The following is a 71633-nucleotide window of genomic DNA, read 5'->3' on the forward strand; positions in this document are numbered from 1 at the left end:
CAGTGATGTACCCCACCTTTCTAATTATCTTCAGCACAATTAGACCTCAGCACGTACAAATGCTAGTCACTTCTATATATTTTACTTGTTATAATTGTGTCCTCAGAGTTGGCTCTTTACGTCATTTATTTCTCTTATGCTTCCTGTCTCCGTGGCCGTGGGAGATGTGACTGTAATCTAACCAACGATGAATCGTCATGTTGTGTTCATTAGTTCCTTAATTATTTTCTGATCGCTGCTAAGGTGTCGTTTTGCAGCACTCAAGGCAATCATGGTAGGATATTAACATGGTGATGACTCAAATCGGAAGAAATTGCGTGCTTCCTTTATGAAACTGAATTATGCAAAGAAAGTGGAACAAAAGGAACCATGTGTAAATCTAAAACTTCCAAGATACCTTCATACCCAGCCTGGAGAAATGTTTAAAATAAGCTCTTCTCTTACACGTAGCACCAACCTGTCACCCTTGGCTGCATTTGACACAATGTCAGTCTGAACTGGTGTTGTCCTTGACTAGAGACAAGTCCATCATGCAGTACGTGAGGAGAGCAACATATTCTGCGTTTGTCCTCTGTCCTGTCAGCGTGTCCACGTTGCCGTTTGTTCTGATTACCCTCCTTCATCAAGCCTCTGCTTTCAGCTGTCACTGAATCAGAAATGGGGGAGCTGAGCTGGACCAATCATGCCAGATAATGCGCTTAAATCAGCCAGTGGGTGTGAAAGCCATCCACTTGGGTTTTAGCTCCTCACTTCAAAGCCTCCCAATTTGCCTGACTCTCCTCATTAGCTCTGAAGTATACACTACCGATACCGCTTTCAGTGGTTAATCAATCGCATAATGAAAGTCTTAATGTCTTTTTTGTGCTTTTGGGCGGCCTGTTATTTGTTTGTTGTAGGTGCTTGTAAAAGGGAACCAACACGTCAGTCTTTGGGTAACATGCACTGATGCTTCTCCATTCAGTGTGATAACACATAATGGAGCATCTTCACCACAAAATGTATCCTAGGTGCTTTCACAGCCGCTGTATTCTTTTCCAACTGATTACATCATTGCAAAATCGCATATTTGAAAAAGTTTGTTTTTAAAAGTTTTTTACTGCATAAGAAAAACTTTTCGTATAACCACCTTCCTTGTTTCTGGCCATTAAAAGTAGGTACATATAAAAATGCATATGAAATGGTAATAAAAAATATATTGTAAAACTGTACTTTATCATACAGGATAATGTCCAGTCTTCAGTTCTCTTTAAAGCAGCTACTATTTATATTTTTATAACAACATGAAAAATGTGACAGTGTCAAGCAGGTTGCTTGTAATGATGAGACTACAGATAATTAGCTCCTCGCAGCTTTACAGAGCTTTTTAGTGCATTTAACTTCGCCAAAAGCTGTCCGGCACACATCTTTACTCTTTTTGTTCAGTTTCTCTCTTCCTCGTGTCATTTTTGGCCACTGTAGAATATTACATCTGCTCAGCATCAAAAAACGAACAGGGAGTGAGGGACTAGCTGGTGGATAGTGGAGCATCTTCCAACACAGGTAGAGTGACTTACATTCACCAGGACATCCTTTGAATATAGTGTGGCTTAAATAAGCACAAATTCACCATACTCAAACTGAACCCTGAGTCGCCCCATGTGGGTCAGACCAGCTATCATCTCTGCCTGTGTGTGACTGTGTGTGTGAATGAGAAGCAGTGTTAAGCAATTTGAGTAATGACAAAATCAATAGGTGTTTTATAAATGCAGAGCGTTCACATACTGCGGGACACACCATGCAGACAGAAATGACAAAATAACGCTGCTGTGTAGTAGTTAAAAAGCAGCATTTCAAACAGCAGCTAACCAAACACCTAATGGTTTACCCTAGTGGTAACTCCCATACCGTACAGTAGCTACACATGCTCAGAGACAAAGCCCTAAGATGAACTATCTGTTATCAGCACTCAACTTTGCCATTTGGCACAAAGCAACATCTAACTATGGTCTAGTTTATGAGCTGGCAAACTACTTAATGGCTGCTGACTTGCTGGCATCACTGCAAGTTATTCCAAGACAACACAACTATACATTCAGTAACAGCTTACAATATTACTGTACATAAATAGACATTATGCATATTTACAGTGTTCTGTAATGTAAGAAATCTCACTGGAGCAAAGTGTCTGTGTTTGTGGGTATTTCATTCACTAACAAGGCTCAATGTGACCTAAGATGTACAATTTAGAGCGAGATGTTTTTTTTCTTTATGAGAGATACCATTGTTTTCCCTTTTATGTGCAGCACCAAGGGGATTCCCTGCTGTTTCACAGTAAGCCAATTTGTTTGCATTAAGTATAGTCATTTAAAATGTAAATTAAGATCACGGCTTAGGTTATACTGCTGAGGGGAATGAATTAACGATGAGTTTGCATGTTTAAGACAAGTCCAAGAGCTGCTATATACTGTAGTACAGGAGGCTGTGATATTCTATTAGTCTAACTGTTTCCTTTGAAACCTATTTCAGCGGGTTTCGATTTTGATGAAAATTTCATGAATAGCAACAAAAGTGTGCTCCTTGCCAATTGAGGAAGCCTTTTGGCCCAGAATCAAAAGGTGCCATCTGCCCGAGAGCCTTGTGTCAGCAGTTTAGCCATATCACACCATCTACCACATCTCTGTGATCAAGACATGGCTGCAGCTCAGACACTTGCCCAGAATGACGTCTGGGGACAGAAACAGTGGGTGGAGAGAGATACAATCTTGGCTTGGCAACTGCTTTGATGTGAGCCAAGGCATCCGCCGATTACAGCAGCCCTGTCCTTTGTGCTCGGGACTGTTTTGTCCCATTGGGGATACACCCTGCAGTAAGCAGCTGCCACTGTGGAACACCGAGGCTGCAAATTTGCTGCAAATGTATTTGATTGGATGTTAGTGGAGGTGCAAATGCTGAATGTAAACCATGAAACCTGTAGCTGTCAGCGAGATGATGCTGTAGGTTGTCTGCCGTTTTCACTGCCAGTATCATTATCATTACTTTGAGTAGGTGTAATGAGAAATTTGCATATGAGCAGAGATGCGCACATGATTATTATTTATTATATAAGAGAATTATGACTTTATTTTTAACTGTCACGCTCTGAACAGCTCATCACAGGACCCCCACTTACAGATATAAAGTAGCTGGCTCCAAAAAAGGAAATCATGTTACAGACAGGCTTCACATTTACCACCAGCAGTGACAGAATCGCCTCGGGAGGTAGTCGTCCTCGGCCCAAACAGCGTTAGCCGCTTGGAAAAACAACAGCAACACAAAGAGTGTTATTACATTTTCGTTCAGAGCCAACACTCTGCGCTGACAGAGACAGTTCCGTTTTTGCCCGGGGGGCTAGCAGCAGACTCAAATGAACATAAATAACACTTCAGAATTAGTGACTTACTGCTGTGTGTTCTCCAGCTTTCACCGGGCCCGACCAAGCCAATTACGCCACAATCACGGGTGTGTGCGTGTGTGTGACGACGAGTGGTTGTGCACTGAACTCCCCCGGGAGAAACCTTAAATCGTTGCAGTTAATCCTGTCAGAGGCATTTAGGATAAGCATATTATATTTCATTTCAGTATTTGAAAAGAGATGCCACACTGCCTTCGCATCTTCATATCTGCTTCAGCTCATGTTCAATTCAATTCAGTTCAACTTTATTAATCCCCATGAAGGGAATTGATTTAAAGGCAAGAAGAGTGCCCCAGACAACAAGATAAGGGACATAAAAACTGAGTCATGGTGGGAAAGAGGAAGAGAGGCACAGCGAACACGTACAAGGAACCTAACTTCATGTGAAGATCAGGCTGAAGTCTTCATTGTGTGGGTTGTGTTCTTTCTTAAGACTTTTTCAGGCCAGCTGCTTAAATAATAAGTGTTTCAGTCATGAGGTATGACAGAAAATGTGCACAAGTGTGTTTATATTAAATCTATAAAACATGGTGAACTCAGGATATTTGGAAAAATAGTGAGCAAAAAGCCTGCTATTAACTGGAGAATTTAGCTTCCCAGCAAGTCATCACTGACAGTCTTCGAAATTTCCTGTGAGACACGATCATTTAGTTTTTCCTGCCCTGCAATCTTAGCTCTTAAGAAAGATTGGCTGTAGTCTCTAGAAAAACATTTTCTTTTCTTTTTTTCCCTTTTCATGCCACGGAGAGAGCCAGAGAGAATTGTCGTGGGAGAGAAGTGTGCTTGTGCTCAATATATGCTCTGAAACATCACAGTTTCCATAAAGAAGAGAAAACGAGCCTAATGAGAAAACCAATGGCACTTTTATGGAGTCAGTGTGACCCACTTTACCTTGAGCCTCATGCATTCTGTACAATCAGTGTGCTTACTGAAAAATGATGAGATTGTTTCTGGCATGGAGCTGCAGTCAGAATGTATTCTTTTTGCATAATCCTCATCTCAATTGTTCTCAAAGCTTCAAACCCTACAGTTACTCGCTGGTTATTTTAATTACAGTCACGAGAGAAAACAAATCACTTCCAAAAAAAAAAAAAAAAAGTGTGAAAAGAGTGTGTTTTGTTTTTTTTTTTCCTTTTTGGTTTGAGTGATTTAGCACTTTAACTGTGCATGAAATATGTCTATTGATGTCTCTAGTTACATCACTTAAAACAGCGTTTGCCTGGTTTCCTGCATAAATTGGTCATGAAATGTGCTCTGGTCACAAATATCAACAAACACAACATTTCCAAGCTGATAAAGCACAAACATTCATGATGTTTCATGACAGTGTTTTAATACCTAGTTGAACCACCTTTGGCAGCGGTAACCTCAAGCAAGCTCTTCCTGTAGCTGTGGATTAGACCTACACAACCTACCGGAGGAACTTTGGACCATTCGTCCTTAATGAGCTGCTTCAGCTTAGACATATTCAGCCTCAGCCACAGCTCTGTTGGGATGCAGTCTGGACTCGGTCACTTAAAGACAGATTTTATTGTCCTGCTGCATCACCCAGCTTCTTTGGAGCTTCAGCTTGCAGACAGATTGTGCAGGCACAGTAGCCCCAGTATAAAAAAAAACACCATTTATGCAGAAGTTGTCTATATATATCTAGACAAATATCTAAACTCTTTGAGATTACTCTGTAATTTTGTAATTTTTTTTCCTACATAACTCTGTACCGCATGTTTAATGGGCGTGTTCAATTAAGACACAAAATATGCTGATTGTTCGTGTTTTATCAGCTTCAAAATATTGTGTTTGTTGATATTTCTGTTTCAAGACCAATTTATGCAAGAAAGCAAAAAATAGCAAACGCTGTCATAATAACGTGATCCAAGTCCTTTTTACTCAGATAAAAAAAACATCATTAAACTTACAAAGGCACAGTTAAAGTCTTAAAGCAACACACACACACACACACACACACTTTCTCAACTTAGATAAAAGGACGCCGTTTGCACAAAAAGAGATGATCTTGAATTTCTTCACCATCATGTTTAGTGATGTTTTATCTTTAAAGTCAGCACCAACTTCACATTAATACTGAGAAATGCGAAGAATGTGCATTTAAGTTGGGATGCTGGAGTTGACAGTTAGGACAATGACATGGCAGCTGAATGCTACAGTGCTTCATGCTAAACAAGTATAGAAGACTGTGGCAGTGTGTGCTTCCCATGGGGGTTCTCGTTGAGACTCTTCCCTGATGCGTGATTGGTCACCACTGCACCTTTTCCGACTGACGCTGCAGAAAAAGCTGAACCAGCGCCAACTTTTTTTTAAATGCAGGGGGCTGCATTGTTTTGTCTGAAGTTGTTGGATGCACAGGCGGCTGTTTTTAACAAACAGCAGCCATCCACGTGCTAATATATTTCAAACAGTTTGTTTAAACTACTAAAAGCCAGCCTGCTGACCTATATCTCATATCCAAACTCATTTATGAAATACAGTATTATCTGGTACTGGAGCTTGTCATTACATAAATGCTGCAGCAACTCATTTTCAAACTGTACCTCAGTGAAATGACCTGATCAAGGGAGCTTTACTCACACACACACATTCAATGCATTTTGCACTTATGAAACATCTACAGTATGTAAGTACAAATGAGCCAAGCTGCTATTTTTGTCACCAGGAAGACTTGAATTCATTAGGCAGATAAATGTTCAACTAAGAAATGAAATGCTCTCCGGTGAACAAACTACCAATGTAACAGCGACACCATTTCTAAATAGACTCTAACCTACCATACAGTACCTTTGATATTTCTTTACTGCAGGTTCTTGGTATTTATCAGCCACTGTACACACTGCTGTAGCTGTGATATGTATATATCTGCAGATGTAGCTATGAGATCTAACGCATTTCACTTTTGTTCCATAGGTTCTTAACCTTTTACTCTGTTTGCACTCAGAGACTTGGATAGCTGACCTCATTCTTTGGGCACATAATGTTACTGAACCTTAACCTGACCAACTGCAGCAACCCCAGATCATAGCACTGCCCCCAGCTCTAGTAGTTTCATCAGTCTCCTTTAGATGTTCCCTTGCTTGATTCATGCCAATAATTTGACCCTTCTGAAACAGATGAACATATTTTCCACATTGCACAAACATGTCTGCAGACATATTTGTTTAAGAAACGAGAAGCTCCTCACTGCATCGGTTAGAATTAAATAAATTGTTGGCAGCTGAAACATAATCATCCATGCAGTTATTATCCAGTGGGAGGGTCTTACCTATTTGCTTAGTTAATTCCAGGAGGTGAGGTGTTTTTTTGGACAGGCTGTGTATTATTACTCTATTTTGTGTCACTATATTCTTTGTTTCTTTTGTTCTAATATTTGTGACTTTGGATGTCATTCTTGCTCTGCTGCTTTGGCACCTGGAATCTCCTCCATGGGCAAACCAATACAATTTTCTTCAATCAAATCTGATTGATCGATTGACACTTGCAACAGCGCAATCCCATTATATGCACCTTAAATATCATATAAACAGTGAAATAAACATAATGAAAATAAGAACACAGAAGATGTGAGTGTCCATTAAAAGAATGATGATTACAGGCAGCTTTAGTAAAAATAAGATGTTTTTTAACAAAACACACACACCATGTGCAACTGTGTACTTATGTACTGGATTGTTGTGACCACCCTCCAACGCAGTTTTAACATTCAAATTAGTCACTTTCCTATATAGGTCACAGAGCTCCTGGGAGCTTTTGCTCTACCAACGCCACCAGCATCATGACATTTTTCTCAGCCACAAGGGAGCTCTACTGACGAAAATGGGTTTCGTCTCAACCACAGCGTCGGACCACAAGGTAACATAAGAATTTTCAACAAGGACCATCAAGAGATCAATGATTCATCACAGTTCATTTCTACTATGCACAACTCCTGACCCAGGGGGTTCATTAGGCTTTTCTAACTGTTCCATAAATAGTTCCTTATCAAAGCGCTAAGGGATGTCAAGTGTGAGTTATCTATTATCTATTCCAGTCCTTACACTTTCAACCCCAGTTTGTTAGAAGCAGAAACATTTGCTCATTTACTGTGGTTAAAGGCAAGGCCATGGCAAGCCAGCGTGTTCACAGTTTATCTTTCAATTCAATAAAGCAAACTTCTTCTTTACCGCAGAATTTAGCCAAGAATCTAATTACATTAATTATCTTATAAACATCTAATCAGGACACCTACTGTGAATGTGGGATTTAAAGCATTAGTTATCCTCCTCAAAGCAAGCTGAACCGTTTGTGGCAGCGGAGAATCATGTGGATAAAAAATACATGATTATATGCTATTGGTGTTCTGTAGTGGCCAATAAAGGCTCTTTATGGTGCTGAGCTGAAATGGAACGACGCTCTCATGTGGAAAAACAAACTTCTGTGGAAAACAGAAAAGAAAAAAAGAAAAAGCTGCAGAATCAAATAGCGTTGTAGTTGACACAGTAAAGACTCATTCCCGCTCTTTGATTCAGACAAATGGCTCTATGATACACTGGCAGATCTGACGGACATCACTGTTATTAAGCTGTGGAATACAGTTATCATTTCCTAATGAGTACACTACCTTAGAGCTGCTCTTATCAAATAGTTTGAGGGATGGGAGACACACCTACTAATTAATAAATATTTTTTTTATATTAGCAAAGGATCAAATGGATGTGTGATGTGGTCAATTATGTGGGAGATTTATCCTCCAACTCATTAGCTCACCTTCTGCAGAGTATGTTGTGAACAGTGCAGGGAAGTTCGATTCTTTGTGACACAACAGACAGTTCATCAAAATGAATCAAACTTTTGAGTTTTTCAGTATTTTCACACATGGATTGGCCACCACAGAGTCCAGACCTTAACCCCATTGAGAATCTTTGGGATGTGCTGGAGGAGACTTCAGCACATAACATCACTTCCATCATTAATACATTTGTGCATTTGGTGTATGGTAATTAGCATTTACCACATATTTTATTAAAAACTACAGGTTGTGATGTGTAACTGTTTTTACTGTTATAAGAACCTGTGCTTCTGAACTATATCTGAAATAAAAACTTCATAAACTGTCAAGACATAACTGATTTATTTAATAATTATTTATTTGGTTTAAAACAAGTGCTAAATGCAACGTGTTGTATTTTATTACAATACTATTATTATTATTATTATTGTGTCTGATATGTATATTTTATACATATAAGCACTATAAAAATCGTATTATATATAGTATTAATATATACTTATTACTATTATTAATACTTATATTAAGAACAAATTAATGTTGTTGTCAGGTTTGCCTGCTCTTAATTTGAATAAACCATCAATCCAAAATGTAACATGAAGGATTAGTGAATTTAGTTAAAAGTTGTACTTTACTTTTTATGCTTATTCTTGTTTTGTTATTTTAGTTGTGAAAGTTAAAACATTCCTTATCCATTTGGTTCACAGGCACTTAAGTATTGTATCAACTAAAACTGTAGAGAGTGACTCTAGAATGTACCATATGGCTATTTCCTCACAAACTTCATTCATAACAAAGTTTAAAACTCATCAGTTGAACATACTAATTAGTTTTCAGCAGCATTAGTTGTCCATCGTTGCTTTCAACTTCACTCCTCTGTCCTCCGATTGAACACTCAGCAATATCAGCACTGACGGATCTCACTGTCCACTACTACCTGCTTTTCTGCAGCTGTGCACACACACTCGCACTGTGCAGTGAGGGATTCATTAGCAACATTTTATGTGCTTGCCTCAGGTTTTACCTGCATATAAATAATTTGTGCTATTCTAGTGAAATGTTTGACTTGTTTACAACCTGACTGTCTTTCCAGCAATTAGTTTGATTGAATACTGTTAGCACAACTGAAAACAAAGTTACACAAATGATGCTCTAAGCTGTTAAAATAATTACTCCCTTAACCTCCGATTTTCATTGAATAGCAACATTTCCTGCTCGCATGCATAAGCTGGAGAGTATCAAACCAATGTGACATTGTGAGGCAGTATTTTACTGTTCAATTAACAGGCCTGACCAGATGACAGCATGTTGAACTTGCTGACCACAGGTATAATTTAACCACAGTCCTGTGAAGATGTCTGACCTATTTGCACACTCTTGGCAGCCGCTGTCTCTCCTTTTTCGTGACTTCATCAATCCTTGCAGTGAGGTCCCAAGCTGTGGCCACTTGCACATCAGAGCGAAGGTCTGCCCACCTGGACCCGTTGGCCGAGTTGTTGGTCTCCATCATTGAGAGCATTTGTTCACTCAGACACTTACTTCTGAAGGCGCTCTGTTTCCCGTGGCATCCCTGTCTGGGATTAAATGGGCCAACTTGACCCTGTGCTGCTCTACTGCACTATGACTCACTCGTTTCTCTCTGCCATTCTGTCATCAGCTGAAATTGAAGGGTTCATTCTCAGACTCTGCATGTCCATTTTAGATAAACTAAACTGCTACATGTCCTTTATTGCAACTTGGCGACATTGTCATAGATCTAAAGCACTTAACTCAGTAATATCCTGTTTCAGTTTAGCGACTGTGTCCCCTGGGTAGATATATAAATTGTAGCTGTCTCTTCAGTTTGCTCCTCGTTAGAAAGACTGTAGGCTCAACCTGTGCTTTTTCCAAAAATACATGGTTTTGTGTGAGTCCTATTTCCTATTCACAAGCTTTACTTATGAATTGCTATGAATTGCTGTGAATTACTGTGAATTATTTTATTCTATAACCTACAAATAAAAAAAAATCATAATGACTTGTATTACAACTCCAAGAGCCATTTTGTAGAAGCAGCTGCTACGGTCTGCAGAAGCAAATGCCAGAGAATGGTACCTACCAACCACTTAAAATGGATTTGTGATCATTTCATACTAACTTTCAGTCAGTAAAACTGCTGAGGAGCCTACTCCACTTTCACTTTGTGCACATACACCACCAAATTCTGCTTTTAGTTGTGCTTAGTGGTAACTGAACCGGTCACTGAAAAATCAGAGGAAGGTGGTTCCGCTTACCAGGATTTGACGGCATCATCATCATCATCATCATCATCATCATCACGCAAATAGTCACAGAAAAGGAAAGCATGTTAAAACAGGGGTCAGGTGTTAAAAAATAGCAAGTGTTTCGGTTAATACCAGGTGTGGGAGCATTGGATTACTCATAATTAATTGTTTCCAGTCACTTCTATGTGTTTGCTCTTTGTCAAGTGCTGTTGTTCCAGTCAGTGAGTCACAAAGGGGGTGACCGCACCACTCGTCATTTCTAACTCTGCTTGTTTGTTTGGCCTGGGTACCATTTTTATCTATAGCATCACAAAGCCTAGAACATACTTTCATTTAGTTTAGCTGTATGTTTCGTATCATCAACCCTTTCCTGGATTGAAAAATGTATAGTACAGTGGTGCTTTGAAGTTTACAGACCCTTTAGTATAGTTATAGTTATAATATGGATATAGTTATCCATATTACCTAAGCCTTGACTTCTAAAAACTTGTGTTGTCACCCCGACAGTCTTCCTGACTCCAATTTCCCTTTGAAATGAACTGATAAGCCTAGGGGGTCACTGAGATTAGATCCTTTTCCACAATAAATAAATGAAGTGTAATTTTCTTCTTCAATTTAACTGGGTTGTCTAGTTTCAGGAAAGTCAAAATAGGTCATATTAATCCAGAAATAGAAAAAAATGTTAAACTTTAAACGTTGTGTGCACGAGTTCTATCTTATCACAGTTCAGCAAAGTTAATTATTTATTTATTTGTTTTTTGTTATGATTTGTGATCTCATGGCATGCTTTCAGTCTTTGAACTTGCCTCATAACAGCATATTACAGAAAAAAAAGACCTGCTTCCGCAACAAATGGGCCCCCGGGGTGTACGTGACTTTTTGACCAGTTTATCACAGAACAATATAGCACACATTAAAAAGTTTGAAACAAGCCTGGCACTTATTTTGTGTGTCATGTCTTCAATTTATAGAAAGAGAGTTAGATGTATTGATTCGAAACTTGCAGCATCATGATTACTGATATTAAATAAAGCTTGAGTGTCAATACCCAGTTTATTTATAGTATGCCTCCCAGCCACTGTTAGTTTAGGTTTCATCTCCTGTCGTGGGTGTCTGTGTCAAAATGTCCTGAGAGACTTGTTCGTGTTTTTAGAATACTGACAAAACTTTACAAGACATTATAAATATTACGGTGCAATTCTCCATCCAGGAGACTACTCTTTTTAAAAAGGTACATTTTATACCAACCTGAAAATATGTAGAGCAGTAGATGTGGTTACTCACTGCTTAACCTCCCTGGGAGCTGATCTCCATATCAGCTCCTTCATGTTGTACTTGCTGTTGTTGTGATCCAGAAGGTTCCAGGCAGTTAAAGGAGGGATGAGCAGTGAGAGGCTTATTCCCGCTCCGGCTGCTCTACATGGGAACTTGTCAAACTTAGTTTGCAGGCTGGGTGCTGAGGTCTAGCCTAAAGCCAATAAAGGAGCTACAAAACCTTCATGAATATATAATTCCCCTCCTGACTCCCAATGTCTAAACCCATCTGTGTGTTCGGTTAAATGAGAACTTCTTTTATTGTCCAACAGAGTTTCATTTAAGAGTCTCACTTGTCAAGTGTTGCCCGGTGAGGACTAAATTAAACATGGCAGAGCTGAGGTGCTCACTGTCATTCTATCAAGACTTAATACTGACCCAAAGGTTCATGCCATTATGTTGAAATGTGATACACTTTCAAATTGTCCCTGACTAGTATCTAGCACGAACACGTGTACGAGCATGTGTAGTTTATTAAAATGCAGCATCAAATTAATCAGAAATATAGTGCAGACCTTGTTAAAGTTTGTCTTCTTTAGACTAGTTGAATATCTTGAGCATCAGCAATTGTGGGTTTGATCACAGGCTGTGTCCAGAAACTTCCAAAGAACTTTCCTCTTTCTATTTACAAATTAAGACTATTCTATGTGAGAAAAACTGAAGTCATCATACAACGTACTACTACTACCTTCACAAAGCAGTGCAATCTCGTTCTAATCAGAATACTAAGAGGATTGGAAAAGTGCACAACTGAGCAAGAGGACAAATACACTAGAGTGTCTAGTTTAAGAAACACATGCCTCACAGGTCCTCAACCTCCAGCTTCATTAAATAGTCCCTGAAAAACTCCAGTCTTAGTGTTAACAGGGAAAAGGCAGCTCTCGGATGTTGACTTTCTTGGCAGAGTTGCAAAGAAAAAGTCATATCTCACACTGGCAATATAAAAAAAACAAGTTTATAATGGGCAAAAGAACACAAACACTGAACAGAGGAAGACTAAAAAGTGTTAGACAGATCACACAAGACCAATAATGAGTTGGTCCATAGCCTTGGTGGTAAAATGGGAGACCTATACAGGGTAAAAAGGAATCTTGAAGAAGGTCATCACTCCATTGACAAAGCACATTTCTAAACTGTGCAATAATTATTTAGGACACAAGGCAGTAGGCTGTCTACGATGGAGTGACCAGCACGATCACTGGATCTTAGCCGCATTGAGCGGTTGTGGGAGTCGCTTTACCATATGGTACGTAGGAATTGCTCATCAAGCCAGTTCAACTTGTGGGAGGTTTAAGAATGTTTTTTTTTTCAGATGATCTCAACAAATGTCTAGAATATTCATGAAAAGCAAGGACACTTTTAAATGACCACAAACATCTTTATACTCCATCATAGATAACTCTATTGTAACTGTAATTACTGGATGGTCCAACTAGAAAATTCCCACCAGATAACGACTTAGACGTGATGTTGAATGTGATTTCAAAAAACATTATATACATGTGCAACCTACACTTAATGTCCTGACGTTGTCAGGCATGCACACCAGCACGTGGGGGCCATACAAACTACTGAGTACCATTATGAAATGCTGCACTGAAATTTCAGCAAAATGGACAAAATTGTCCTTCTTGGTATGAGATGACAGTGCTAACCGCTACACTTCTGTGTCTCCTCACCCACTAATGTTAATTTCTTGTAAAACCTACGAAGCTGTTAATATTTTATGCTGTATTTCCTGTGTAAGATTTTTAATGCAACATACAAACCGCCTTGAATTGCCTCCAAACGAGCATCCATCACATTCCCTTGCATTTTGGGCAGTGTAGGATTCAGTGTTTTTGGAGCTTGTTCGATGGAAAGAATCAGCTAGATATCTTGGTCTATGCTGCACATCATTCTTTTAAAAGTTGTGTTTTATAATCCCCCCTAGTTTTACATATGTGGTGAACTTGAAGAAGAATCCCTTGTGATTGAGGACAGATGTGCGACAAACACTTTCCATCACACACTGGAACCTGAGAATAAACCGGTCCTGACCCACATCACTCACATAGTATATCCACAATAGCAAGACTAGATGTTAACTTTTGTTTCCTTCGGGCCCATCACAAATAAATTCAATGTGTTAAACTAGCAGGGCACCTCTCCTCCTTTACAAGCGGGGCATGATAGCTGCAAGCAGCTCTGCTCAGAAGTAATTTTGTTTGAACTAATGAGGGGAGAGAAAGGAGCTGGCTTGGCTTGCTTTTAAACGCCTTTGATGAATGACTCCTGTCCCACTGGCTCATGCTGTCATTAGCTTGACACCAGATAGAAGTGAAGTCCTAAAAGAAAATGGAAAATTGATTTACCTCAATTTCACCCGGAGAAAATAGTTCATCCTCGTAATCCCACGCAACGGTGCACAGAGCGATTAGAAAACTACCAGTGTGTGCTTCCTGTCGTATTTATGTAGGAAGACACTGTCCTAATCAGCAGTTATTCCATTGTTTCACTGTGCTGCACCAGTATTAATGTGATATGAAAGACTGCAAGTCAACAAAGCTGGAGTCTAATTTGGGCGATGTTTAAATGGGACTTATTTGGAGAGCTGGTTCTATTCTAATTGAGCATATGTTTTGAGCCTAAGTGAAAAACAGAAATCTCTCCTTTCTAAAAGTATCCACACCCTTTACTCTTGCTCCAAATTATGGGAATGTGCATCCTCCCTAATTAAACTCCATCTGTGCTAAATGTAACTGAATAGACACAGTTTGGAAAGACACAGCTCTCTTTAGACCTCCACAGAAACATCTTGTCTTGACCAGGGTATGGTATCAAACAAAATCTAAAGGAGCACAGTGGCCTCAATAATTGTGAAGTGGAAGAAATCTAGAAGCACCGGGACTCTTACTAGAGGTGACCCCAAAGCAGAGTAACCAGACCAGAAGGACCTTGATGAGGGAGGTGACCAGGAAAAGGATGCTCACCTAAGCTGGCATAAGAATGACCATCTTAGCAACACTCCATCAATCGGGCCTTTATAGCAGAGTGGCTAAAGGGAGGCCACAGTCTGTTTGGAAAATTTAAAGGAAGCAGAGCTCGACGAGAAAGATTCTCTGGTCTGATGAGACTAAATTAAACTTTTTGGGCAGTACTCCAAGTTCTGTCTGGCAAACACCAGGGACTGCTCATCATCTGGCTAATACCATAAATTTTGTGAAGCATGACGGGTTTGTGAGAGTGTTTGAGACTTGATATTCCACCTATGGAGTCTTTTTTGCCCAGAAGCCAAAGCAAACCTAAAACTAGAATAAACGTCAGCAACAGTTGCATATACCAATCAGGTAACTGTTGCCAGTTTACCAGTAGTTCTTCTTTGGACCACTTTTTGTAGGAACCTACCACTTCCATCACAACTTGGTCTTGTCAGAGTTACAGACGATTGCCCCTTTATTTGTAATGAGATCATCCGTGTATTCACTCCACATGTCTGTTTTTTATGTTGTGGCTCATCGGTGTAGATTATGTCTGTACTGTATGCCTGCCTGAGACATGAGCTCTTGTGATCTTTTCTTGTGGTGATCTGGGTTGTGTGAGGACATCATGGCAACCATACTGGGGAAAAACAGTTGGAAACAAAAAGAAGAGAGAGACTAAATAAGCAGAGAATAACATCTAATCAAAAATAAGGCAAACATCATTATTGTTTCTTTTTTTATTGCACATCGGCTGTATTCACCATCTGCTTCTTCTTCTGTGTTTTGACTTTATGGATTCTGGTTATCTCCGCCTCAGGCAGGATGCCATTTCAACACAGACAGCTCATCAAGACAAGTGACAAGTGTTGAGGTGTGAACATGACCGTTGGAGGGAGAGGAAATGTGGACTAAAAATACACATCAGTGTTACAGCGTGAAGTTGTGCTGTCGCTTTAAACACTGAAGCCCAGCATCCAAATAGCGTTAACAGCTATAAAACAATGCAATAAGCAATGTGCCTTTTAGTGTCCTGTAGGTCCTGTAGATTCCAACATTTTCTAAATGTGCAGTCCTCCGTCTGCGTACAACAGTGCAAAATTATTTCTGCAGACCTCTCTTAGGACTAAATCTAGCACCTGTGTTACAACCTCAATCAGGGATGTCAAGACAGGATCCAGGTTTGGCAGATTGAAAAGCTTTCAGCCAAATGTTTCACTGTCAAAGAAGAAAAGTCTGGTCCATTAGCTAACTACCTCAACATCCAACTTTCTTTTTTGACTTAGTACCAAGTAGCAACTGGCTGAAAAACTGTTCATGATCTATATAAAGCCTGTGTTTTTGAATGCAGCCCAGTAAAGTTCAACAGGAATGGGACTTAATTTACCATTTTCTCCTTTCTTTTACCTTGAGCTCTTTACCTTCTTCCTGTTTTTCCCCGGTTAAGTCCACATTGGTTTGAATCATCCAATGCCTATAAACCAAGATTTCTCCTTAATAAATATTTAATCACAACACACCTAATTAGCTCATCAGATCTTTGTGGTAGTGTGGGTGTGGGCCGCACAGCTCATCATCTTATCTTAGCCACAACTTCTCAGTCTTGTTATTGCTACCTTTGCAGTTTGGTGGTTAGGGTTGGTGTTGTCTAATGATAAATTAACCTTAGAAAAGTCAGCTGCTCTCTAGTGCTTACAATTTAGGAAGTCTCAATTATAGCTGATGCTGTATGAAATAAAAAATAACAATTAAATTCCTATTGTTAAATTCCTACATAGGCTGATTACACCATTCTTAAATGATTACTCACATTTTCAGTCATTGGAGTAGTACTAGTATACATACAAGCCTGTCTGAATTTAATGGGTGGGTGAGAGAGAGAGAGAGAGAGAGAGAGAGAGAGAGAGAGAGAGAGAGAGAGAGAGAGAGAGATACCTAGATAACAAGCTAAAGTTGCAATTCATTCTAGTAGCTATGGTTTATCCAAGAGGGAGGCCTGGGGCCTCTCCCATCTGACACGGAGTGAGAGGCGGGACACACAAAGAACAGGTTCCCAGTCCGCTGCAGTTGTATCCAGCCATTAGTTTATACGCACACACTGACATCCTGACTGAATGGCTTAAAAAACAGTTCCTGCCCATTGAGGTTTAACAGAACCAATTTCTGGCACCCGACAGCTCTGCCTCTGAGAAATGTTTGTATAAGTAAGAATCCAATTTTCTGTTTTCCTAAATGACAACATCTGCCCGTCCTGTCTGTGTGTGTGTGTGAGAGAGAGAAGTGAGACAGCAGCTCTAAATGGCATTTTCATAACTCAGGTTCGGCAGGCAAACCACACTGGTACTCCAGCTATCTCGAGTATCTACATCTATATATACACACACTAATGCAATTCAATGAGCCGCCGTGTGATTTATTTACACTCCACCTCCTCTTCGTCTCCGCCTTCGCCTGTCTTCTGTTTTGTTTCTCCTGTGGGATGGTGAAGGAAGCATCAAGCAGGCCAGATTGCGAGACGCTGGATCTCAGAGGATCACGCCGTTCTTAAACCAGCCCGCCCAAACATCTGCATGCCCACTCCTTAATAAATCATCAGGCTAATTTCTTGTTATGCCGTTGTTTGTACTCATGCATTTGACACTAAGGTGGTGGATCACCGACACGCTGCTGTCAACGAGGGTCACATTTTGCTCACACTAGGAAACATTAACATTGTTTTCACGATGTGTTATTGCACAAACTTTCAGCACTGAAATGCCGAGGTGCGCTTATAGGTGTGTTTATAGATTCTCTTCAACAAACCCCAACTGCAAACATGGACTGGGAGAAGAAATTTGTCCTTCACAAGTGTTTAGTGAATGAGGCCCAATAGTCTTGAATGGCGGTGTGACTCCTATTATTTAGGTCTGATTGGACCACATGTAACACTGTTATTTCTCAGGTAGGTTTGGTTCTGAAAGTTACTTGATGTGAAGAAACTCAAAGAAAGTCCAGCCACCAAATAAGACTTCTCAATAACCCTGATGGCTGCGAATCTCGACAGACTGGGCTGCACAACTAGTTTAAATGATGCATTTCCATAGCGCACGCTTTGTGTAACTTATAACATCGAACTGTGCTGCTCAGGTGCACAGTGCACTGACTGGGACCTTTCTGTCTATGACTGTACTGCCTGTATGTTTCCTAAACACGTACCCCACACTAAGACTTCATTTAGATTTCTCGCCTGTGAGCATTGATAAGAAAGAGCCCCCATGACCTCTCCTTTAGTGCCAGCATCAGACGAGAGTTTAGCTACTCTTACACAAACATTGTCCTTTCCCCGGCATACTGCCGCCTGAACAGCTGAGGAGATGATTAGAGCCGCGTGGAGATCTGCATTCTATTGAGTGCTTACTTGTACATTTGCATCACGCCTCAGCGGTTGATGCTCAAAATTGGGGCAATTGAGGCTTGGTAAAAGTGGTTTCAATCAGCATTACCGCAAAGCTCTGATGATCAGAATGAGATTCAGCATGCAGCGATAACCATTGTCCTTGTCTCTAGGTGATGAGAAGGGCCAATAGAAAGCCAGCACAAGGTTATTGAACCATCCCCAGTGCACACACTGACTGACACACTCACACGCCCACATGCACATCAGAAGAGCGACATGTTACTGAAGCTGTCCTCGGGCTGCTCGAGGAGAGAAGCTTTTTCATTCTGGTCACTGTGAGACTTGACCTTCTGCGTACTGGCAGCTGGTCTTATTTGGAGCAAATGGCCTTGGGTATTGTGAGGTGACTGTCACATTAATGGTGCACAAAACTCAAATTAATTGTAAAACATTATTTATTTAAACTCCGCTGGGCTCTGCACCCAGGGAACATCTTTCCATTTAAAACCTGAACAATATTGACATCTAGTGGTTTGAAGTCAACTGCTTCTCAGTTCAAAAAGTGCAGACATGGACTCAAACATTATCCTGTCATACTAATGCTGACTCGCCTTGCACTCCACACATTTCTATCTGTTAGTATCATTATTTATCATTATTTCTTTCACTTGTTTCAATGAAATGATGGTTATCATCATTCCCCCTCCCTGTTGTCACCTTAATAGACTGATCATACTGGTCATTGTAGAAGTTATAACTCACTTTTTAAACTAATTAAGCTTTTCCTAATTAGACGTGAGCCTCCTGTGTCATGCAGATAGGCAGCGAAGGCATCAGCAGCTAGAAAAAAGGCTCAATCTTTTCATCTTTGTATCTTTGTGACACACCACACTACAGGGCTCCCACAGAGAGAGGTGAATCTATTGTATCATAAGTGGGACCTTCAGTGTAAAACGGGATATTAGTGTGTATTGTTTAACAGCACAATCCAACAATAGACAACATTTTTCTGTTTTTGTGTTCGTTCTCAGAGCTTAGAGACCTCACACACTGACATTCTGGCTACAAACACTCAAGAGGAAAGTGTCACAGAGTGGGTCAGGGTGTAAAATCAGTGTCACTTATGTGTCTTTGTGATGATCCAACTTAAAATGTCAAGTGGCATCAGTGAAGATTTCATTATAGCACGGTTCAAACCTGCCGCGTGTGTGTGCGCCCAGAAACACTTTTTGAAAGTGTTTGCGGTTTGCAGGGAATGACTTTTGGCATCATTTTAGCAGCTGCAGAAAAAAAATGAAACTAAATGGAGCATGGTATTGGACATCTGTGAGTGAAAAGTGAAACTTCACGGCCGTACGTGGAAGGATTTCAGACTAAAACGTTCAACTAAATAAGAAGAATTATTCACTCCTGTGCTGATGAGCTGCGATATAAAAAAGCCCATGTTGAGTTTTTGGGCCGCTCCTGTTCATGACTGTTGGTGTAAGATCCTCTTGTCTTCACATCTTCAAACACTGGATGAGATGCATTTCCCTGTTAACAGGAAGCTTGTCGTACATAATTCTCTGTGGACAGTGGGCTACGTACAGCAAGTTTGCTGCAGCCACCGCCGCTTGTCAAGACACTCAAGCGACTATTTGTTATTCCTCCTCTGTGAGGGGGAATGACATTTCCCATTGGCAGCTGAAGCACATCTAGCGGTTCCCTCTGACCCCTTCATCTCCTGTGGTTTGCTCAGCGGAAATAGGACAACGCTCGCGGGGGGGCTTATAGGAGTTCACGGGGGAAGCCAGTGAAGCCCGTGAAGCCACACCCGAGGGGTTTCCTGACCAATGTGCGGTGTTATTGTAGGACTGTGATCACCTCCAGAGACTGCTGGATCGCCTTATTAAGTACAGTGACACAGGAGATGAGAGCACGAAGATAAATGTTGAAGCCAGCAGGCGAGTTAGCACTTTCTCCATGCTTTCATTTCATGCATGGACAGAAGCTGAAGGAATCAAATATTCTAACCTGCATCCCTTCCACATGGATTTATTCTTCTCTAGCCTTTATTATTGAATACGATGAGTACATACTCTGGTTCCTATATTAAAAAAGATAGGGAAACTCATTCCAGCCAAAGCTAGTGTATAGATTTCTAAATAGGTGCGTGCCTACTGATCCTGGTGAATGGCTATGGGAAAGGATGATAAGGAAGTCCAAAAATATAATGTACTGTATGAAAATGACTGGGATGTGGAGGAGACTGAAGTGATGCTGCAGTAAAGTGCTCAAAAAGGTACTTTACTGCAGCATCCCCTATCGACAGCGACTTCTCAGTCCTGTTCAGTCCCCTGCATGAAGCTAAACACAGCTTTCTATTCCCTGGCAGAAATGACAGTTATCTCTTAAATGTTAACATATGAGCTCAAAACTAACTCCCGTTTATTTCCATGACAGCCATCTTCTTCTACTTACTCTCGCCCGTGTTCAAGGTTGAAAATCTCCTGATACCAACTGGAGACAATAGCCACTGCAATCTAGTTACCCGCACTTTTCTTCAGCTCTTCTCTCGGCTCCTTTTGTTTCATGCTACAGCAAACGGAAGTGGAAAAAGACCCCGAGGCCACGTAATATTCCAATATTCTAACAGAGAGAAACTCTTCACAGAGAGGTGGAGAGCAGTGTTTAATAGAGTTGTAAAGTCAGGGGAGCCGCTGCATTTTATTTTAATGGTATTCTCACTGTTACGTACCATATAACATGGGTAGCTCTTGAATACCGCTTTAATAGTTTGAACAATTTCATTTTCACTCGTGAGGAATGATGTTTTTTCTAATAGTGCCGCGTGGCAGATGGGGCTCAACGGCACAACGCGCACGAGCCTCGGCCACTGTTGCTATGGAGAGAAAGCACATGTAACAGAATGTGAAGAGTCTCCGACCAAAAACCTTTTTTAAAATAACAAAAACCAAATGACAATCGTTCACCTTTAGTACGTGGTGATTCAGCCAAGGGAGCTGTGTGTCAATCCAAGTTCCTGTGTGATTAAACTGTGACTCACCTAATGGGAATGAATGAATGGGAATTATTATTATTATTTTTTTGTTTCTGGGGGCAAAATGAGCTCCTCGAGCTCTGCAACTCTTCTTTATGCCTGGTGGCACCTTAACAGACTGAATGAGTCAATTAAGAAATCTGGCGGCAACAATCAGAGCATGTACAGTAAAGCACGTAAAGACAAACTAGGAACCTTCCAGGAACTGAGTTATCGTTTCGTTAGAAATAAAATCCACTGGAGAAAGATGTCCCCATTTAAATGTTGCCTTCTCCATTTCCCTTCCTGCCCTTTTGTCCTATCCCTCATTGCCTATTCTCAAACTTTCCCACCATATCTGTCTGTTTGACCTGCCAGCTGTTGCCTAGTTGGAGGTGTGGTTGATGTACAGTAACTCACAGTGGGTGGACTGCTCCTGGTCCTCTTTTATTACATGGGCTCTCTGCACCGCATGAGCTTCAGGGTGGATCAACAATGTGGCTCTGAAGGTTTCCTGTGAGTTTCTAGAGCTGCTCCAAGTAATGGGGGGAGAGAGAGAGAGAGAGAGCATGAAGACAAACTACAGTCCGTGTTGTTTCATGCTTTAAAATGTACTGTTTAAAAACTCTGAACAGTTGTAGCTGTGCATTGAATTATGCATGTCATTCATTATTCATGCACGCTCATAAATGCATTATTCAATGTGCAAACAAGTTCGGCGTTCATTTACACAATTAAAGCTTTAGTCAAACGCTGACATTTTCCTTAACAGTTCATGGTTAACTCCTGGTACCAGTCACCCCCGATCGTTTTGGAAAAGGAAAGCTGTTTTCTGTTCCATCAGCTGAACTCGTTCAACCACTGGTTCTGTTAATGAGCCGACGACTCCTCTCTCTGTCATCTGCAGCCTTACGGCCCAGGAAGTGGTGTCAACAGCATGACAGGAAGGCTTGCTCCCGCTCAGGGCCTTTAATGAGTAGACTGGCAGCTTTCCCTCCTCTTACAGACCCTCAGAGTAAATCCAGGGACAAGACAATCTAGTTTTGAGACAGGAAATCCTGACAACAGACGAGCCCCATGATGATTTGTGCAAAGATTGCCCAAGACGGCCATTTGTATCCAAAACCGTCCCCTCTGAGGCTGACCAGAGGGGTGTTTCATTAAGGAGGCTCGCGGTGGCGAGGCTTCGAGTGGAGGCCGTGTCCTGTTTGAGCCTAACAAGCGAAACGGAGATTAGAGTGCATCATAAAGGCAGCTCAACACAGATCACATCGACTGGCGGTGAAGAAAACGGACGAACCTGCAACGTTAACGGCTACAGGACAGACGGAGTATCTTAATAATAAAACAAAAACCAATAAAGCAAAAGATAATGTTTAGTAGTCCTGTACCTGTACATGTTGGTACATATGCACAATATGTAGTGCTACAGAGTCCTTCTTCTCTGTTTTGAAAGTCCGATTCAAAAGGTGGTGGAGAATGACAAAGCTAAGATCCTGCACAGGACCCTCAAGCTCCCCGGCCTCTAAGACTATAAAAGACACCTATATGTTCAGTGTCAGTGAGCCTGTGTTCTCTGGCTTTTACTGCTTTGCTTTTGCTTGATGATCAGATCTAGTCTGAATAGAAACACTTTTTTTTTTTTTTTTTTTTAAATCAGAAAAGTCGCTTTCAGTGAGTTTTCTCATATTCTCCTGTACATCTTGCTATAACATTCTTCAGCAGCTTCTTACATCTCCCAGCAGCAGCAACATTTCCTTCAGGAACAGCACACACTGGTTTGCAGGAGTAATCCTGTCTTAACTGGTTATCTGGCTCTTTGCCATTATAGAGAAGCGTAGGTGAGGAGCTCCTCACAGAGAGTAGAGCCCTGCCTCGGTGGGACAGAACTGACGCTCCATCACCTCCGTCATGGCTGACTCTCACTCAGCTGTTCCCGGGTGCACTGTGAGTACAGGGAGCCTGGACCGGAGCTACTGTGCAACTGCTTCTAGCTTTTGTGCTATACAGTATAAACTTGGCTCTTCAGGTATCGTCCACTCATATCAAAGGTCCTATCACCTTCCCATCTAATCAGGAGCTACAGTTCTTCCCTAAACCGATGAGATGAATATCCCACCAACAAGTGCAGTCTTGACATGAGATGGTTGGCATGCAGCCAGCAGGCCCCTTCACAGAAGAACCAACCAACAACAACGGGAGACTGCGCCACAGATCCGATCAGAGGTCGTTGGGAGGACCCCACCTAGTCTTGTCGTCCTAAATCACAAAGCGTTGCAGCTCCGTCCTCCACTTTCATTCACGTCACATAAATTCACTCCATTTCCCAAATTAAATCCCGCTGCTGTACAATAACAGGTAGGTCCACTTACAAGAAATAATCAGTTAAATTGTGGGGATTAAAAAAAAAAAAACAGCAAAAACTTTTTACCAATATTAACATTGGTCTAAATACACTTTCACTTTTTTTGAAGATAAGAACTTAAACCACTTAAACCCTGTGAAAGTCTCTTTTTATGAAAGCGGTTGCTGCTGTGACCTCTCACCAATGTTACGGTCTTTTCAACAGCACATATTTTGACTTATAATAGTAGGAAAAAAATCCCATTACTGTGCAGTTAATAAGACAACGTCCATGACTTGACAAATAGAAAACTGGCCTCACTCCTTTCCGTAGTAAAACTTCATTACATTAATAAAGATCCATGCTTTTACATTTGACTTTTTTTCCCCCCCCGCCCCAAAAATAAAATGTTTCTCATTCCTGTAAAATATCAACAACACGCACACGTCATTTGAACCTCGCAGCAACCACAGGTTAACGCTAATGACAACAAACTAAACGAAATGCTGCAGCTGGTTATTAGGTTACCTGTGCTAGTAGGATACAACTATTAACCAGACGCACATCTGACAAACAAACCAAACATCTCTGCTTGTTTTGTTTTTTTTTAGGGCGGAGCCTGCTCCTCAGGTGCTTCACACTGTATTGGACTCAGTACTGCCCCTGGAGGCTGGGATACTCACTGCTACTTAACAGCGACGTTCAGTAAGTATTTTCCCACGAACAGCCACAGGGAGCATAAATAAACACATGCTACACTGGAAAACTTAGGTTTAACGACCACGCACATCTTATTTATGCTTTTTTGGAAATAAAAAGTTTTTTTTTTTTATTTCACATGAGAATAGGTTGATTGATAACTGTTGGTTGATAAAGCCTTTTCTCTTTTCACTGTGTATTTACAGCTCTCTAGAAATGAAGCTTTAAATCCAACAAGTGTTTGGAATTCAAAACAAATTCATCCTGAAAGATAGCAGAGCAGATACCTCTTATACATTTACTGTAAACTGAAAACATCTGGGTTTGACTTCAAGAGGAATATTCAGCTTTCATTTCCAGGTCTTTACATTTTTTTCTCACATGTAAAATGGATGGGTTCAAACTAAAGGTGCTGTCTTCTAAGTGGTGAATCACATCCAGACATAAACAACTGGAGAAAAAAAAAGAAAAAGCTGAAATGTTGAACTTATATTCATCTGTTGATGTCGAAAGCAAATGTTTTCAGTCTACGGCAAAAATAAAGGAACTGGCCTCACTTTTTCAGTCCTTTTGGAGGGGGTGTGTGTGTGTGTGTACACACAGTGGGACAATTCATGTAACATATTAATGTAATGGCAACAAAACTACAAAGAGAATTAATTCTCTTTGCCGTTTTTTTTTTTTTGTTTTAAGAATTTTATTTTATATAAATCTTTTCAACCTAAACCTGGGATCACTCAGAGCACCTGGTAGAAACTTTGGTTATTACTATTCCTACAGTTACATATTTGTCATGGACTTAAATGTAATGATCAACGTTGGGCTTTCAGGGACTTCTTTGGGATGGTTGGTGCGTAGGGTTTAATTTGTGGCGTTCCTTATTAAATCAACACAAATGTAAGCTACATTAAGCTTACGGAACGGTCTTCAAAGCTTAAACCCAGACATAAATGTGTGGTTTGTGTTTGAAAGTCAGGTCTCTGCAAGGAAACCAACTAATTTAATTGAAAAGAATTCAAATATCCAACCAGAGTTCCACCTGCCTGTTGATGACTAGTAAAAGGATCTACAAGAGGTAAAACTTGCTAAGGGACATTTAACCTGTATCTGTGTGTCCCTGTACATCTTTGACCTGGTGCTTGTCAAAAAATCCCAAATGAATTCAATCCTGTGCAGCAAAGTCGTATTAGTGATTTTGAAATATCTGTTCAACCATTGTGCCCCAGAAATAGAACAAATAAATCATTTAAAGCTCAATTTTGTCACAACATCCATGAAGAGTTTGTTTATGCAAACTTCCAGCTTACTCAGAACTTCTACTTCATCTCCTCCACCAGACCACAGTAATACGTTGGGAAAACCCATTTATTCACCTGTTTGAGAGAAGAAGAAAAAAAAAAAGAGAACATTTTCTATTTCTAAATTGTTGCTGTGACTCTGGGTTAAATGCAGTGGACATGAGAGCAAATCCACAAACTAAACAAGAGTTAAAACAAGAGCAACAAACCTAGAAAGAAATAATAATAAAAAAAAAAACTTATAAAAAAAAAAAAAAAAGAACATCATTCAGAAGACTTTACAGGAGTTCATTTAATCCCAACGTTTCTTTTGTTTTTTTTTTAGGGGGGTGGGGGGCAGCTGTAGAGGGAAGAGCTCATACAAACACTTGAATGTACATTCAGATTTACACTGGGTGGGGGTATGATGTACGGCCAGCCCACCTCTGGATCGTGCAGTATTCTGTACACACTCTGCATCCCGACTCCACACTTGCACCCGAGGCCTCTGCTGAACAACAGGTTGTTGACGCGTGACCTGCAGGGCGGGGTTTGAATAGAAAGATCAAAGGCTGACTGCTGTCTTATCTACGGTTAAAGTGGACGCTGTCCTCTAATCTTAGAGTGACGTTAAATTTGGAATGCAGGCTGCGGTTGGGCACAAACTGGAGCCTGGGTGCAGCCTCGTCGGGCAGCAGGAGAATCCGTTCGGTTTACGCAGAATGTTTTTGCCCTCCCCTTTCAAAATGTTGCACGGGTTCCTCAAGACGGGGAGCAGACCGGGAGTTTTTGCAAAAGTGTTCCTTGATTTTGTAAAATCATACTTCGTTCTGATAATAAAATCAAAAGCATGAAAATAAAATGAAAGTATATATATATTTATATATAACTCTTTCAGTTCCATTTTATGTGTGATCGGCTTTCCTCAATCATCCTCATTCTTCTTCGCTCTCGTTTTCGTGCTCCATGTCTTCCTGCCCATTAGCTTTGGATTCTGTTCTGTCTGGATCCTCATCTTCCTCCTCCTCCTCCTCCTCGTCTTCCATCGTCTCCTCTGTTGCCTCGTCTTCTTCCCAGTTCTGAGGAGGACACCACAATACACAATTCAGCACTCTCAGTCTTAAAAATAAAAACAAAAAACCTAGTTCTTCCTCCAGCAACGCTGTTCAAATGTGAGCACACTTTGCACTGCAACTTACATCCGAGTCGTCATCGGGAAGTCCTTCGTCACCAGAGGCCTCGTCTTCATCAGACGATTCTATAAAAAGGGAGAGTAAGGGAAACACAAATCTATTAGCTGCTGCTGGGAAACTTTTCATTATAACCATGCTCTCACAGACGAACGCGAAGCAATGCAAACAAAGAAAGGTAGAACGCCCTCCATCCTTTCACTTGTTTATGAATTTCATGCAGAGAGGTGGCAGCTATTTGCATTTCAATACCATAGCGTGTCATTCAGTGCCATTTCGTTATGACAACAATACCGAGTGTGGTGCAGGAAGGAGAAACGTCAATATGATTTGCAGAGGCTATCTGCCCCATTAGGTCAGCCAGTCCCCACCTGCTGCACACACAGCCACGGCTGGACTATAACAAATATAATAAAATAATACAGATATTACTCGACACATTTAATGTATGATACAGCTGCAAATCTAAAAAGCTGTAGAACAGGAACAGAAAAACTGTTTCAAAAGGGAACACAATGTAAATCTGTTGTTAATTTTTCTAATTAAAACCAAATATACCCAAACAAATAAATCTCAGCTTTTCAATTTTCAGTTTCATAACCAACATGAAATAACTGACTACGGCTCAACAACACTCCTGTTCATTCTAAAAGCATCCACATCTATGGGGAGATTACATGACCTGACACAACCAACCTCACATATATATTTGATTTTAAAAAAGGACCAGTAATTATTAGTTTACTGCCAACTTTTTGTGTGTTTTAGGCACACACTGTGCAGAACCGCAGCTAAATAAATGTATGTTATATGATAACAAACAGCGACGTTCAACCTGCCAGTACAACACAGTTTAATGGTATAAACTTCCAGATAGTGGTAGGCTAATATTACAAAACACTCTCCAGTGTTCCTGAACACCTCACAAAACAGGTGAGGCATATATGAACATGATGCACTGGAACAGGCTACAATGGACAGTGTTGCTTTCATACAGTAGTGTAAAGCATAAAGTCCTCTTACAACAAATAATATCTAAATCTGAGACTTATCAAATTTGGGGGTGTCAGGGAGTGAAAAAATCCAGCACACGAGAGGGCGATGTCTCCAATGGGCTGGCAGTGGGTTTGTGGGATGTTTAGATTCCTCCAGACAAAACACGCTGGTTAACGTGATCAGGTTTGCACACGTTTACTCTGAAAGGACGAGAGCCAGGAACACAAAGCAGAGGATCAAGCAGGTCAACTTGAGAGGCTATTACCATCGTTACAACACATCCCCATCAATTCAATGAGTGGAATCATTTGGAATCAGGGGGAATTATCTGTGTTGCCGCGTGTTGTGAAAAAGCAGCTTTTATATAACAATGTTCAATGTTTCAGACTGGCAGCCCTATTATCTGCATCACCCCTGGGTGACTGCTGCGCATTTATAGAAAAGCCAGATCTAATTCTGTATTCTGATAGACGTTTGTGCAGTTACTCCAATTATACCAGCTCATGCAACAGAACGGTTAATTATTGTGTAATTAATGTTACCCATACTGGCAACAACCAGCGCAGTTAGAGAGCACAACAACTGGCATATCAATTAATAACCCCCATTCTAACTCTACGGTCTCTTGACACAACCTGACCAAACTGTGATTCACCAACTAGTTTGAAAACTGACGCTTCCCTTCACATTCCCACTTGGGTCCTTAATGATCACGGTGCACAGCAGCATCCTCACATGGCCGCAACAGCTTCCTGCTTATCAGCTGCCTTTATGAACTTTTTTTTTATTTTTTTGTTGTTTTTAAATTAACCATCACTTCCTGGAATGCTGACAGGAGTACTGGAACTCAAGGCACAGCTTAATTATTTCATGAAAGCCAATTTTCTATGTGGTTCAATAAAGTGCGGTAATGAGAAATGAGAGAACAGAGCGGGGCCTTGTTGTTCCGCTCAAAGGGGAGGGTCTGAATGCTGCCGGTCAGGTTGCCAGGCAACAGCAGTCACGTTTGCGTGCGGTGCATTGCCAAATACAGCTGCATGATGGGTAAGCTCTGCCCTCATAAATCTTAACCGATTCAGTGCAGTCTTCATCAGGAGTCCCAAATGAGTTAGGCCAAATTGACTAAATAATGAATGCCAGTCAAAATAATGAGAAACAGTATTGTGTTGGGGGAGTGATGTCAACACAGCATCAGTGTGACCTGCTGTACTGCTGCAACTGTCTAAAGCAGTCACTCTTGACAGTTATGAAATGTTAAAGAGGTGAGCTGGTGGCTGAAGTAAGATTAACACTAGATTCCTGCGAGCTGCCACTCACTCTGCAGAACCATCGCTGGCACTCAGAAACACCACAACTATGACGCCGCACATGAAAAGTGAAGGCCTCCGGTTTTTAATGAACAGGGACAAATGGAAAAGAATGGCTTATTACCACTGAAGACACAAGAAGAACAAACACTTACCCTCTTCATACACCAGCTTGGCTGTGCGGTCAACATCTGTAACTGTGGTACTGCTGTCACTTGTCGCCACCTAGTGGTGAAGAGATAAATATGTCAGAGCAAATCAAGCTGACACAGGGTTATATGTTTTAATGACTCACACAGGTGGTCTTTAATGTTGTGGCCGAACACGCTACAGACAAATGACATTTCCTCTTCCTCCATCATAATCTACATTTAAATTTTAGTTTATTATTTGATAACACATTTCATAGTACAAGGACGACACTGCCAAACTGTTGTGATTTCACAGGGAGCATCAATATGTCTCCACAATAAGATAAACTGACACATATCTCTACTAAAAATATTCAAAAATGTTATATACTGTTGTTTTAATTACATTTAATTTGCATTTGTTCATTTCCAGTTTTATAATTAAAACAATAGATTATATGTTTCTTAGGGCATAGAGACATAAGATGAATGAGACACCGACTTTGCTGTCACTCTATTGGAACGTGAGATTTCCCAGTTCAGCAAGCACTCGTTTCTCTGGAGAATATCCAGCAGCATGCACTGATGCTTCAAGGCCTTCAGAAGCAACATGCTGTCAGCACCTGGCTAGTGGTATGGTAATGATTTGAATTTGGTGTTTGCATTCCCTCCACCATGTACAGTGGCAAGAAAAAGTATGTGAACCCTTTGGGATTACGTGGAGTTTTGCATGAATTGGTCAAAAAATGTGCTCCGATCTTCATCTAACTCACAACAATATACAATATATATTATATGTTTTCATGTTTTTATTGAACATAACATGTAAACATTCACAGTGCACACTGTGCCTTTCTATTGTTGCGACTTAGATGAAGATCGGAGCACATTTTATGACCAATTCCTGCAAAACTCCACGTAATCCGAAAGGGTTCACATACTTTTTCTTGCCACTGTAAACTACTCTGTGCGTGACACTGAGAAGATCTGTGTATCTGCCTATGTGACCCTAATGCCAAAGCTTTACCAGCTTGTAAAGTAAACCAGCCCAAGTGAGCTAGACAACAAGGTCTTTCATGCAAGATCAAAGACAAGACTGGACAAACTTAACTTGCACACTTACCACCAATGGGACAGGGGTGGGAATTACTTAAATTAAGCTAGATTGTCCTGAGTGGTCTACTCTGTGAAATTGACAGACAGCCCTCATATTTTCCCCATCACTGTTAAATTGCAGACAATCTGTTAACACCACCTCTAGTGCTACATTTATTCAGCGCTGTAGTGTTGTGGTGTGAAATGACTCTGAAACTACGCTGGGGACAATGTGCACTTTTAACAAAATGAAATGAGTGGATGATGTCTCTCACACAGTCTGAGCCAAGCAGTACGTTCATTTTTGGAAATGAGAATCCTCCTTGTAGGATGCCATCAATCACCTTCTAACTTCTTTTGCTGACTGAACCGGTCGCCAGCCTAACACAGGCTGACATAAGCGCACGCACACTCACGCACACAGAGCCATTCATGCTGTTGAGCAATTTGGAGTCACAGATGAACCTCACCTTCCCGTGCCTTTGTGGGTTGCCTTCAAAAGCCAAAAAACATGCAAACCCTACAGCAGGCCAACAGCTCTGAACTCTGTGGCTAACCACATGGTGTTCCAGGTTTAAACTCACGGTAACAATTAATACAAGTAGTAGGACTGACAAATGTAATATATGGAGTTTCAGCACATATACTAACATGAATAATTACAAAATACTAAAGGCCATCTTATGTTTGCCATCATTAAAGCATTGTACAGTTTGCTAATGAATACATCCTCAAACTGTACAAGCAAATACATCAAGCCTGCATCATGATTAAATGGTTTGCCTGTACAGTTCCCAACCATGCCCTCTGCTCAAAGTTAAGGTTTTGGATGTCACCACATTTAAACCACTGAATTGGGTGACATCTGCATTTCATGGGTGCCACCGGCCACTTCGTCATCATCATAAGTATGTAAACAGTCCATTCATCCATCCCTCTGACACTGTAGAGTGCAGACAGTAAAAAAACACTGTTTTCAGTCTGTGATGACACTTACCTGAGTCATTAGCAGATACAGTTTCCCATGCAGCTTGGTTAGCTTGTGGAACATCTTCACTCTGCTCTCAATCATGTGATAAAGCACTCCCAGCTGGGTAACCAGGTCTGGCAGCTGTTGGGGGAAGCAATCAAATGAAGGTTTAAAACAACAAAACAACAACAACAACAAAAAAAAAAAAAACCTTACAACATAATCTCAGCTGGCTGAAGATAGGCCCATTTATTTTTGCTGTAGACTGAAAACATTTGAGTTGGACATTAAAAGATTAATGAGGTAAAAATTTTAAATATCCACATTTCAGCTTTTATTTCCAGGTGTTTTCATCTGAACTTAAAAGACAGATTCTTCATCATGCAGCAAGATAATGACCCAAAACACACTGTCATACCAACAAAGGAGTTCATCAGGGGCAAGAAGTGGAAGTTTTAAAACAGTCAAGTCAGTCTTCAGACTTAAACCCTATAGAGCAGCATTATACCTGGTAAACTGGCCTAACTGTTATTCCAATACTTTTGGAGGGGAGGGTATAATTAAAACAATATGGCAGAAGATAAGCACAGAAGTCTGCTGTATCCATCTGTATACCTGTGGTATTTAAACTGTCATGTGCAGGACTTACAGTTAATCTTACTTTGCACTGTCGGTTTGTGTGTCTGTGTAAACTGGAGTCTGGTGACGTCACACCCACAGTAGATGCAGAATGTGATAGTTGGTAAAGTTGACTTACCGATGCCAGGTATGATGTGTGATGCATGAGTACTGCCTTGAGCCACCGGACCATTAACACTGCCCTGCAGGAAAAACGCATGTGTGAGGCTGTCAAATGTGAACCAGAACTGGCTGAGTGCATACGAAGATATTGTTGTATAACACAAAGTAAAAACTGTGACATATACGTCAGTATCTGCTTCAACAACAGTTTTTAAAAGTGAACAAACACTAAACTTAAGCTAATTCAGTGCAGAGTTGACACGTCAAGAGTCCACTTACGTAAAGGGGTGACCCTGGAGCCTCTTTGTGATCTACAGAGAAGGAGACAAGAGACTGATTAAAAACTGCAGAAAACACTAAACACAGTTAATACAGCTTCACTTAAAGCCCTGGTGGTGAATTAGGATGGATGCTGGGAGGCCCAAATGTAGATACATGAATAAATGTAAAAATATACAATTGTGGAAATAAATGTCAAAATAAACCATGGAAAAGCAGAAATAAATCAGAAAATTGATAAATACCTAAAAAACACTTTAGTATAAGTTGAATTTTAGCCCATTCTTCCTGCAGAACTACTTTAGCTCTGTCATATTTTTTGGACGTATCATGTATGTGACATGTGTATGTAAGTCTTTCCATAGCATCTCTATTAGGTTGTGGTCTGTGCTCTGACTTGATCACTCCAAAAGCCGGATTTTATTTTTTTGTGTTTTGTGTCATTGTCATGTTTCCTCCACCATACTTTATAACTAGGTTGATGTTTTCATGGTGATATGCAGTGACTGTTTTACACCAGATGTAGTGCTGTGTGTTTGATATAGTTTCATTAGTTCACGAAACATTTTACCAATACTGCTGCTGAGTGTCAATGTGCTCTTTGGAAAACTTCAGGTGTGCAGTAATGTTTTTTTTAGTAAGCAGCAGCTTCCTTCATGGTTTGTTAGCCAGTTCAAATGATGCCTTCAAAAGTCTTTTACATCTCTTTGTAACCCTTTATGACTCTAATTCACTGCACAGAAAACGGACACTCACCTCTTCCACCAATGGTAAAATAGCAGGGAGGGGTAGCCGGGCAACAGTCTTCTTTATCACCATCTCTTTGCGAGTCTGGAAAACTTTCTGTCAGGGACCAAGAAAAAAATGTAGTTATTAATATTTAACAGAGGTTCATATTTACACTTGAGATGATTATTTCAGATTTCAGACTGTGAGAAGAGAACGTACATTTAGGATGTTGACATCATTGCTCTCCAGGCCCTGCACCAGCAACACTGCAAAGTTATCTGTCTGTAAAGAGGTCGTCCCTTTAGTAGACCCCTTCTCTGTGGAGACTGCAGACAGATTGATTTCACCCAGTCGCTCCGCTATTGACATCTAGAGGAGAACAGACTTATTTTAGCTAAACAGGAACTGGCAATATCAAATGTCAATATAACACCGTGTTTAACAGGTTGTCATGCTGTTGGTCAGTGCAATGTGGGAATGACTCATAAACCAAGCTTTCTTAAGCTGTTTATCAACTAAATTAAAAAATGCTAATGCAACCTGGCAGGTACACAAATGAATGACAAGGCCTCCGACTGCTGTGAAATGAGCAGTGAATGAATGCAGACATAGTGTCAACAAGCCAGAAGTGTTATAATCGAGTCTGAACAGTCCCAGGCAATTAGTGTAAATGTTGTGTGAGTAATTCCTGCATCAGCACTGCAGTTCCAACACAGTTTACTCATTAGGTTGGAGTGTGAGCCAAGAAATGATAAGAATAAGAAAGAGAGACATCATCAATCGATCACTTTATCAATCAATCACATCATCAAACACAACCTCCTTGGTGTCCGAGTCTTTTTTCCTCTTCTCTGATCCCTGGGGGGTTGCCTTCACTGGGGCTTGGTGACCAGGAAGCCCTGGGATCAATACTCTGCTCTTGGTGTTCACAATTGGGATTTTCACCTAGAACAGAAAAAAAGGCTCAGAATGTCATCTCCAAGTCAATCCTAGTTTGAAGTTATCTACTGGTGTGGATGGATTGGCAAAAATACCCAGATGACCATGCCCAGAATGTAGCTGTGTTGCGGACTTAAGCTTAATTCATGCTTCCTGCACACAGGATTTTTTACATTACCAAAGGGGCCTCTTAAACGAGGACCTACATTTTTGAAACCATGTCACTCTACAGCACCCCACTTTATTTGTGACTCTTGCTCAGTGGTCTGAGAAAACCCTGTCTCTTTGTCCTATCTTTCAAACATGCAGTGACCATCATCAACTGACATATTTACAAAGGCCAAAAACAATATAAGAGAAAGCCGAACTTGCAGTGTACGACATTTACACAATGAAAGTGTAAAGCTCTGACTGAGAATTGTAACCCTGGATGCTGCTGTAGATGGGTTTACAGCACTCTCTACAGAATCGGAGAGCAACAATTCAATAGAATGAAAGCATGGACACCTGCATTATCCTCCACAGGAAGCACGTTCCTAAGTTTACATTAAAGAAAATAAAGACTGATGGTTACCTTGGAAACTGAGGTTTCCATGGAAAGTGACAAGCTGGTCTGAACATCTCGAGTGAAACAGATGTGTCTCTCTGCTGTGTTGATCTCCTGCACATTGCAAAAAGAAGGATGGCAAGTCAGTAAAGATTCCAGAAAACAGTAAATAAATGCAATAATGACACCACGTCTCTGAAGTTTACAAAGCCTGTGAAAACTGTACAATTCACCTCTGGGGTAACTCCTGAACACAGCTTAGAAAAACTGTAACAGCTGACCCAAAAACTTCAAGCTGACTTAGATTCATCACGTCACTATTTCCCTAAATACCATTTTACAATGGTCACAATTTCTCTTACAATCTATGATACGTAAAGTCGAAGTCACAGACATTTATGATCTGCTGAAAACGTTAAGACAATTAGATACATGCCTTTTTTTTTTTTTTTTTTTTTATTAGATACACCATGATAATGATTACCTGGTACACATAAAAAAGACAGCTTACATTGATGTGTATGTAGACCAACTGTTTTAAATACACGACTGCCCAACCAAGCTTTATAGTCGTGTAACGAGAACACTGTAAAAACCGACTGCACTCTAGCCTCTTGCGTACTCACCACTTTCTCCATCACAGGTTGTAGGTGGTTACCATAAGCCAGCAGCACAGTCCGAGTATCAGCTCCGAGGGCTGCTGCCAGCAGGGGGATTGGGGATGGGGAGTCCTTGGTGTCTGACATCTGCACCGTACATGAGGGTGACAAAGGCTTCTTACAAGGCCTGTGGGGATGATTAGATGGATCATGAGTACAAAAATTGTGCAATACTGACTAATGATGCATTGTGTGGGATTTCATATACAACATCAGGATTTCATTTGACACATTAAAAGTTTTAAAAGAACTACTAAGAAGGGAATAGTTTCCATTATCTGCTTAACAACTGTGTAGCAGAGGGTTCACATACACCAGCCCAGATCCTCTGGTGTGACTGAAGCTTCATTAGAAAAATCGAATTTGTTCTGAAAGTTCAGCAATACAAAGCAAGCACCCATCAGTGCCGTCTAGTACAGTTTTCAGCATTCAAGGGCTTACCCATTTAAAAAGTGCTCAAAGAGATGCAGCTGCCCATCCTTACACACCACTGCTAACCTCACCGCCTGTGTATAACAAGAACACACACACACATGAACTTCTGCACATGGTAAACAGACTATATACAACATAGTCACATCACAGAGACAACCGTTTGAGCTTTGATGTTCTCTCCAAAGGGAGAACATATACTCTTTGCATATATTATAGTATGTGCCAAGTCTGACCTCTTCCTTGCTGTTAGATGCGATGAGGTCGATGTCCTGCGGCTCATCTGTCAGGGTGAAGGACACCACTGAGTTCTTGTCCTTTCCGTCTTCTCGCACTTGCCTAGGACGAGACAACTTCACATCAGCACAACAGTAACAACAACAGCAGGCAAACAACAGAAGAAATTATTATACAACATGAACAAAGTAGTGGGCACATCAAGCATCTTCAGACGAGCACTTACCAGACACTGAGTAGTCGATCGTGTGCAGCACCAGACAGGAAATAGAGGCCATTGCTGTCAGGAGGACGCGTGGTGGCAAAGCGCAGGGTCGTCACAGCCGTGGAGTGGCCTGTGAATTTCTAAGAACAAGGAGCAGGAAGGTTGATTCAATTGTACTCTAAAAAGGTCAAAGCCAAGCTACAAGATGCCCTTTTTACCTCATTTAAATGTTAATTAGCTGATTAGATCTGACACTCACCCTGTAAACCTCCTTGGTGGCCAAGTCCCACATCTTGATTATCTGTCCCGCTGAAAGCAGCAGTTTGCCATCGGGGCTCACACACAAACTCGTCACTGCTGCGCGGTCCGCCTTCCACTTACTGTGTGAAAAGTAAACAAACAGTGAGTGGTGGGTTCACGCATCCATCCATCCATCCATCCAACACTCCAAAAAGTATACAAACCATTATCAGGGCTTAGCAAACCACAACAATTAGTCACTTCACAGATTTTACACTTTTGCTTGTTACACTTCCATTTTGGAGAGTATACTCTATTGACAGTGGCGAGAAAAAGCATGTAGGATTTTAAATTTTTTTTTTGAGAAGAAATTGCTTATGCGAGCCATTCTTCGTCAAAAGGAGCTTTGAGAGGATCTAAAAATCAATAATTGTTGATTTACACAAAGCTAGAAAGGGTTACAAAGTGATGTGAAAAGACCAAGAAGTGGGCAGCCAGTCAAAATGACCACAAGAGCACAACAAACTCATTAATGAGATAAAGAAACAACCCAGAGTGAAAGCGAAAGATTTAAAGGCATCACTGGAACTGGCCAACATTGGTGTTCATCAGTCTACAATACATAAAACATTGTGGCAGGACACCACAAAGGAAGCTGCTGCTTACTAAAAAGAACTGCACACCTGAAGTTTGCCAGAGAGCACATTGACACTCAACAGCAGTATTGGCAAAATGTTTTGTTGACTGATGAAACTAGGATTGAACAATTTAGAAAGAACACACAGCACTACATCTGGTGTAAAAAGGTCACTGTATATCATCATGAATACATCATCCCAATCATAAAGTATGGTGGAGGAAACATCATGATTTGGTCCTGCTTTGCTGCATCAGGGCCTGGCCAGCTTGCAGTGAGTGGGGGGGAAAGATGAATTCCCAAGTGTATCAAAAAATGATTCAGGATAATTTGAGAATGTCTGTACGTCAGGTGAAACTTTGTAGAAATTGGGGGATGCAGCAGGACAATGATCCAAAACACCCAGCAGAATGACTTCAGAAAAACTAAATCCACCTTTTGCAGTGGCCATGTCAGAGCCCAGACCTCAACCCAATAGAGATGCTATGAAATGACTTTAGGAGAGTCACATACATGATACCTCCAAAGAATATGACAGAGATAAAGCAGTTCTGCAGAAAGAATAAGCTAAAATTCCTCCTGAACTATATGCAGGTCTGATCCACAGCTCCAGGAAGTGCTTGGTTGAGGTTATTGCTACCAAGGGTTGACATACTTTTTCCCACTAGCACTATGAGGTTTTTATTGTTGTTCTCAATAAAGACATGAAAGACCAGATTTGTTTTGTGTTAATTTTTTAGGCACATTATATTTGTTAAAACTAATGACTTAGATACAGATCAGATCACATTTAAGTAATGCAGAAAACCATGAAATTCCAAAAGGTTCACATACTTTTTCTTGAAACTATAATATCAAACTTCACTCTGACTTGCCTTTAAAAAAAAATGTCTCCCTCTCTTTAAAAAAAAAAAGAGAGGATGCATTGACGAATAGATACTGACCTTCTCGTCTTGCCTGTCTGCAGGTCCCACTCTATGATGTTCGTATCATCTGAGCCGCTGTATAATAAACTGTCTTCAGGGTGCCACTGGACACAATTAACTCCTCCACTATGGCCCCCATCCTGCCGGGGACAGAAAAATCACAGGTAATCGGTAGTAAATAAAGTGGCTCATTATTCACCGGTTAAGATGTTTAGAGCCCAAAGCAGCAGTGTATCAGTGTCACAGTCCAGGATTCCCACAGGAAATCTGTTAGCGATGCTGCTTTACTTTGATTTGATCCCAATAACCACAGTTTCACCGATGGATGTGTATGATAACAAAAGTGAAATAGGTTCAAACTCACCAAGGTGCAGTGCAGCACTCCCTTTGCTGTACTGTAGATGAGCACAGTACCTGCTGCTGTGCCCATTGCCAACAGGTCTGCCTTTTCCTCCACCTGCACTGCCTCCGATTTCCTTTTCTTCCTCTGAGGTCCCTCCTGAAACACAGTACATGGGTGATGTTAACCTACACTAGCTATAACTCACAAATAGCAAAGGAATAAGTAGAAAAAAAAGAAATACAACCAAAAAACGTATATTGTACAACAGCACACTGACAGCAGATTGAAGCATACATTACTAAATCGCTTGACATTTTTTAAAAGACTGCTCGCCCAACAAGCTACTTAAGTATGAATATCACTAATATAAAATATTATGGAAACAAATCCACAGCCCAATACAATTATAGAAACATCGGGTGTATAATAAATGGGGATAAATGTGATCCAAGGTCCGATTTTGTCATAAACCACTCCCTTTACACGTGTGAAAGAGTTTATAAACTGCCAACAGATTAACTTAGGTAAAGTGCAGACTTTTGGACCTCTCCTACAAGTGTCATGGTGGCTCACGCTTCTGAAGCTTCGGAGAGCTAACGCTAACTCAGAATAACGACTTTACTTGGAATATTAGCTACCTTAACATATATGAGGATTGTTGGACGAATTAAATGTTGGTGCTTTAAGCATTTCGTTGAGTTGGTTCACTGTTGAACGCTAAATTGAGACATTATTCGTGTTTTCTGGGAATAACGTTGCCATGTGGGACTAACATGTGCGTCCTGCGCAGCTGTTGAACGCTAGCTAACGGGTAACGTGGCTACCTCGGCTAACCCAGTCTCTGTCAGACACAGGAAAGCATCAGCGCATGGCCTAGGTTTCCGAGCTTTCTGTTCACTTTTCTCTTTACATAGTCTCACTTATTTTGGGGGTTTTACGTGAACGTTTCCCCATTACTTCAGTAGAGCCCGTTTTCTCGGGCCTTCATAGCTCATGTAGCTAACAGCAGGGAATTTCAAAGCAGCCTCACGTACCTTCACTGTCCGGCATGGTCCCCATGCTATGCAGGTACAAGTGGCACTCAAATGGGCTGAAGGCACATACTCCTGTTGAAGTGTTTTGCTGTCCGTGTTCCATATACGAAGTCTGCCATCCTGAGCACACAGTGCTAGGTACCGTCGTGATTTAGGTGAAAAAACGCAGGGTAGCTGCAGCGAAGAACTGCCACCGTCGGCCGCCATTTCTGAAGCGCTGCGTACGTCTGCGCAGCTGGTTTACACAAACCACGTGTGGCCGCCGAGCGCATGCGCGTTACCGCAGGGGCAGCACCGCCCTCACTCATGCTACCTTCACGTTTTCTCGTAACAACCGAAGCTAACGCATATGAAGTTCAAAGTCACTATTAACAACTGTTCAAACATTACCGCCCGTTTGACAGATAATACCAATAACATAAAGAAACTATAAACAATGCGATGTGTGTGTATTATTATCTGCTCTACTATGTTGTACATTCCACATGTGGGCTCTTTAGATGACCTCAAACAACTTCTTACAGCACCTGAACGCAGCAACAAGAAACGAAACTCCACTGTAAAACCATGCGACTTTTGGTGTCAAACATAAGTTTTTACACAACCCAAGACAAGTTATGAATTCAACTGCTGTCAATTTTCACATTTTATGAAGTAGTTTTTCCACTTCGGGATGTTTAGCGTTCAGTATTGATGCATCAAAACTTTAGCAATTCTTCTTCAATTCCATGTGTTATATCACTAGTGTCATATTATTACTAGTAAATGTACTGTAAGTCAAGACGAACACAGACCATCGCAGAGAATGAACGGTTTGCAATATTCTCAATTTCCAAAACCCAGCAAACATGAATTTAAAGACACTAAGTGTTTTGAATATATTTATTGTTTATATAAAATTGGTCGTAGGTTTGTAAACACCGCTTTTAAAAGATTATTACACAACAACATGCTGAACCAAAAAATCCATATACATGTAATAAATTAATATCTATTAAGAGATTCAGTTAATAATTGTTTAGATTGAATATTTATGTATTTGAATCCAAGTAGTTATAACACGTTTGTGGACGTCTGCCCTCTGCTGGTAGACTTAAATTACTACACTGGTCGCTTAGTTATGACGTTGGTCACATGTGTTTATCCAGCATGGTGACCTCCCTCCTCGGTGGATGTCGTTCTGCTTCATCTATCCACGGTATATTCAGCTGTATTTAGGAGAAATTAAGACTGGTTAGTTGTTCTATTGTGATATTTCTATGAAGTTTACTATTATATTACTGTTAAGTGGTTTATTTAGCTGGTATAGAGATTGTTTTGTAATAATTGCAGCTGTGATTGTAGGTTTTCATCTTTAGATTCACTGAACTGAACTGGATCTCAGACCTCTACTTTAAGTTTATGTATCATGTTATAATCTGAAGTAATGGCTGCACAAATGCCCTTTGCTGGACTTATGTGTGTGCACGGACTGGCGAGAATCAGCACATACAGTCCAAGACTGATCAGACACAGGGGCACACTTGTAAAACTCAACAAAAGTAGAAGGGAGATAAGAACTTTTTCAACTGGTTCTGTGAAATGCAATGAGAAAGAGAAAGAGGACTCAGAGTCTTCACCCCTGAGCACCAACCTGACAGCCAGACAAGCACTGTCCAAGAGGAGGAGACCCCTGTCCCCTCTGGAGAGGATCAGCAGTCTGCTGCCTCAGGATGCCCTGAGCCCAGAGGTGATGCAGCTGAGAGAGCAGAGCCAGCAGGAGCCTGGAGAAGACGCCGACATGCAGGTGTCAGTCACAGACTGCACACAAGAGGAAGGTGGAGGTAAGGAAATGCCTGTAAAGGAAGATCTAGAGACTCATCTCACATGCGATGCAGCAGCGGAGTCTGTACCTTTAGCCACCCTCCCTGGAGAAAGCCTGCTTGCCTTCGGGGAGCTGCTCGTCGCCGAATATCGGAAACGGCGAGCGGAGTTCAAGAAGATGTTCCAGCTTCAGGCAGGGACCCGTCTGGAGAGCAGCTGGGGGATTATCCTGCATGACAGCATAGCCGGGCAGCCTGCAGGTCAGTTCCTGAAGACGGGCAGGGGGGTTCCCATCTTCATACGTCGTGCCAGTCTGGAGGATTATGTGCTGTTTATGAAGAGGGGGCCAGCCATCGCCTACCCAAAGGTGCACTGTTTATCTCACAGTCCCAGATGCATTCTAGCCTCAGACAGTTTCCCTAATCATCATTTGTTCCTCTGATAGATATTGTGTACTTTGAATTGTTGTCGTCGTAACTGTCTTTCCCCAGGATGCAGCGACCATGCTGATGATGATGGACGTCACAGAGGGAGACTGCGTGCTGGAGTCGGGCTCTGGGTCAGGGGCCATGTCTCTGTTCTTGTCCCGAGCAGGTCTGCACATATCATACTCACAATCTCTGATGTTGGCTTTATTCTATTAAGATTACATTGGAAACACAAGTGAAGTTTTACACAGCAAAGTCTTTTTGCTCTATGTCCATTCACCATCTGTGGAGTTTTTAATCTCTGTCTATGTCTACATTCTTGTAGACAAAATAGTAAAGCAGCCAACACAGTTTTTTTTTGTTTTTCCTCAGTGGGCTCTAAAGGGAGAGTGCTGAGTGTGGAGGTCAGGGAGGACCACCACAGGAGAGCCGTGTTGAACTACAAGCGCTGGAGGACGTCGTGGAGTCTGCGTCGAGGGGAGGAGTGGCCCGACAATGTCCAATTTGAAAACACTGACCTCTCTACGGCTTCCTCGCTCCTTGCTCATCAGGGGTTCAATGCGGTCAGTGTCTGGTTTAAAGACTTTGCATTTTACTTAGCATTTTATGAAGAGATGTGTAAATTGATGACATCAGATCATTTACTGGATGGATTGTATTTGTTGCAGGTTGCTCTTGACTTGATCAGCCCTCAGCTGGTTTTACCCACAGTGATTCCACATCTGCACCACGGAGGTGTATGTGCCGTCTACCTTGCGAAGTGTGTATTATTATACTTTATACATTTGTCTATAAAACCGTGCAGCGGCTTCATATAGTTTCTTACATATGTTGTTTAATTGTTTAGGAAATACACTCAAGAGCTACTGAAAAGATCAGTGACCATCAGGAAATGTAATGTGTTGTTCAGTTAACTGGACTTGAGATAAGAAGATGTTCTCTAAACTCGTGTTGACACAGTTCAGGTTTATTCAGTTAACAAGAAAAGCAGTGTCGACTCCACTAAAGTGCTGTATAATGTGTCACCGTGTGCAGGAGAACTCACCGTCTCCCTAACTCTCCCCGTTTCACCCAGTATAACACAGGTCATTGACCTGCTGGAGGGTCTTCGATGTCTGGCGCTACCTTTGTTATGCGAACGTATCATTGAGGTTCCGATACGAGAATGGCTTGTGGCCCCAGCCCGGCAGAAAGACGGCCATTACTGCACCAGGAAGGTGCCGATCCTGCACAAAGACCAAGAGGGAGAGGAGCAGGAGATGTCGGACGAGACTGAGGGTGACTTAAAGACACATAACAGATGACGGTGCTTTTCATTGTCTGATGTGGATCCTGAGCACTTGCTTCATTTGAAATTCGACTGATGTCTTTCAGAAGAGCTGACCACAGGTGCACGCCCAGCCTTCGGGAGTATTCCCTACATCGCCCGACCTCACCCTGAACAATTGAGCCACTCAGGTCAGGAGTCACATTTCCCATAGTACCAGCATAAATATCTATACATAAATTAAAACTCAATGGTTACTTGTGTATTTTCAGCATTCCTGGTCAAACTGAGGAAGTACGTGTAATAGCTGCTCTGCCTACGAGGAACCAGTAGACGCAGGAAAGTGAATGTTAATGCTTTAAGCTGTCGACTACATAATCACCTCACTGCAAATCATTGTTATGTTTCAGTGCAGGTTGTAATAAATCTCAAAGAGACAGATTCAATTGAAACTTTTTATTGAAAACTCAAGAGGCAGTGTTGGACACATGCACAGCGGCAACACTACTAAAAACACACCCAGCAGAATCACAGCGTGACAGACTGTTTCAAGGACATGCAGCCAATATTGGCTCAACTTTCATTTAACCAATATTTCACAAAGTCATTTACTGACGAGTTTCATCTGTGTGTAAGTGGCCGTCGAAAACAATCCACCGGTGCTTCAGTAAGTAAATAAGTAAATAAATAAATAAATAGATAAATGAGTAGCAGGAACTCAGTGTAGGTGAAACAAACCTTTACCATTTTGTGCATTGCATCAATCTTACTTCAAGTTCTCATCAGAATGACAGATCACACGGCATTAGCTCATTCCTAAAGTCTGCCACACAAACCAGACACTTCTACTTTTTCAATCGGACGTTTACTTTGGAATTAAAGTGGCGTTAAAGAAGAGAGAGGAGGATCCACAGAACTCCTCGAGAGTGACGTAGCAAAACTCGAACTCCACGAAGCGTGGAGCTTTACTCCTCGCTGATCCAGTCCATGGAGGCGTCGTACGCACATCCACAAGACGACTCATCCCCTAACAAAGAGGCAAGAATGTAGCCGAATTAGCAGTATGAAATTCTACATAGAAAAATGTACTGTGTGACTTTCTGTGGGAAAACTCCACATATTACCAAAGGACGAGAGAGAGATGCAGACATCTAGCAATTTGTCCCACCAATGAATTCCAGACACTAGCAAGGTAATGTCAAACATTATCCACCCCAGAACTGTATTATTAGGAGCCATTAAAGTGCAAAATGATTCCTATTCATATAACTCCTATTTCTCAGCTCTGTTAAACATCAGCCTCTGGGATACACAGCAGCACAGTCTTTCCCACTTTATCTTTATATTCCTGCTCTGTAAAAGTGCCGTCTTCTCACACACTGGAACATGAGGAGGAAAGGAGAGCGAGCTTCTATTCTCTTGTTAAAGGCTTTGTTTACCGATGAGATTATTAAGAGTTTCTCCACATTCTTGTTGTTTTCGATCTCATTATTCCCAAAGTGGCACTTAAGAGTTTATAAAGGAATGTCAGCTGGAATGCTGAGAAAGTTTAAGAAAGTAAACCAATCAACAAAACTGCTGCTTGAGACAAATGTTTCTCCTAATGAATCTCACATTATGAATATCCACATCATCAGTTGGGCCTACTGGACTACTTTAAATATATAAATATATATATAAATGTTTTAGTGGGTACAAGGTGCTGGTTAATCTGTGAGAGTCTGACTCCACAATGTTTTTGGGAAACGGCCCAGATTGGGGTTCTGCACTATATGTATTAGTAATACCTACTGGGAACCTCCTCAACACAGCAGCAAGAGGAATGCTGCTCGTGGCGTTTAGTCTCCACTGCCTTCCTGTGAGAGCTGGTAGCCCTGCGTGGTGTAGTCTCCAAAGTCAGCAAGGAGGTGAATGGGTGTGGATAGTCGGTGTTTGGGGTCTGTGCAGAAGAGCCGCTGGAAGGCGAAGCTGAGCCTAGGCCCTGATCCAAGCTAGTGCCATGATTACAGAGGCCACAGGAGATGGGAGAGGCTAAGGGCCCTCGAGGTATACGGGCATGATCTCGGTCACCATACTGTCGGTGGGCGCCGCTGTGGTGCTCTGATCTCGCTCGTTGCCACACAAAGTGAGAGGGCACAATAGCCATCACCTAAAAAAGTCAGAGGGAAAAATTAATTCAATAAATACAGCTCCAGCAGAAAAAAAACAACAGAAACAAATTAAATAACTGCAGAAAAACACTGATGGGATTTCTACTGTGAAACAGAGTAATAAAAATTACAGTGCCGCAAAAAAAAAAAAAATCAATCAATCACTGGGAAACACCATTTTTCAGTATCCTTAGGCAATTATACTGCACCTCTTCACAGCAGCGCCTGCTGACAGCAGCTCTATACTCGATGCGACTCCACAGCTTGTCTCTCTGTTTAAGGAAACGGGGAAACTGCTTCCTCCAGTTCTTGCCCAGCGCCCATGGAAAAATCTCGTACTTACTCTCCTCCTCATCCTCCTCCATGGTGTTGGCAAGATACCTACAGACAGAGCACTGGAGCTAGTTTGATTTAGTGTCGTTCTAGTTTTGATAAGAATCAGTGGCACAAAAGGTCAGCTTTTTATGATCAATATCAAGATTTCAAAGCAGAATCTTGAGTCTTTTTCTATCAAACTTACAGCGCAGTGAAGAAATTCTTCCTGGTGTATTCTGCAATAGTGAAACGAGCTCTTTTGAAGTACACAAAGGCCATGGCTAGAAGGTACTGACGAATCAGAAAAGCTGGAGTCAGTTAACAGTACACATCACAAAGCTTCAGAAAGACTTCAACTTTGGTTTTACCTTGTCTGTAATTTTACAGCACGAGTCCATCCAAAGAAAGTCTTGAATAAGGTCATCATCTGTAACCAAACAGAATTTAAATCAGTCTGATCTGCTTTAGGTATTGGTTTTAACCTGCTTGTTATCTAGTGAGCTCATTCACCAAAGAGCCTGAAGTATGAGGCCATTTCCTGCCTCTGGATGATAATAGTTGGAGGCACAGTGGTTCTGGCGTAATGCATCTGGTCCTGGTTCTGGCTAGGCTGGCTCTTCCCCGGCGGGCCCCGAGCATCTTGTCCATTGGCTCGTTTTAGCCGGAGGCCTCTTCTGATCTGGAGGGACTGAACAGTGCTGGGTTTGACCCGCACCGTTACTGAGGGGGGAGTCTGGCACCACCTGTGTGTATGCTTCATCATGCTTCAGTGTAGATCATGCAGTGGAGTTAGTCTGAGAGGAAATGGAGAAGTAGGAAGTTGACAGTGAATGGATAACAGGAACAACAGGTGGTGGGATCCAAAACCAGTATGTCGGTTTGGGGTCTTTACATCATGGGAAGTAGACAGTGACCTATGTTAGCTCTCACACTTCAAATAACCGGCAGCTCAACCCAACATCATTTCATTGTGCTTAACATTACTTCCGAACTAACTTAAGGTCTTAAAGTTACACAGGGTCACGTTAGATTACTCTGACCTCACCTCTTCCTGCTGCAGCAGTTGAACAACAAGCTAGCAAACCGAGCAGCTACTTAGTGAACCAACAGTGGAACTAGCGGCACAGACGCCGGTAGCGCTAATTGCTGAAGTGGATACGGTCCTTAAAGACAGGGGACAATGTTCACAAACGTTTTTAAAGATGAGCATCGAGAGTAAAGGGGTCGCTGGTCATGAACTCACTGAGCGGAGAAGATGGGAGTTTGAGAACGCGCTTCTGGATCCGCGCCAATCGCCCAGCAGCACACCTGGACGCGGGGACGCGCACAGCAACTACGCTCTTCTTCTTCTTCTTCTTCTCTTCTTCTCTTTCTTTTACTTCTTCTTCTTCTCTTTCTTTTACTTCTTCTTCTTCTCTTTCTTTTACTTCTTCTTCTTCTCTTTCTTTTACTTCTTCTTCTTCTCTTTCTTTTACTTCTTCTTCTTCTTCTTCTCTTTCTTACTTCTTCTTCTTCTCTTTCTTCTTCTCTCTTCTTCTTCTTTACTTCTTCTTCTTCTTCTCTTTCTTTTACTTCTTCTTCTTCTTCTCTTTCTTTTACTTCTTCTTCTTCTCTTTCTTTTACTTCTTCTTCTTCTTCTCTTTCTTTTACTTCTTCTTCTTCTTCTTCTTTCTTCTTCTTCTTCTCTTTCTTTTACTTCTTCTTCTTCTCTTTCTTTTACTTCTCTTCTCTTTCTTTTCTTTTCTTCTTCTTTTTCTTTTCTTTTTTTCTCTCTTCTTTTACTTCTCTCTCTCTTTCTTTTACTTTTCTTCTTCTCTTTCTTTCTTCTTCTCTTCTTTTACTTCTTCTTCTTCCTTCTTACTTCTTTTCTTTTACTTCTTTCTTCTTTACTTCTTCTTCTTCTTCTTTCTTTTACTTCTTCTTCTTCTCTTCTTTACTTCTTCTTCTTCTTCTCTTTCTTTTCTTCTTCTTCTTCTTCTTTTTTTACTTTCTTCTTCTCTTTCTTTTACTTCTTCTCTTCTTTACTTCTTCTTCTTCTCTTTCTTTTACTTCTTTTTCTTCTCTTTCTTTTACTTCTTCTTCTTCTTCTTCTCTTTCTTTTACTTCTTCTTCTTCTTCTCTTTCTTTTACTTCTTCTTCTTCTTCTCTTTCTTTTACTTCTTCTTCTTCTTCTTCTCTTTCTTTTACTTCTTCTTCTTGTGTTTCCTGTTCTTCTTACATACATACAACCACATATCTAATCCAGAAAATAAGAGAACCTCAGAATACCAACATCCCTTTACTGAACTTTTCCTTATACATGATTTCAAATTGATATTTAGACTTTAAGTTATGTCTTGTTATAAGCTGTTCCATAGATTTAGCCCACTTATTGAAATACAGACTTACCTTCTGGTTGTGCCATTGCATTTGGTTTTGAATTTTAATGTTAAATAATAATTATAACCTTCCTCTCGTTTACTTAAATATTTGTTTTTGCATGTTTTAACGATATTCAGTATTTCCTTATATTTGTTAATACTCTTAACTTAGATGAAGATCAAATCACATCTTATGACAAATGAATGCAGAAAACCATGAAATCCCAAAGGTTTCCACTGTGTGTTGTGCTATAGGCCTGTGATAAAAGATTCAAGATTCAAAAACAACTATCTATCGGTGCATCTAATGCAGTTTATGATGAAACACGTACCATCTCATCTTTATTGATGATTTTTTGTTACCTTTAGCTATGAAAATGGCCCAAGGGCTATCGAGGGATATATTGTTTTCCAGACTATAAAAAGCCACTTGAAGCCAACCCTCATTACCTAAATGAGCTTATGGTCTTACAAGTAGGTGAGTTTTATATGCTTTAACGCGACATACGTGCACACTGAGGAGTTCACTGAAAGCCCCACTAATCCTCTCAGCTGCCTGTCCTTTGTGAGGTAGAGAAGGATGTGTTTCAGAGCACGCTACAAGGATATTATTATAAACATGATCACAGCTCTTATTTATTTTGCCTGTCTATGACTGCTGGAAGAGATTTGTAAAATGGATTTAATAATATTTTGTTTTGGTAAGTTCCCTGTGGAAAGGGATGTCAGACTCAACGATCTCAGCCATCTGAAAATGACAGATACAGCAGGTGGTTAAGGACCTTGGCTATTCTTTGCATTATTCACTGCACTGTCTACACAGATCTGTTGGTGTCTCTCGGAAACCATTTAAGTCAGCTTGTATAAGAAAAAAAACAAACAAACAGCTAAAATGGGCTGCTCGCCATCCAAAGGTAACAATTTTGGGACTCTGGATGCCATAAGGAAGGGGAGAATGCTGCCACCTGCACCTCAAGAGAGTCCCAGAGATTCTCAGTCTGAAGATGGAAAAAATTCAACAGCATCTACAGATGGGAATACAAAGGAGGGGAAGACAGCGGGACAGGTATGTCAGAAAGAGCCACATGTGACGCCACAAAAAAAGAGATCTGTGACTGAGTTGGCTCTAGAAGTGGTAAACATGGATAAATTAGAGAGTCAAGGTATTGCCAAAAACACAGTGTCACAAAGAAAAGAGAAAAATGTTGACAAACAGGATGTAACAGACAAAAAGTCTGTCAGAAAAGCAAAGAAAAATACAAGAGGTGCGAAAGTCCTTAAAAAGAAAGACAAGGACAAACTACCCACAGAACTGAAAGTGGACTTCCCTGAACCTCTGGTTAAAGCTCACCAAGCTGCTTATGCCTTTTTAAATCCTAGCATAAACAAATATGATGTTTTACTCAGGATTTTGGAACAAGCAACCCAAACACAAGTTTCTGTGCAGCCTATGGTCGCCTTTATGACTCTACGCTATGAGGAAATAATTCAGGGACTGGAGGAAATGGCAGATGAGGGAGAAAAGGTTTTAAAAGAAAATGGAGAGCATCTTGCTTGGCCAAGCCAAATGAAAAACCTCTCATCTTCTCCACCTCTGAAGTCGGGGTCTGATAGTTTTGAGCACCCACCAGATTTGTTGCAGCAGCTGCTTCAGTACACAACACAGAGAATGCAAAATGTGTGCCAGACTGTTGGTGGGATAGGGGACACTGCTTTGGAGGAGGCAGTGGAGTACTTTGCCTCAGTCTCAGAGCTTTTAGAGGAGAAACTGAAAGTCAAACGCACAGTGGAGACTAGGCTAATGCAACTCTTATCTTGCATTGAAATGGCCTCTCTGCGGAAGCCTGGACCGGAGGACTCTGCTCTGTTTAGTGAGGATAGCGGCATTGGGGCTGACAATGAATCCCTGGCTGGATCTGAAAGACGCAATAGGCGAGAGAGTTGTGAGTCCACCGGGACAAACAGAGCAACTCCTGTCAGCCTTATGGGAGATGGGACCTCCATGAACATTAGGCTAGGAGGGTCAAGGAAAAAAATACTAAGTCAAATTAGTCCAAGTGTTTCCCTCACTTCAATTAATTCACTAGATTCTACATGTACCATAATGGCCAATGACCAAAGAGACTCATTACTAGGATCAGTTTCCTTAGATGATGGGGAGGAAAACAACAATGACGATGATGATGAAGAGATGGATAGAGGTATGGGGGATGTAAAAGTAGGGTTTAGAAAGCAATCAAATTCTTCATCTATAGACCATGGACAACAACCTCCACGCCGCCTACCCCCAAAACGCATAGAGAATCCTCAAAATGTAGAAATGACGCTTAAAATGAAAAATGCTATAAGTGGTAGGATACAGTTTGTCCCATCACAGAACTCTAGTGCCAAAGCAAAGATAGTGGACAGCCCAAAAACCAACAGACGTCAGTGGACGGAGGAAGAGGAACGATCTCCAAGAAGGCCTCAAACAGCAGCCCCCATTCAGAAGGCAGTGGTAAAAAAGACGGCGGTGGTAAAAGAGCGACGTTCCCAGTCAGCCGAATCTCTGCGGAGCAAAGGTGAAGATCCTACTCTGCTTGAACTAGAAAGAATCCAAAAGGATTTAGGCAAAAGGTTGCAAAAAATGAGTAAAAGCAAGGCAGGAGGAAACACAAAGACTGCTCCAGCTAAACAGAATCAGAGAACATCACCAGCACAGTCACCAGCAATAAATCGCAAACACCTCTCAACAGAGAAGAACAGCAATCCACCACCAGTTAGAGACAAAGAAGGCCTTACCAAGTGTAACAACCAAAAACAAGAGGAAACAAGTGATGTGAAAGAAGATAAACAAAAGGAAAAGAAAACATTCCAGGGTCCTATAAAAGCCACCCCACCACCTAGTCCTCCTTCATCACCACGACCAGCGACAGGCCTTTACAGAGGCAGAAATTCAGTTAAAAAACTGATTGACACCTTTAGTCAAGGAATAGAGGAACTAGAAGGTCCTAAAGTTCTCGGGCCTCTCAAAGGAGTACGTAAGTGTGGGGTTCCTGTGTTGCCTGGTTTAGGAAATGTAGAAGCTGTTCTTAGTGCTGGGATAACCAGCTGTAGGCCTGAATCAATCTCATCTGAAAAACACGAGTATTTAGATCTGGATAGTCTTCCTCCACCTCCACTGGAGGTATTAATGGACAATTCATTTGAAGGTGCTGAATGTCTTTCAACTGGTGTAGCAGATGATGGGACTACAAAAGTTGGCAAATCACCTGTTTTAAAAAGGGCTCTAGTGTCACAACGACTAAGGGCATCAGTTCAGTCTGTAACAGTACTGCCAAGCAAAGGAGGGCTGCCACAAGCTTCCAAGTTTATTTCTCTTGCTAGATCCGATCAGCAAGACACATCTGCTCTGTCGAAGATCAATAAACCAGATGTTCAGACCCAGGCACCTGCAAATCCAGGAAAGGAAAATGATCCTTTGTACCAGAAAACCAGAAAGATCATCCACCTACAGGAGGCTTCAGACTCTCAGTCAGAGAAACTGTTAACAGATGATGTAGAAACAAATTTACCTGCAAGTCCAGAAAAATCAGCAGACACACAAGATGGTGGCAATTTTTCACTGCCTGGACCCAACACTAAACAGTCTACAGTGCCTCCTTCATCAGCAGTCACCAACAATCCACCTGTCACACCACCTGTGTCTAGAGGTCGATTGTTACCATCCACACCTTCCACTCCAAGCAGCTTCTATCGAAAACCTCCCAGTCCCCACAATTACAAAAAACAACCTACTCCACCATCTTCAGCTAACACTTCTGTTAACAGGACACTCCCCACGCCACCAGCTGTTCAAAGGAGGCTCCCTAGTCCACCTGTTGCAAAGCAGAACACCTTAAACTCAAACCCAGCCTTCACGTACCCTTTCAAAGCACCATCCCCACCAGCCTCACCAAAAGTACAAAGATGGTCAAGAGAGAACAGCAGTGAAGACTCATCAAGTTCTCGGATGATGAGTAATGCACGGTCAGTCTTCTGCCCCGTGTCTCCATCGCTGTTTGAGGCCCAACCATGTTCAGTTCCTCAGCCCCCTCAAGCATGGACCTCTACTGGGGTGTCTTTCCTCTCACGTGTCACAGGGAGTCGTGGAAGGTTTCCTGTATCTATTCAAGGACCTCGACCATTCATCCGAAGAAGTCATTCAGATCGAAGGCCAAGTCTGAGTCTGCCATCAAAATCACCAGGCATCTCAGTGGCTGAGACTTGTGGAAGTGAGCCAGCAATATGTTCACAGGGGTAAGTGTTTCCAATGTTTTTCCCTGTCAGTAATGCTTCCCCTTCTATCTTTGATGGTTTTTAAAGTACACCTTCGTACTTTTGTAGTACTGTAAGTTCCAGAAAATTATGTGATGAAGTGAAAAAATACAGTATGCAGGTTACTGGAGTTAGATTTCTAAATCTTATGTCCATGTCTTATGTTATGAGACATAACATACATGCATTGTACATTATCATGCAGTACTTTTTTTATTCTAAAGCTTAAGTTGGGCTAATCAATGCCATGTTTTTACGATGCAGTAAGAGTATGTCAATTATGTGACATCAGCTAGAGAATCACACATTGTATAGAAAGTTTAAAGTCAGTTATATGAATGTTTGTGCATTTAAATCTCTCTACTAGTTTATTGTATTAATGCCGCTTTTCTTTTAAATGTTGAGGATACAGAATGCTATATGTCACAGTATCTGCAGTAACACTACTTACACTGGCAGCAAAAGTCTAATTTTAGATGTTTGTGAACCATTGTGGCCTTACATGATTTGTCCCAGAGTAATGGAGTGAACTCCTGTCAGCCTTGTTTGGAACTAACCATCTGGCTCACTTCCCTGCTTGCTAATGACAACATTCTCATTTCATGCCTATAGGCTGGATGATGAACCAACCAGGGATGATGAACTATGGGGTAGCCAATCAGACCTCAGAGCAACGCCACGCTCTGCATCACACCCGGACCTATGTGTAGTTGGTCGCGCCTTGCACAGAGACTAAAGGGGCCAGTGAAGGGACAGTGGGATTATGGATTAGCAGGCCTTACCAAGGACTTAAGATGATGGTGTTTATTCCACTGGGAAGGAAGGAAGAGCTAATTCTAGCCACTTGCTTTACACACCTCCGCAACGTTTATATTTAGGAGTGTTTTAGTTTTGGAGCGTGTATGCCTTTTTGCCTGCATACATGTGTTCTACATTTCCACATAATCATGTTTTTAAATCTGACAAGTTTACAATACATGGAATTCACCTGGCTTCATGAGGTTGCTACTGGTTGCCCACCTCAAATCATAAATATATCAACAAGTGGTTTGGAAATGAATCATGCTTTACAAAATGTTCATTAACCATACTTTCAGTTCATTCAGATCAGTCGTTACATCATCAAAACTGGCTTAGTGGGCCAAGGTGTCTTTCCCAGTGTTTATTTATTAAAGCTACAATATGTAACTCTTGGGAATCAAGCGTGCAGTAGAATGAGCCAGCCCAGCATTTGCTTTCACTGCTCTGATCAGCAGTTCAGTTATAGATCTTGTAAAATTAATACTACTACTACTACTACTAAATTTGAATCTGCAAAACTTAACAGCGGAAATGATTGGCCTTCTCTGATTGGTTAGAAGGGCGAGCCTCATTCAAAATATTTTTAGAAGTGAATATGCCTGGACTGGTGCCAGGATGTTTACCAGGTTTAGGTCATAGAAGCCTTTGACAGAACCTTTTCTCATTAATTGCAATTTGGGGCATACTTCTTGAAAAAACATATTTGAAAAAAGTTACCTATTGTAGCTTAAATTCTTTCATTGTTGACAAATTAGCTGTATCACAGCATAAACTGAAGGTACTTTAAATACTTCACATCAGTGGCATGTTTTGCGTCCAGATGGTTTTGGTTGAAGCAACAATGTCACTAATATTGTAATAACTTGTTGTCAGTTATCCATGTTGATTTAATTTACTGCAAACTGCAATGCTGTTGTCATCAGTCTACTGTCCATTATTATCAAGAAAAAGTTTTTTTTACATTACTTATTTTCCACATGTCCTTTTTACTACTTGTTCATTAATAAAACAAATTGCATAAAATCACTTCACTACTAACTAGAAGGTAATTAATGTTTTACTCCACTTCATTTATTTTACTAGTTATTCCGCACTTCACAATTTTGATCAATTAGAAGATGGAAAAAAAATTTATGCTATGTTAATAACTAAGTAATTATTTATTTTAAGCAAGTGAGGCTTTGTTGCTTTGTCTGATCTCAAATGACAGAAAATAAAATATCTTTTTGAGGTCTCACTGCTGGTGAACAAGCAATTTGAAGGCATCACATTGGAAATTGTCCCTATTTTCGAACTAGTCAATTGATTAAAAAAACAACCAGCAAAACCTGACAACAGAATTAGTCGGCACTTACAAATACTGTGTTTAATATCTTTACCATTTTCTTTTCCCTTCGTCATGATGCAGTAAATTCTGTTGTCCTGTGTAGACATGTGAACCCACATTACTTGTGTTTCTTTGGTCATATTTGCAAACTAACTAACCATGGCCAGCAAAAGCACATTGAAACACAAATCCACACAGAGACAGAGGATGGTGCTCTTTAAAAGCAACCACTTAAATTACGTGAGAGTCCTCTAATAGTAGCCTGCAGAGAGAAACAATAATTGTGATCTAAAAGTCCACTTGATGGTGGTAATTGTGGTGTAGACCTTTAACACACTGTCAAAATCCTCAAATACAAGGTGAGTGGGTGAAGCATGAAAGAGTCTGGAAAGCTGGAAATGCTGTGAGGAGTTGATGTTACTGGGGTTCCCTCAAGACTCTTTGGAGCTTATTCGCCACTATATCAAATTATCAACTCTTTTAAACTCCTTTAAGTCACTTTACACATACAAATATCAGTAATTAAATAATATAATAATGCATACTGGCAACTAGAACAGCCACCACGATTGGTTAATGCTTTGGTGAAAGGATTAAGGTACTGACATAATGGTATCATTGTCATTGTCAGGGTCAGGATTTCTCCACAAACATCCTGTTAATATTTTCCTTTTTCACATTTTTGAACACAAAGCGCACAGTCTCCCCTCTCATTTTTGTCTTTTGGAACCGCTTTGTATTCATTTGCATTTTGCATTGCATCTTTTCAAAGAAGGCAACAGAGATAATCTGCTGTAAATAATCCTGTTGTTGGAATTAAAGCTGTCAGATGCTGAACACGAACACGAACACGAACACACACACACACACACACACACACACACACACACACGGTCATGATGCTCTGTCTTACTCCACGCGTCTGTCAGTGGAGCTGCTGGGTGCAGAATCGCTCGTTACAAAATCATCTTGAAGCAGAGAATGTGGTGTGTGTGAGTCCAGTTTAGAGGAATATTCATATAAGAAAATAGTTCATGGTTTATTATTCTCAGACTTTCTGTCCATATTCTCATAGTTTTTGATTTTGTCATTTTCATAAAGAAGGTTTACAGAAAGCTATTATAAATATTATATATTAGACAGTCATTAAATCACTTGGGAACTGGGTAACCTACACTTCTGTTTTTTTTTTTTTCTTTTTACACAGACCTCTTTATCGATACACAGCCCAGTCTAGGTCATCTCATTCAAAAATTTCTCTGCTAACGTCGTCTCCTTGGGCCCAGAGTTATAACCCAGAATGCTCTAATGAAGCCAAAATGCTTCAGGATCAAATGTTGTACCAACAACAAAACTAAATCCACAAAGACACACTGACCATAGGAAGATTTACAGTATGGATCAATATTTATTTATTTAGCATGACCCACAATTCCACATTAGCATCCATTACACTGATACAGTTGTAGAATAAAATGAATAAACTTTTATTTTCTGCAAGATAAAAAGGTCACTTAAACAACCTGGAATATAACATCCAGAAACCACAAAGATATTGCTAAAACATTCTCAATAAATGATAAATGCAGATACACAGGCTATATTATTAGTATAAACTCCAAAACAATTTTATTATCTTAACCGATGTCAAAATGCACAAAAGTAAAGATTTCTCACTGCAGAGGAAATGACACTGCAGTAAAATGCTTATTAAATTTAAGGCTTTGTCAGTCTTTTCATATATTCTCTCATAATAAGAGAATATATGAACCTTAATTAAAACCATCTCCAGTCGAGCTGCAGTAATCTGATTGGTGGACTGGTTTCTTTTCAGTCTTCAGTTTATCTCATGTGGTATCAAGCTTCGTGAAGCCATGCCTGCAATGAAACCTGTTCTCCACCAGAGGAGTGTCTCACCCCACAGTTCATCTCCCATCACCCTCTCTGCTCTCAACTGGAACCTGATTTGCATTCAAAGACACAGGTGAAATGTAAATGTAATGAAATCTAATGCATCCTCGGCTAATTAGCCACCCTTAGATTATAACACAAACATATACTGCAGCAATATCAATAACTTCTCCAGTGGTTGGATAATACAGTGACCGCAAAAACAATCTATACTCTGAATTAAATATCCTTTCAGCCTCTGAAAATGATGGGATATGATAAATCTGCTGGATCTGAATCCTCTCCTGACGTGCATGAATACCAACATGTACAAATAATTATACTGAATAAATGATCTTTGTGATGTTTGCAAAAGAATTGCAACTTTATTCATATTGATGTTTCATTTCTACATCTACATTTCACATTTGCATTTACATTTAGTGATTTAACAGATGCCTTTGTCTGAGCAAAGCAAGTAAATATCTCAAGAAGACAAAGTTTAAAGTAAAGTCATTTCATGCCCTCTATCTATTATATAGCTATATAGATTACATTTTCTTTTCATTCAGCTCCACTTTCACACACAATAACAGCATGCTTAATATCATCTGCTTCTGAATTTGTGTGAATACAGTCTGCTGGTGCTCTCCGACACATCTTAAATCAAGCTTGGTTTTTGAGTCTCAACAGTCTGTCAGAGTGCAGTGCCGTGATAAAACCTCCTTTCTCGCATTTATTTATCACCTTTTGCCTACAAAAAAATATTGCTGAAGGAAAATGATAGAGGAACAACCTCTACCGCTTCTGCAAATATTTAGAGCCCTTCTGAATTTGAAGTACTTTTTGGACGTAAAGACTGCCGCTAGGATCAATTGCACCACACAGGGCCTCGAGATTTGGTAATAAAGCAGGAACTAGCCTGAAGCCGATGTTGAAGTTTAACTGAAGCAGTAGAGAAAGTTTATGACTCAGTTCCAGGTACACATTTTTATTTTATTTACATGGTTTTAAATGTTTAAACAAGTACACCTTTATCCAAACAGTGGCCACAAGATTATAGAAAGTGAAGTGTAGTGTAGTAGCTGCACAAATATAAAGTTGACAACGTCTGGTTGAGGTTAAAAGACTAGTATGTCTGAATCTGGGATCTCTGTCTGCAGCCTGGTGCATCTCCTGCAAGTATAAAAGTATAAAATCAGCGGTGCAGGTTCTCACATACAGTCGGAGCTGTATGTGTGTTAACAATGTGGCATTAGAAAAGTTTATTTACTGAAGGTATGGACTTTTCCGATTTATTATAGCCTAGGACTCAAAGGCTAAACTGAGCCTGGATGTGTCACAATTTGTGGGATGACAAACAGCGTGCCTACATAAACAGACAGTGGCTGGTAAACACACGGGGCCGGTGCAGCCGGTGTTTCATAAGTGTAAAAATAAATGCATGGGCACCATCTGTCCTCGGAGAAAATCACATACTGAATTGAACTTCTTGCCACTAAAGCTAATGTAAAGAAAGTTTACAACGTAATTACCATCCCCTCTGCACTCCTTCCAATAAAAACCTTAATCACTGGAGGTAAATGGCGAGTTAAATGATGTATTAATGTTGTTCATTATTTTGATTTATTTCCCTGTTAATGAGATGGAGCTAAAGTGATATTTACTGAATGAGTTCTTCTCGTAATTGCCCTACTCCACGTTGTTATTGCATGTTTGCACAGCCTGTCAGTAGGTGAAATCAACATTTGCCTTGGTCTCCAGCTCTTCAGAGGATGTCAGGGTTCCAGCAACTGCATTTGTTGTCTGGATGTGACTGCTGCACAAAGGACAGCATCCACGCTGGCACATAAAACACAGCAGGCATGCAGACAGTAGGTGGACACACAGAAATATTAATAACAACATATTTAAATATTGACTGTAATAACTGCTGAACTCTGCTGCTCTTATTGTTCAGTAAGCAGGCTGCCAGGTTGGTAAGTGTTTACTGGCTACCATGATGAAAAGATCACCCTTGAATGGAAGCGACCAATAATGTAACTTTACAACTGGTTTACTGAATAAAATAAAAAACAGCGACACGCCCTGCAAGATCTTTTCTGCTAGCTTTTCAGAATGAGCATTGTTTCCTGAGTATGACGCCTGTCATAGTCCGTCCTGCTGTGAGATGACACTATAAGTCATCTGTGCATGACCCATAGTTAAGGAGCACTGTTAGACAACATATGATATAACTATCATATGAGCAAAGAAGGAAAGGCTATCATTGTCATTCTTGCTGTATGTATGCATCTATACCTGTATGACTATGTAGGCTGAGGGACTTCATGTGAGCATTTTCCAATGTGCCATTGGTGTTTAAGGTTAGGAGATTAGAGAAGGATCACGGTGATACACAAGATATATCCTCACTAGTTTAGTTTTAGTAGTAGCAGTTTTCCCACCTGCCTCTTTACTGTTATGATTTACTCTCCTTCCTTGAATCAGGTTCACATCCAGCAGCTAATGTTGTGTTGTGTCTGTTAGACATAGCAAGTGTTGCTAACATGTTTTTTTTATGGTGATAATATGCTGTTGCTGTGCTACAAAAAGGATAACAAAACAAAAAACACATCAACTTTACAACCTCACAGCTAGGATGTGCATGTGTTCCAATACACAACAGCATGCCCTCATCTTTTAGTACAGAATCTTTATTTGGCCACATAAGGACTATTTTTTCACATCGGACAGATTAGAACTTACAGAACATTTCCGAGGATATTTATCAGTAACTGTGTTTGTTTCAGACTGGTCTTTTTTTTATTATCTTACAATTAGAAGCCCCCAATGAGACCTTGAATGTGGCACCAGCTACTATAACTGGATGTACCTGAAAATACAAAACAAACAAACAAACAACAAAAACATCAAACCAAACTATCACTAGCTGGCATTCAAACTCAAGACCAAAGCAAATACTTAAGTCCACAGTGTTACTCTTTATCCCATTTACACAGCCTGACTCCTCCGACTGGCTTCCAGCTACAAAACTCTGTGGTCCAGCGGGGCTGAGGAAAAACATGACCCACCAGCTGCCATGGCTGCCTCTTATCAGGCCCCGTGTGTGCCCAGTGCTGGTGTGGACATGGCAGCTCCCAGATAACACTCTCTGATAACCGTGTGTGTCAAATGGCCTTAACCTGAAGGTGGGCTCCAGCTGGGCTGCACCGATGCAGATGCAGAGACGCAGAAAACACGGCCTAATGGGAACTGGGAGCGTGACGAGCATGCAGAGATTTTTGGCAAGAGGGCCTATTTAAACAGCCCATCTGCATGCCTGCATCACTCATTCATATCAGATAAATCCACTCGAGATTTATGTATCCCACCTCTAAAGATTTGTTTGTGTAAGTTTTTTTTTTATTCTGGATAAACTGACAATGTCAGAGACAGAGAGACACATACATCACAACACATATTGGCGTTTTTAAAATGGAACTCTCTTTTGCCTTAATTATACCATTTATGCCAGTGTATTCACCGTGGGCCTCTTCATCCCACTTGCATATGCTGCGCCACTGTCTTTCATTTACTGTAGCTGCTGCATCAGCTGCTTCCTGTTTTGATATCTCCGCGTGCCCTCAAGCTCCGTCATATTTCATATCTTAACAATGTTGTTCCCACCGAGTCTTGTGATGTTCATTTTTGCTGATTGCTTGCTTGAGGACTTGGTTATGCCATGTGTTTCTATTCATGTAAATGACGTGATTACTGGATTATTTTCCTGCGAGTGACAGGCATCAGACACATGTGGAGAGGACAATCATTGGTTGGTGCAGTACACAAATTATTAGGCATACAGGGAAGGTATTGTCATATAGGTGGTGTTATTTTGAACACCAAAAGATGAAATATTAGATAATGTTTGACTTCCCAGCAAATATTACTCAACCTACCATGTGCACGCTGTGCTCTTACCCTTGGGAACCATAAGGCTTCAACAAGGCTCTGCACATTGAGCAGCTAAGCAACAGTAAACACATGCACACCTGTTGTGACTAGACTGTAGCTGAGAATTATTACTACAGTTATGTGAAGCTGCTGCCAATGAATAACAATCCAACTTCACAAAGTTTCTTCATGAGTTGGTACAAATGTTTGCTGAGTACTGAGTCATATTCTACAGGTCATTTACATATAGAGAGAACAGTCAAAAACATGCAAAGACATGAGAGTGAGAATTTTTAGACTGCATAAAAACTAGTGATGTTGGAGAGTAGGAAAAGGGAAGGGCAAGCAGGTCGGTGTTATCCGTATTCAGAGCAGAGCCAACAAGTAATTGGCACAGAAAGAATGGATCTCTGAGCTTAAGGATGCTCTAACACAGTTAAAGACAAATGATGTGTTTACACTGTATGGACTGAGCTATTAGTTCAGAGCGTGTGCATACATCTCTGGGCTTTGTACTCGCTCACTGCATGAAGGCTGGGGTCCCAGCACAGTGCTGGCACGCTCTGCATATCAATAATACCATTAGCATTCAAAGTCTGTGAACTGTGCTGGACTAAGGATACGGACAAACGAATGGCTTGATTAGAGGAATGCAGTTAAAATAGGTGTTTGCCTCCCTATTCCTTTCTTTGGATAGTGTCTGTAGCTACCCTTTTGTATAGAAGAGATAACCTTATTTAGTTTTGGCTTTATGAAGGAGCTGCATTATCTGTTTTTCCACTGTGGTGCTGACTGGTGGCGTAAAGGTGCAGAAAAGTGGGTGTAACATTTCTCCTGTGCACTGGGTGGCAGTGTTAGCAAAGGGATTCTAGTCATGGTGCTTTACACTTTAATGTTGGTGATTATTACCAGGAAAGTACAATTTATTCTGTCTTCTGCCCACTCATGTTTTGCTGCAATTAAAGGCATATTAACCTACACTTCATGGGGACATAAAAAAACAAATCCAATATGGAAGGATGTCCCCATCAAAGGTTTGTTCCAGTGGTGTCACTCATCCACATACTGTAGATCATGCTTGTTTTTATAGGTGAATATGTGGAGAGGCTCAGCGGGTAGTAAATGAAATACACTTGCATGTTGGATGGAGATCTTGTTTGAGATCGCCTTGCCGACAAGTGAAGCTGAAAGCGACTCAGCGGTTCCTGTTACTGACTGTTACAGGAGCCTTAGTGAAAGGTCAGGTAAACCAGTGTGACATTGTTCTACTCATCAAATGTCACGATGGCCCGAGGGTCGATGTGACTGACAGGGGACCTGATCTGCTGGGATAACACCACTTCTGGTGGAGGACCGCAACAAAGGTTGCTGGAGGTGGTGTTGGAGGTTACTGGTGCTGGAGTGGGTAGGTACTAAACGCGCTGTCCAGTTTTAAGATGAGCTCAGTGTGACTTTCTTTACTTGAATTAAAACTACAGTTTGAATGTTCATAACATCGTGTGCAGGGAAATATAAACTATAATGATTATTATGCAATAATACCTTTGTACAGCAGAAGCACCCATTACATTTTTATCTATTCTATTTAGAATTGTAAGTTATTTATACTTTTAATACTCGCGCTGACAGGACAGGACAGTGAATCTGGTCCATTTTGATCAATACTATACACAAGTGACAAGATAGGAAGGAGGTACCACCCACATATTTCTAAAGTCAGATTTCATTATTTCAGTTTGATTTCTGTATAACTTATAAATAAATGTAGTAGACAAATACTGTATGTGGGATACCAGAAAGAGCCCTGTCAAAATACATTTCCACAGGTCACAAACAAACCCAAAAAGGTGCAATTACATTAGATTTTGTTGAGAAATTATGATTATTTTTGATTTAAAGTGATCCTTTGAGTGCAGAGCCTTAAAGGCTTCTTGTTGAGCAATTTGCATTAGTACACGGTACGCAGTTCTGGGGCAGCTCTGTATCCTTGAAAGATTTTGTTAGATAAAAATACTCAAAGAAAAAAAACATCTTCCAAATATAAAAACTACTGCCAGCTTTGATTTAAGACTAACAGCAGACTTGATTGAACTTAGTAACACATTCATGAACACGATTCATTTGAAGCTGCTTCTCCCTCCAGCTTGTCTTCGACTGGCAGGAACAGTCCACCCTTTGTGTTTCTCCTGCTTCCTCCCACCTGTAGCGTCTCTAATAAAACAATGTACTTGTACTTGTGTCTTCTTCAGTTTGATGCACTCATTCCAGCTTCAGCTGCATGGCTCACCCTCTACCCTATGGGCATATGATTAATACATAATAATACATAATTAATGAAGTTGTTAGGAGGTACACAATGTTTTATTGTTATGTGTCCCCCCCCCCCCTGTGTGATATTAATGAGCATAGCTTCAGGGCACTCAGGGCTCTTTGTGAGCGCTTCTTTTTATTTGTTCACACCGCATCTTGCTGCATCGTGTTACATCAGACGTGTTCTTATGATCACACATTCACAGCTGGCTTATTAAACATTTTGGGTCGCAATAGTGCAGAGTAGACAAACTGTAGATAGTGATTAAAAACAAATGCTAATCTTCAAATGTTTGGGGTCATGTAGTAATATTGTCATGGTCGTTTTCCATAAAGACTCCTATTATAATTGCAGAAGGTTTTTTTTTAATGATTAATTAGCCCTTTAAATTAATAAATTGCACTAGCAAACACAATGTGCCATGGGAGCACTAGACTAATGTTTGCTGATGTTTGCCTGTGAGGGGCACTGTTTCAGTAGATCACACACTTCCATTCACATCGGATCAGTCTATGAGAAAGATACTTATTTTAACATGAAGTGAATGATCCCACATTTCCACTCATTCTTTTATTTTAGGCTTTGTGAATCTGATATGTATTGTGAGAGACTTAGATGATACCGGCCCCGCCAACTTCAGACAGATCCTCTTTAAAAGATTACTTTTAATTAGAATTGGCACACGTGCCTTCACACTACACCTCAACCTCTCCATTCAAATTGTTTTTCCTTTTATTTTTCACCAATCATTTGGGCAAAACCTTCAACGTAAGGAAAATATGGGACTAAAGCTTTACAGATGACCACGAACAGTATGAACATGAGGCATTTCTATGATATTCACTTTTACTGTTTGCAATTGATTCAAGTGTCACTATAGAAAGAACCATGAAATATTACTGAATTAAATGAAGAAGAAACATCAAAGCGTTCAGTTTGCAATGTGGAAATATTTAAATAAATTAGACATACATCTATTCAGAGTGTTTGAAAAAGTTTCCCAGTAAAAACAGGAGTGCAACACTGCACACGAGTCTGCGTGTAAAAGTTAAATATTTTATAGGCACCATGGAAAATGCATGAGAGACAGAATACATGTTTTCTCTTCAACAAATAAAATAGTTCCATAAAGAGAGAACAGACATTTTCATTATGATGTTAAACTGATTGCAAAACCCATTTCTTTGCTCAGCTCTTTGTTTTATATCAACAGACTTGATCTATAATACAAAAAGACATGCTTATTCACAAATTAACCTCATTAGAGATGATTAACATTTTACATAACCCGAGGTCTGGTTACTGTTCAGCATGCCCTTCCCATGCCCTGTGATCCACCTGTAATCGCTCAGCTTGATACCGACTCCCCGGATCGTGTCTCTAGGTGCCTTCAACAAATTAGCACTTGCCACTAAACCAATACTGGCTATTCTACACTCTCAATGCCAAGCTCATTATGGAGCTCCTTTTCAACAGTAGAGTCTCCTCTGTTCACTCTCATTAATTCTTCTCTCCGGTCTGGAATTGTGCCCTAGGCCTTTTAAGGGAGCAAAGATTAAAACCCCTTTTCTTGTTCCCGAAATCCTTAACAATAACAGCCCCCCTTCATCTCTAAAGTCCTGGTGGATATTTGCGTAACTGACGATGCCTCCAGCAATAGAGGGCTGTCTAAAGACAATTATATTGTGTATATACTGGGTTTGGTTGGTGGCTATGCGAAGCTGACAGGAAACGGTTAGCTATCAATTAGGAAACATCTGAAAGTACCTACTGTATCTGTTCTATACTAGATATTTAATGTGGATCTGAATAAGGGACAATAGAGAAATAAATACTTAACTAGTTATTGTAGTTTTTCATTTTAATTAGTTTTTATACAGCATCACACATTCACATCCATTACTTACTGTCTGTTATTGACCAGGTGAATACATCGGTGCGACGGCCTTTACAAAGAGCTCATCCCCCACCACTGCCTGTCACGCTATCACTATTCTGCAGTGGTCAGCAAACTACTTGAATGTGGCTTCAAAGCTTTTTACAGCTGGGAGATTATTAATTTAGGTACAACACAAGGTTCAGTTTTAGGCCCAATGTAATGAAGGTACGCTTTGAAGTTACTGTATCACACCGTTGAAATGATGCTCTCTGCGTGTTGGACCTGCTGTTATGACTACAATCATGAAGGCTCTGTTACAGTTGGGGAAATGTCATGGTCTGGTTGAGTTTAGGAGTAATGACACTTGACTGATTCACCTGTAATTCTAAAATTCTACTTCACTTGAGTGATAACTACAACTAAAGGAAGGGTGGATGGTTATTATGATACAGGAATCGTTTCATGTGTGAAGTTGTGCCTTTCAAAATTAATTCCTAAAGTGATTTCATGGTTAACTCTTCTTAAATCAAAGACAGCTCTGGACAGACTTGCTACATCTAGTTAGTAAACCAGTTACATATACTCCCTGTCATTTAGTCTAATATTAATTATGATCAAGTGAAAATTAAAAAGACATCTGGATGCTGCAGGTCTGTAGCCCGGATATAGACTGTGTAAAATGTGTAATTCACTGCAACCAGCAGACCACATTAATTATACTGTTGTAAAAGGAGTCTATGTGGATTTTCCCTCTGGTGTTTGGGTGAGAGCAACACATTTCACAGGTCTAGAAAATGTTGCCACGTATAGTTTTTTTTTCAGTTTACTATCTCTGTGATTCCTACAGGTAAGGTAAAGGTAAAGCTGTTGGTTCTCGCTGTTTCAATATTTCTGAAAAAGACTATAAATATTGATTCTGATGTCAGTTAGTTCCCTTCACCCTTACAGAGAGGGGGAGGAGTTGTAAAGTTTGATGGCCACAGGTAGAAAGGACCTCCTGTGGTTCCCTGTGGACTTGATGTTGATCAGTCTCAATATATAGTGAGTAGGAGGGATTGTCCAGGATTGAGAGGAGTTTGGACAGCATCCTCCTCTCAGCTACAACATGCAGAGGGTCCAGCTCCACCCCTAGAACAGAGCCAGCCCTCCTGATCTGTTTGTTCAGTCTGTTAGTGTCTCCCACCTTCATGGTGCAGCCCCAGCAGACCACAGCATAAAAGATAACACTGGAACCACAGACTCAAAGAACATCTGCAGCATGGTGCTGTGGTGTTGAAGGACCTGAGCCTCCTCTGAGCCTTTTTCTGCTGATGAGTTCTTTCCAAGTGGTGGTTAGCTAAAAACTAACCATGGTAAAGCAGAATAAACAGTATGATATTCTACACTGAAACTTCTTACTCTGTCCTTCTACAGGAGAAACAATAGGGAGGGGACGCACAGCTGCAGAGTCTTAAAGCAAAAAGTGTCAGAAAGTCAGTTTAGACTGTTAAACATACCCGAACAACATGGGAATCTGTGCCATCTGTGTGTCCCATGCTCACACTGACTTAGATTCTCTGATAAAATGCACATAGTGTGTACAGCGATGCAAATGCAAGAGACAGAGCAGGGGAAACTGGGTAATGTAGTCCAGTGTTTCCAGAGCGCTAACAGACAATGACTGGTGAGTGCGACGGGTGGGAGATGAGGATGCTGGGGAGTGAAGTCCAGGAACCAGAGAGCGATAAGAGGCAGGTTTTAAAGGACAATAGAGCATGTGAACAGGTGGGCATTTCTGAAACAGGGGAAACTGCAAAGATCCAAAGCAACAATAATACAAGCAACAAAACGAGGGTCAGATTCAGAAGAAGGCTGATACCAGAAAACACAGTCTGAGAAGGCAAGTCTAGGGCCCACAATCCAAAAAGCATCAGGGGAACGGACGTATGAGTAGCAGGTCGGAAACAGGTGGTTAGGAAAGGTCGGCAACAGGCAGTCAGGTCTTCTGAATCCAAAAGGGCACAATCTAACAGGTTGGTGTTGACTGCAGACCTGCTTTTATGGTGAGACCGGTACACAGTGATCAGGTAAATAGGCAGCAGAGGAGATTTAAATCTAACCTTAGAAAGAAGAAAATCTATTGTTCATAGACATTATTCAATGTAATGATTAGGTAAAAATATAAAACAGAGACACAATATGTTCATGTGGTTTAACACCGACACCGGAAACAATATTCAGTAAGTCCGATCTAAATGCTCCTTATAGGTTATTTGTTTCTACCCAAATTCTAGCACTGAGAGGACGTGTGGTCCCTTTTTTTTATAAAAGGGGCAAGTGCTTTATGTGGATATAAACACAGTACTTCTTGTTACAGCCAACACGCTACTTGTTTCGAGCATCAGACAGACAACATGACAGAGAGGGGAGGAAAACACACACAAGACGGCTGTGTGAACTTTAAACAGCAGACAGCTACCTCCCCAGGATAGGATGCACCTATAAAATCACTGATGCAACGGATTAATTCTGCTGATTGCACTTTCCACAGGATTCCAACTGGAGGTAATCTTTTATTGTGTCCTTTCACATTCCTGAGGTGGAGAAAGCCTGGGAGTTTGAAACTTGACCACATTTTGTTTTCACCAGCATGTCCTCGGCAGCCATACAAACATGAATAACAGAGGATGGCGTAGCCTTCCCCAGGGCACCAATCTGTACAGCACATACATAAACAACTGTTGGTTTTGAAGCTCTACTTGACTCCAAGCTTTAACTTAGATGTGTTTTGGAAATAAATTGACACCCACTGATCTGCAGTTTTGTCAACCGCATGCCTGGAAGATATGACTGTTTGCTGTTTGTTTTGTGTCCATGGAGATATTGCTTCTATTGTTGGAGCTGACTGTGAGAAAGTGGTGACTCGCGGACAAAAGAAAGCTTCAAATCTGCTGTGAAGTGATGAATTAATTCATGAATGCGTCTTCGGAGGATTCTGCTTTAAATCAAAGAGTAAATGAGAACAAATGTGATTTAATTTACATTTAAAACATTAACATTTAAGTGTAGGGTACAGGCCACAAATTCTTGGTTTGCCACCAAAAAGCCTAGTGGGCCATGATTAAAATATCAAACAAGTTTCCAGCTGCTCTTTGCTTTATGCCTCTCATGTTGCTCTTTCAGGTAACAGCATTTCACACTGCGGATGCAGCACACCAGAGGCCGGTCTGAGATGCCAGATAATCCTGCAGCAGAGGTGGACTGTATTAGTTACAGATAACGTGTTTCATTTCTCACATTGGCACTGTGCTTCGACGGGTGAGAAAAGCACTGGCAAGCTGTGGTGACGGGAGCTGCCAAAATGACTCCTTGTGTGACCTTACCGTGCAAGACAGACAACTGCTGCCAAACCCAGAGGTAGAGTCCTCAAGATGATGACAGGGAGCAGCAATAGAGGCATCATCGTGTAGCAGGCTTTCAGATATTTTCCTCGGTAGAGAGCACTCTTTAGTGATGGTGAGAAATTCTGAGCTAGAAAATCTTCTGTGCAATCATTAACGTCGATTACAGTATGCCTTCAATTCCCATTGGCCATGGTAAAACATTAAAGCTTTATAAAGCAAACATTTTTTAAAATTGGGGTTGCATTGAAGGAAGTTTTTGGTTTCCTGAAATTCATTTATAAATAAATCAAGCAATCAGTACATCATATATGAACATTTCAAAATAAGTGGGAATGTGTTTCTGTACTGCAGCTTTGGCTGGCAGCTCCTATTTAGAGACATCTGTGCACACACAGTAGAACATACAGTGAAAGCCAACAGGAAACATACTGGCCTAAGGAGTAAGAGCTGCGGCTCCTCTTCTATGACAAACACGTAAAGCTGAGTAAACTCGCACCGGAAGGACCAGTAGCAGTGGTGATTTCATATAGGGAAGTGTAGAGCTCCGGTCAACATTTTCTCTGAGCTGCCATAGCAGTCTCAGCTGTCAAGCGGGCATCTTCCACCCTCTACATTGTTGCAGCTACAGTCCATGGCCAGCAGCAGACTAATGAACAGGGTGGCGGACAGGAGCCCCAAAATTATTATTACTAGCTGACAAGTTAAGGCCTTATAGCTTCATCATATATGTCCACAAAAACCAAGTCCACTTCTGCATTTAGAAGTGTGTGGAAACCGGAAAAAGTTTTGAAACCACCAGGTCCCGACCAGCTGGCCGAACTGAGTAACCCAAAAGCAAACAGCCAGGACGCTGCTGGAGTGCCTGAATATACTTGATTAGTTCAGACAAGGCCTAAGCTAAAGCCTCTGGAACATCTGTGGAGAGACATGAAGGTGACAGTTCACAGACACTTTCCATCCAATCAGATGGCGTTTAAGAGGATCCATGGAAAATGTGATCAACTGCACACATGCATGTGTGAGAAGCTTATACAGACTTACCTATGTAGAATCAAAGCTGTAATTGCTGCTAAAAGGGCTTCTACTCAGTGCTGAATTAAGAAAGTGAATGCTTTTGTAAATGACAGGTTTTAGTTTCTATTTAAATACATTTTTAAATCCAAGTCTCTATCTATTTTCTACTAAGTGGGTTATTGAGGGGATAGGAGCTGTATTCATTTTCTTTGCATGCACTGAAGCCTGTTGAGTTGGTTTTTGCACATGATTAAGATTCCTCTCTGACACTTTCCTGGATGTGCCTGGAGGTATTCTGGGCAAACAAACTGGCAGAAGAACCGGTGCAAACCGTCACCCAGGAGAGATTACATTTTCCATCTGGTCTGGGATTGAGGATCTGTGTGTGGGATGAACCACATCTGGACTACCTTTAGCCTGCTCCCACTGCCACGGAAACCGATGCTAAGCAGGGAGAAAGGTGGAGGAAATCCAAATTCTGTTCAAATTGCCAATTTGTTCTAGAAACAGACACTTTTGCCTGAAGCTGGAACTCCTAACAATGGTTAGTGAGTGTTAAGTGTTTAAGTCACTTGAATAGTGTGAAGCAATGACTGCATCTACATACACTTAAGGTACCTGAACCAGGTTTCTCAGGTACTTAAGAACCCTGGTTACTGATAATATATGCACAGATGAGTAATCGGACTTCTTCTCTTCTGTGTTGATTTTATTTTGAGATGGATTTTGGGCAGCATCTCTCTGTGTAATGATCTCTCCTTTCATCTAGCTGCTCTTCTCTGCTGATAGTAGTAGAGTGTCGAGTGGCCAGATTCAACCAATGACTTGACAGTGGCCTAAAGATCATGACAGCTGAAAGGAAAAGTACCTCCTTGGATCAATTTGATGAATTTTAAGGTCCCAAGTGCAAACACATAGCAATGTGCAACTTTAGCACATATGAGGCAAATAGTTTTAGCCGCCTTGCTGACCTGTCAGGTGATTAGCATTAGCAGCCATGTGGTCAGACAGGCAATCAGTAAAGATCCTTATGCATCAGGTACGCTAGAAATATATTATATAATATTATACTTTCCTTAAATATATATATATATATGTCCTGCTAAACAGTGTCTACAGATCAGGAGACATTCTCGTCATAGCCCATATAATTAGGATACATAATGGATTTACAAATAATCAATAAATGCAGATGCAGATATTAAAGTAAACAAAGCCTTACTGATTTAGCCTGAGAGCTTTCAATGTCCAAGCAATAATGTTGCTAAGTGGTTCGATTAAAATGTTCTCAGTAGAAATACAAAATACCTGCTAGTGATGTCACACTATTTACTTAAGAGGAAGCTTGAAGAGATGTTTCACATTTACACAACTCTATTATTTTCTGGACAGTACATGTATGATGACTGTGCATTTTAAAAGCTCTGAACACCTGCACACTGACAGCTGATTCACCCGTGCTGTTGTCACCAGAAACTGATGTTGCTTCAGATAAGGAGACGTCTTATTTTCTCTAAAATCACTTCATTTCCTCTCTCCTGTTTTTTCCTTGCCACTAAGATGCAAGGATAAGACCCAACTTCTGACCTGACCTATATAAAGCCAACCTGAACCCAAAGTGAATAAATACATTTTGAACAAAGAGAGATCTGACCCGGTGAGGACCTAAGTACAGCCAGACCTGACCCAAATAAACGACAATACAAAGGCCCAATCCGAAGGTTGCCTTGTTTTCTCTAGCAGTGATGGTCAGATTCATTTAGGTCCCGGACATAGACACGAGATCTGAGAGAATAAAGAAGACAAGGTCACAAGGTAATGGAAAGATTGTGGACTGGTTTAGTAGAGAAAAACTCACCTTTGACCATTATCTCAAATACTTTCCTTGCTTCAACCTAACCTCTAGCCCAGGATTAGAGGTTAGGTTGAACTTGGGTATAGTTTGTCAGTCCTGCACATTATATCTCCTCTATACATTCCAACAATCTCCTTGCAAGTCGCTTCCCCTTTATAAATGTGGGCCAGTCTTAATACATTTTCTACAACAACGCAAACACAGTTGTGTAGCAGTCTATTTGCATAGGAACATACTTTTCAGGAGACAGGGCTGACATTTTCTCTTATCTGTCTTTGATTCCCAAACACAGACACACTGCTGACTCATTGTGGGTTTCCAGAGACAACTTGATTACACAGACCTATTGTGTGTATTCAATTCTATTTTAAGATGCATGTAAGTCACAACTTCGGTTGTTGTCAGGGTTTTGCAGGCACACCATTTTTTCGCTGTGCTGATCCCTTGTCTTGTTTGCAGTAAACCAATAAATCTACTCCTATTGTTTGTGCATGTGACCAGATAAATACACTCCTTAAACGTGGCTGGCTGCTCGCTTGTATGGCGTGTTTATCAGTGTACAGAAAGAAAGCAGCTTTGCTGGGGCTCTGTTCGAAGGCAATAAAGACGTTTAAGAGTATTCCAAATTATTTCAGTGACTGAAGCATTCATTTAGATCTAAATCACCTAAAGGAATTGTGCTTCAATACACTGATCATACAGTGCTGCATTCATGAAGTTAGGAATCTGCTACATTTTCTCGAGATAATTTATATGTGCATAATTTGTTAAGTTGAAACATTTGCTACAGTCTGCAAGTCTTGACATTTTGAGGCTTCGGAGATTTTGAAATGTCATCGTATTTAAGTGACAGTTAAAGTCGAAGCTCGCAAGGGGAATAAAGTTGTATGCTGAGTCGAAGCACTGATACAAGCAGAAGAAACGGAACGAGTCGCAGTTAAAGTGTCCTTTAAAGAGGAAGTGCCAAAAAAGAGGAGAAGTGCATGTTTTAAGATGGGAGCTACAATATGGAACGTCTGGGAATCTGCTCCTCCCAGCTCCCCCTCTCCCGGCTCTGCTACACTCAACCACACTTTGCCCCGTCGTTAGATACCAAATGCTACAAATGCTACATGATGATGACTTGTGGATGAACTGTGATGTGCTTTCGCTAGTTTCTCGTGAGACTCTCAGACAGGATGTGCAGCTCTGGAGTAGGAAGAAGTTAACTGGATAAAGTTAGGGAGTTGGAGCACGACTGAGGTCTGGTTAAGAATATTAACAACTGACTGGTGGGCTGTGTCACCTAAACACCAACCTCCTTACTCTGCTGCCTTTCTCAACCTTTTGCACATCGTAGATGCCCTTCTGCAAGTCTCCCCAAATCTCTAGTTATGTGTGGCCGCTTAAAAATATTGGTCAAACAAAGCTTAATGTAACTGGAAATTGTATCACACTAAACACACTGTATGACAAAACATGAGTTAGATGAATGTGAATGGTAATGGGTATAGGTAAGGATCAACATAAATGTGGTTGTAA

General features: G+C 40.9%; 4 protein-coding genes across 8 annotated transcripts; 2 read left to right on the top strand and 2 right to left on the bottom strand.

Moving 5' to 3' along the window:
• Positions 1-25755: 25755 nt before the first annotated feature.
• On the bottom strand, positions 25756-39324 carry wdr43 (WD repeat domain 43). Its single transcript, XM_026355123.1, has 18 exons — positions 39098-39324; positions 38085-38219; positions 37739-37860; positions 36177-36297; positions 35939-36057; positions 35712-35814; positions 35485-35549; positions 35011-35170; positions 34412-34498; positions 33718-33843; positions 33118-33267; positions 32926-33012; positions 32170-32201; positions 31907-31970; positions 31177-31290; positions 29109-29178; positions 26660-26718; positions 25756-26539 (listed from the first exon to the last, which is right to left on the bottom strand). Exons 1-18 carry the CDS (start codon positions 39302-39304, stop codon positions 26396-26398), a joined length of 1965 nt encoding a protein of 654 aa, XP_026210908.1. The 5' UTR covers positions 39305-39324; the 3' UTR covers positions 25756-26395.
• A 910-nt stretch (positions 39325-40234) lies between these two features.
• Positions 40235-43041, top strand: trmt61b (tRNA methyltransferase 61B). 3 transcript variants are annotated; one of them, XM_026355124.1, is made up of 8 exons: positions 40241-40330; positions 40456-41267; positions 41392-41494; positions 41701-41891; positions 41997-42088; positions 42404-42606; positions 42703-42786; positions 42868-43041. In XM_026355124.1, exons 2-8 carry the CDS (start codon positions 40524-40526, stop codon positions 42897-42899), a joined length of 1449 nt encoding a protein of 482 aa, XP_026210909.1. In that variant the 5' UTR covers positions 40241-40330; positions 40456-40523; the 3' UTR covers positions 42900-43041. The 3 variants fall into 3 exon arrangements, with proteins under 3 accessions (XP_026210912.1, XP_026210909.1, XP_026210911.1); XM_026355126.1 differs by having other exon boundaries at positions 40270-40295; XM_026355127.1 differs by having other exon boundaries at positions 40235-41267; positions 42706-42786.
• Positions 43042-43141: 100 nt separating this feature from the next.
• On the bottom strand, positions 43142-46422 carry spdya (speedy/RINGO cell cycle regulator family member A). 3 transcript variants are annotated; one of them, XM_026355128.1, is made up of 8 exons: positions 46304-46422; positions 46106-46223; positions 45571-45854; positions 45429-45487; positions 45266-45351; positions 44955-45126; positions 44387-44744; positions 43142-43622 (listed from the first exon to the last, which is right to left on the bottom strand). In XM_026355128.1, exons 3-8 carry the CDS (start codon positions 45821-45823, stop codon positions 43561-43563), a joined length of 990 nt encoding a protein of 329 aa, XP_026210913.1. In that variant the 5' UTR covers positions 45824-45854; positions 46106-46223; positions 46304-46422; the 3' UTR covers positions 43142-43560. The 3 variants fall into 3 exon arrangements, with proteins under 3 accessions (XP_026210913.1, XP_026210914.1, XP_026210915.1); XM_026355129.1 differs by lacking the exon at positions 46106-46223; XM_026355130.1 differs by having other exon boundaries at positions 43512-43622; positions 44383-44744; positions 46106-46422.
• A 1890-nt stretch (positions 46423-48312) lies between these two features.
• On the top strand, positions 48313-52452 carry pcare1 (photoreceptor cilium actin regulator 1). Its single transcript, XM_026356572.1, has 2 exons — positions 48313-51698; positions 52329-52452. The coding sequence occupies exons 1-2, from the start codon at positions 48313-48315 to the stop codon at positions 52450-52452; spliced, it is 3510 nt and encodes a 1169-aa protein (XP_026212357.1).
• The last annotated feature ends 19181 nt before the right edge of the window (positions 52453-71633 follow it).

The sequence above is a fragment of the Anabas testudineus genome, chromosome 12, assembly GCF_900324465.2.
Source record: "Anabas testudineus chromosome 12, fAnaTes1.2, whole genome shotgun sequence".
NCBI lineage: Eukaryota > Metazoa > Chordata > Actinopteri > Anabantiformes > Anabantidae > Anabas > Anabas testudineus.

Bases quoted from the DNA above. Each gene is read 5' to 3' on its own strand.
- spdya (XM_026355129.1), bottom strand. From the start codon at position 45,823: ATGATGAAGCATACACACAGGTGGTGCCAGACTCCCCCCTCAGTAACG. The intron at 44,745-44,954 runs GTGCAGTATAAT...TGACTTTTTTAG, and splicing joins GCAGGCGCTGCTGTGAAGAG to GTGATGGCTATTGTGCCCTC. The intron at 43,623-44,386 runs GTAGGTATTACT...CCTCTTTGTTAG, and splicing joins CTGTGTTGAGGAGGTTCCCA to GGGATGAGTCGTCTTGTGGA.
- pcare1 (XM_026356572.1), top strand. From the start codon at position 48,313: ATGGGCTGCTCGCCATCCAAAGGTAACAATTTTGGGACTCTGGATGCC. The intron at 51,699-52,328 runs GTAAGTGTTTCC...TCATGCCTATAG, and splicing joins CCAGCAATATGTTCACAGGG to GCTGGATGATGAACCAACCA.
- trmt61b (XM_026355124.1), top strand. From the start codon at position 40,524: ATGGCTGCACAAATGCCCTTTGCTGGACTTATGTGTGTGCACGGACTG. The intron at 42,089-42,403 runs GTGTGTATTATT...CGTTTCACCCAG, and splicing joins TGTGCCGTCTACCTTGCGAA to TATAACACAGGTCATTGACC. The intron at 42,607-42,702 runs GTGACTTAAAGA...GATGTCTTTCAG, and splicing joins GATGTCGGACGAGACTGAGG to AAGAGCTGACCACAGGTGCA.
- wdr43 (XM_026355123.1), bottom strand. From the start codon at position 39,304: ATGGCGGCCGACGGTGGCAGTTCTTCGCTGCAGCTACCCTGCGTTTTT. The intron at 38,220-39,097 runs GTACGTGAGGCT...ACTGTGTTTCAG, and splicing joins GACCATGCCGGACAGTGAAG to GAGGGACCTCAGAGGAAGAA. The intron at 37,861-38,084 runs GTGAGTTTGAAC...TGTCCCCGGCAG, and splicing joins GAGTGCTGCACTGCACCTTG to GATGGGGGCCATAGTGGAGG.